At 37.1% G+C, this 70,618-nt stretch overlaps 9 protein-coding genes across 13 annotated transcripts in view; 7 read left to right on the forward strand and 2 right to left on the reverse strand.

Annotated features, from left to right (window-relative positions):
* The first annotated feature begins 537 nt into the window (after window positions 1–537).
* On the forward strand, window positions 538–1,992 carry LOC141839016 (peroxidase 4-like). Its single transcript, XM_074726663.1, has 4 exons — window positions 538–809; window positions 891–1,082; window positions 1,168–1,333; window positions 1,397–1,992. The coding sequence occupies exons 1-4, from the start codon at window positions 594–596 to the stop codon at window positions 1,786–1,788; spliced, it is 966 nt and encodes a 321-aa protein (XP_074582764.1). The 5' UTR covers window positions 538–593; the 3' UTR covers window positions 1,789–1,992.
* Window positions 1,993–2,091: 99 nt separating this feature from the next.
* On the forward strand, window positions 2,092–3,497 carry LOC141839017 (LOB domain-containing protein 15-like). Its single transcript, XM_074726664.1, has 3 exons — window positions 2,092–2,672; window positions 2,775–3,009; window positions 3,094–3,497. Exons 1-3 carry the CDS (start codon window positions 2,659–2,661, stop codon window positions 3,475–3,477), a joined length of 633 nt encoding a protein of 210 aa, XP_074582765.1. The 5' UTR covers window positions 2,092–2,658; the 3' UTR covers window positions 3,478–3,497.
* An 8,222-nt stretch (window positions 3,498–11,719) lies between these two features.
* On the forward strand, window positions 11,720–13,607 carry LOC141837726 (uncharacterized). Its single transcript, XM_074725104.1, has 4 exons — window positions 11,720–11,916; window positions 12,158–12,296; window positions 12,639–12,772; window positions 12,857–13,607. Exons 1-4 carry the CDS (start codon window positions 11,720–11,722, stop codon window positions 13,605–13,607), a joined length of 1,221 nt encoding a protein of 406 aa, XP_074581205.1.
* Window positions 13,608–23,346: 9,739 nt separating this feature from the next.
* LOC141839827 (U-box domain-containing protein 16) lies at window positions 23,347–25,846 on the forward strand. The gene has a single exon (XM_074727661.1). The coding sequence runs from the start codon at window positions 23,461–23,463 to the stop codon at window positions 25,618–25,620; it is 2,160 nt and encodes a 719-aa protein (XP_074583762.1). The 5' UTR covers window positions 23,347–23,460; the 3' UTR covers window positions 25,621–25,846.
* Window positions 25,847–34,194: 8,348 nt separating this feature from the next.
* LOC141841808 (RING-H2 finger protein ATL74) lies at window positions 34,195–35,580 on the forward strand. Of its 3 annotated transcripts, none has more exons than XM_074730003.1 (2): window positions 34,195–34,280; window positions 34,420–35,580. In XM_074730003.1, the coding sequence occupies exon 2, from the start codon at window positions 34,817–34,819 to the stop codon at window positions 35,393–35,395; it is 579 nt and encodes a 192-aa protein (XP_074586104.1). In that variant the 5' UTR covers window positions 34,195–34,280; window positions 34,420–34,816; the 3' UTR covers window positions 35,396–35,580. The 3 variants fall into 3 exon arrangements, with proteins under 3 accessions (XP_074586104.1, XP_074586106.1, XP_074586107.1); XM_074730005.1 differs by having other exon boundaries at window positions 34,238–34,309; XM_074730006.1 differs by lacking the exon at window positions 34,195–34,280 and having other exon boundaries at window positions 34,346–34,526; window positions 34,622–35,580.
* A 1,872-nt stretch (window positions 35,581–37,452) lies between these two features.
* Window positions 37,453–43,766, forward strand: LOC141840538 (protein FATTY ACID EXPORT 3, chloroplastic-like). Its single transcript, XM_074728555.1, has 7 exons — window positions 37,453–37,742; window positions 38,319–38,709; window positions 38,885–39,052; window positions 42,025–42,071; window positions 42,194–42,231; window positions 43,344–43,455; window positions 43,547–43,766. Exons 1-6 carry the CDS (start codon window positions 37,497–37,499, stop codon window positions 43,429–43,431), a joined length of 978 nt encoding a protein of 325 aa, XP_074584656.1. The 5' UTR covers window positions 37,453–37,496; the 3' UTR covers window positions 43,432–43,455; window positions 43,547–43,766.
* A 926-nt stretch (window positions 43,767–44,692) lies between these two features.
* LOC141840152 (glycerol-3-phosphate dehydrogenase [NAD(+)] 2, chloroplastic) lies at window positions 44,693–49,916 on the forward strand. Its single transcript, XM_074728056.1, has 9 exons — window positions 44,693–45,083; window positions 45,196–45,332; window positions 45,968–46,073; window positions 46,310–46,511; window positions 46,740–46,827; window positions 47,992–48,139; window positions 48,540–48,689; window positions 48,776–48,925; window positions 49,539–49,916. Exons 1-9 carry the CDS (start codon window positions 44,745–44,747, stop codon window positions 49,551–49,553), a joined length of 1,335 nt encoding a protein of 444 aa, XP_074584157.1. The 5' UTR covers window positions 44,693–44,744; the 3' UTR covers window positions 49,554–49,916.
* Window positions 49,917–57,311: 7,395 nt separating this feature from the next.
* On the reverse strand, window positions 57,312–58,307 carry LOC141837592 (transcription factor WRKY45-1-like). Its single transcript, XM_074724972.1, has 3 exons — window positions 58,015–58,307; window positions 57,834–57,941; window positions 57,312–57,745 (listed from the first exon to the last, which is right to left on the reverse strand). Exons 1-3 carry the CDS (start codon window positions 58,305–58,307, stop codon window positions 57,316–57,318), a joined length of 831 nt encoding a protein of 276 aa, XP_074581073.1. The 3' UTR covers window positions 57,312–57,315.
* An 11,596-nt stretch (window positions 58,308–69,903) lies between these two features.
* LOC141837707 (uncharacterized) overlaps window positions 69,904–70,618 on the reverse strand; it is a 2,208-nt gene continuing 1,493 nt past the window's right edge. For all 3 annotated transcript variants that reach the window (XM_074725083.1, XM_074725082.1, XM_074725081.1), the window contains exon 3: window positions 69,904–70,618. This exon is cut by the window's right edge and continues 927 nt beyond it. In XM_074725083.1, coding sequence (XP_074581184.1) covers window positions 70,215–70,618 — 404 coding nt within the window. In that variant the 3' untranslated portion in view covers window positions 69,904–70,214.

The raw sequence follows: 70,618 nt of genomic DNA on the forward strand, positions 1-70,618 counted from the left end.
CAGTCCACGTGGCATGACACACGTGGACCGCCACATCATTCCTGCTATGTTTCCTGCTATACTTTCCTGCTCTCTATCATTTCTGATTTTTAAAATCGATTACTAGTGATTACCATCTATCTGAAATGATGATTCATGCATCAACATGAGTTTACTTTGATCACTTTGCCTTTTCCATGAAGCATTCGATTTTCTATAAGCTCTCAGTATTGTTTTGATTGCATATCTTCTTCCTGCAACAAACTGAATCACAAGGTTGTGTGAATGGTGATTAGGGTTTGTATACTGATGACTAAGTCAACTAGGCTGGCAAGCAAAATGAACAGAAGAAAATGACCATCTATCCTCCCAATCAGCACCTTAAATGGTCGGCATTGCTATTGACTTCCTCTAGAAGGCATGCATCCAATAATTGCTTGAGAACGTGTTTGGTAAAGACTTCTCAAATTAGAAATTACTTGGATAATCTAGTTGTTCCTTCAGGATAATCTATCAAAGATCCATCCCTGCTTTCTGAAGTTGTTCTTCCCGTGCCATGCTGCTATATATACAACGAGCTCGAGTTCCACATCCATCACAGAGGGCGAGAAGGAATGCATATGGCTTCTTCTCCCAAGGCCTTTGCTCTTCTTCTCGCACTCGTCCTCCTCTTGGGAACCTCCTCTGCTCAACTCTCTACCAGTCACTACAGCTCCTCCTGCCCCAGCCTCTCGAGCACGGTGAAAGGCGCGGTCCAGTCCGCCATTAACAAGGAGAAACGGATCGGCGCATCTCTTCTTCGCCTCTTCTTCCACGATTGCTTCGTGAACGTAAAACGATCCTCTTCCCCAAATTTAAGCTTTTGATCACGAATCGATCTTGATATGGCAGCAGGGCGTGAGGCATTGCAGGGCTGTGACGGTTCGATCTTGTTGGATGACACCTCGAGCTTTACGGGGGAGAAAACTGCCAATCCGAACAGAAACTCGGTGAGGGGCTTCGACGTCGTCGACAGCATAAAGACTGCAGTAGAGAACGCGTGCCCGGGCGTCGTGTCCTGCGCGGACATATTGGCGATTGCTGCAAGGGACTCGGTTGTGATCGTAAGCACACGTTCCGACTTCTCCTTCTCCACTTTCACTCGATGAAAGAACAAGGTTGCTCATCTGTGTGTATCTCTATATGTAGCTTGGAGGACCTACTTGGGATGTGAAACTAGGGAGGAGAGACTCGAAGACAGCAAGCTTATCGGCTGCTAACAGCAACATTCCCCCACCGAATGCTTCGCTTGCCAACCTCGCATCCTCCTTCTCAAACAAGGGCCTCTCGACCAGAGACTTGGTGTCACTCTCTGGTAAGTAGTAATTAAAGCTGAAACTTCTTCTTCTTCCTTGGCCACTGAATTTGGGCATTGCAGGTGCCCACACAATTGGACAGGCAAGATGCACCTCTTTCAGGGCACACATTTACAATGACACCAACGTCGATCACTCCTTCGCGCAAACAAGGCAGTCGAACTGCCCGAGCACACCAGGATCCGGGGACAACAGTTTGGCACCGCTGGACCTCCAGACTCCCACGGGCTTCGACAACAACTACTACAAGAACCTGGTCGGCAAGAAGGGTCTGCTGCACTCCGATCAAGAGCTCTACAATGGCGGATCCACCGACTCGCAGGTGAGCTCCTACGGCAGCAGCCAGAGCTCCTTCTTCTCTGACTTCGCGGCTGCCATGATCAAGATGGGGGACATCAGCCCCCTCACGGGCTCCAGCGGTGAGATAAGGAAGAACTGCAGGAAGATTAACTAAACTGTTACGATTCTGATTCGATAAAAATAAGCTTCAGGTTTTGCATGAAAATGTTTTCTGATTGAATGAAAGTCAAACAGAGCAGCTAGCTTAAGAAGATCAAGAACAAACGTGTTGATTTTGAAAGTGTCAAACTTTGTCTATTTTCAAGCAATTAACTCACAATAAATGGTATAAGACGACTCTCATTGAATGTTAAGTTCACATTAGAGCTATCTCAACTAACTTAGCCCATGCAACTCAACACAGAGTTGGCCCATAGACTCAAATTTTTATAGAACAGAACAAATGATGTTGGGCATTACTACTTTTTCTTTTTTCCAAGTTGAAAGTTTTTTCATGACTCTTTCATTGATCTCCTTTCGGTATGGTGTTAGACGTGCTCCTTTTCTCTTTTTCCCGAGACGAAACACTTTTTTATTCTGTTCAAAAGAAAGAAGAAACCTTTCTATAAAATTTTGTCATCACCACCAACATCAACGTATATGGATATATATAAACACACACAAAAATAACACGACTGTAACCTGCGCTGTTATTGCCCCTAGTTTTGATCGATGTCCTGCAGAAGTCAACATCTTGGAGAAGAGATCCACGTGAGGAGCAAGCAATCGCTGCCATGGGAGTTGAGAAAAATACAATAGAATAAAAGCTCCTCCTCTGCTTCTTCTTTCCTCCTTCCTCATGTCTCAATCCCTAAACTGTGTTCTTTCTCTTCTCCAAGCTTCTATGCTCCGTCATCTTCCTCCAATTCCTTGGCTCAGCAATATTGTTCTCTTTCCATGATATGAACTCATCTACTTTCCTTTAACACCTCTCTTTGCCTCCATCCTTCTTCTCCCATAGTCTCTACAAGAGGAGCATGCCTCAATGTCCTCCCCAAGGTACTGTTATTCTTGTTGTAATTAATCTCCAACCTCGAAAAGAAGAAGAAGAAGAAGAAAACCTTTTCTTCCTAAAGGAATTGGTGTTTATTTCTGGCTCAGGGAGAAGGTCAAGAGGGAAGTTGAAGCTCTGAACGTCCCCGACCGAGCCAACGGCCGGCAGCTAGGCGCGGCCAGAACCCTCAACACCATCACCCCCTGCGCCGCCTGCAAGCTCCTCCGCCGGCGGTGCGCGCAGGACTGCCCTTTCTCGCCTTACTTCTCCCCGCACGAGCCCCAGAAGTTCGCCTCCGTCCACAGAGTCTTCGGCGCGAGCAACGTCTCCAAGATGCTGATGGTCGGCCGGTCGCATGCAATCCTCTCTTCTTAATTTGGTTTTTTCTTTCCCTGTGTGTATTGAATTCTTCTAAGTCGGAAACAGGAGGTGCCTGAGCCTCAGAGGGCGGACGCCGCCAACAGCCTCGTGTACGAGGCGAACCTGCGGCTGAGAGACCCGATCTACGGGTGCATGGGGGCGATCTCGGCGCTGCAGCAGGAGGTGCAGGCTCTGGAAGCAGAGCTCAAGGCGGTGAGAGCAGAGATCCTGAAGCATAAATACAGGCAACAGGCCGCCGCTAACAATGTCATTCCGACGTCGGCCTTGCTCGGTCCGTCGCCAGTCGTGGCTGCACCGCCGCCCACGGTGCTGCCGCTGCCACAGCCGCCCCCGCCGGCCGTTCACGTCCTTGATGGTGTTGCTGCTTACCGTTCGATTCATTCTCCGAGCTCCATTGCCAGAGACCACAATGTTTCATATTTTGGTTAATCAAGTTACAGTGGATGATAGATAGCTCTGATTTCTCTTTTCTTTTCCTTTGATTTTATCTCGAATAAAATGGAGTTCATGAATCCTGAAACTCAGAGATCAAATCTCGGGGGAACACAGAATCCTTGGGATGGAAACTAGAAACAATATAAAATGAACAGAGAATGCAAGCTAGTGAGAATTAGTGTTAATATTATATTGATTCTTCGGAATCTGCACAACCACCGTGACTTCATTGATTTGTACTGTAACTTATTTTACTGAGCCTGAGAAGATGGACCACAGAGAGGATGCTAGCTTATTGCCATTGTTTTCAAATTGCATTAAACTCGATCGGAAGAACTTTCGCAAGAAATATTATTTGTTGTTTATTATACATGAAGAATTGTGATGATGATTTATATTAGTCGTTGCAAATGGTATAGAATTCAATCTCTCTTGAAAAATCATAGGTATATATTATCATTAAAAGGTGATGATTTGACCTACTAAAAATAAAATATTTTATTCTAATATATATATTTTATAAAAGACAACAAACATTGATATAAAATTTGTAGATATATATATATATATATATATATATATATATATATATATATGTTAATTCTATTAAAATAATTAATTTTATTTACCTATTAACCTACCCATTTACATTCTCCCGTCTCCACTCATCCGGTTAGTTTGGGCCAATTAGTTTGTGTGTCGTACGACCTAACTAATCCAATGGGCTCAACTAGTCTCTTTGTACTGATCAACTTGTTCAACCCATGTAGGTCACGTAGTTTGACCATTTTTGTTTTACTAATTCGTATATCTGATAAATTTGATCCCACGAAGATAGAGTTAAGTATTCGATTAAAAATCGAATTGAATTAATCAAAATCGAATTGAACTGAATTAATTCAACTTGAATTGAACGAAATTTTTTCGAACTAACTGAACTAATCGAATTTTCAAATAAAAATCAAACAAATTTAACCGATAAAATATCGATTAATTAGTAGAAAATCAAATTAATCAAATTTTTTAAGTATTATGAGAAGATTTACCGATCAGTTAGAAGTTTATAGATTCACTTGAAAATTTATCAATTATTTTTTTTATTTTGATTAATTTGATTTACTCAAATAAAAAATTTTAAAATTAAAAAAATTAATTTATTTTTTAAAATTAAAATTTTAAAATAATATAATTAAAATTTTAAATTAAATCAATTCAATCAATTTATTCGATATAATTAAATTTTTACTCATCCCTACCCCTCTGAAATGCAAAGTGCACTCTGAAATGCAAAGTGCAACGTGTAAACGAGCATCAATAAAATTAGAGTTTAATTTTATCTTATTTATTTTGAGTTGAAAATAGTGTCATTTAATATGGCACGGAGATTAAAAAATATCTACCATAATTAAGGATAAAAAACTTTAATCTCCTAATCAAATTTAATTTGATGGGATTTGGTCCTCTGTCATCATGGTTGCTTCAACTTGTGGCATCAAAACTCGAGTGTTTATTATTATTATTATTATAATATCACCCACAGCTGGTACAACAAACTTTGAAATGTGAATTAATGTAAAGGGAGTACATGATGATCATGTGAAACTTTTAAATCTAATTCAACTATATATCATTAAATTTTCTTATATTTTAATATTTTTAATATTAACATTCTTTTATTATGAACGAGACGACTTGGTGGGATAGTTAGTTCATGTTGACCTTAAAGTTTGAATAGTTGGTTGATCGCTCTTAAAAGCCATATTGATGGACACTATTAACGTAACATAGAAAATAAATAGTTTTAAAATAAATAAATTTAAGGTCAATTTATGATTAACAATTGAGTTTTTCTATCCCTCCCAATCCTCCCATTGGCCATTGGAAATTGACTTTTTTGTTTCCCTCTTTATTCCATACTTCTTCGGAACCAATGGTCAAAACTAGTTGAGTTCCACGACGCTAAGGATAATATAGAAGCATCAATTGTAATTTTTGCAAATTAAATATCTAAATTAAATAATTTAGATATTTAATTTTTATAATCTGATTAATTTCATGAATTCCTATCAGATTAATTTGAAAAACATAAATGAGCCAGAAAGAGGATCTCAAATAAATCAACTGAAATATATATATATATATAAAGTGATATCATGTACGTCTTAAAAAATATGATCGTGTGTGATATCAAAATCAAAGCACCTAGAAGAATTTCGAGTATCTAGAATAATAAATAGTACCATTTTATATATTTTTATTATTTATTTATTCTTTTGACTTACTGTTAAGTCATTTAAGATTATTCATAGGGTGTGCTGGGTTGTTATCCTGCATTTTTATTGACACACCCTAAGTAATTAAATTTTTTTATTTTAAAAGTATTTTTATATTTAATACTATAACTCAACCCTTAAATTTAAAAAAAAAATCTTAAACGACTTAATTGTAAATAAAAAATAAATAAAATATAAAAAATAAAATGATATTATTTACTATTTCAGACATCTGAAATTTCTTCAGTGCTCCAATTCTAATGTCGCATTTTTATCATTTTATATATTTTTATTATTTATGTATTTTTTGGCTTATTGTTAAGTCATTTAAAATTATTCACAAGGTATGCTAGATTGTTATCCTGTATTTTTTATCTGATCACAACATCCCGTGAGCAATTATTTTTTTTATTTTAAAATTATTTTTGTATTTAATACTATAACTCAACCCTTAAACTCTAAAAGAAAAAAAAATTTAAATGACTTAATTGTGAGTAAAAAATAAATAAAATATAAAATATAAAATAATATTATTTACTATTTCAGACATCCAAAATTTCTTCGGGTGCTCCAATTCTAATGTCGCACATGATCGCATATTTTAAGATGCGTAGAATATATAAAACGGTGGAATCCTACATTTGTAAGGAGGTAAATTGAGAGCTTGCATTTGGCCGGGACAGAGGAGGATATTGCTTCAGCTTTATTAAAATATAAGTTTGTTCCATCATTACCAATGCTTCAGCTTTATTAAAATATAAGTTTGTTCCATCATTACCAATTCAGCTAAGGTGGAATCCGCCACCTTAGCGGCCCCACGATCATTTGTGAGGAGGTAAATCGAGCAACTACACACCTCCAGTATTAGTTGCGTTGGTACGACCACAAAGTCTGGCGAGGGAGGGCTTCAGCCCCCTATGTGGATCGGCGGCCGAGCCACCGCACCCCTGGAGGGCTTCAGCCCCCTCCCTGACACAACAACAAACATTTTTTCGGGTGCTTCAATTTTGATGTCGCACGTGATCGATGTGTAAAAAATATATATATATAAAAGAAAGATACTAAAGAAGTAAATCGAGAGTCTGCATTTGACCATGACAGAAGAGGATATTACTTCAGCTTCACTGAGATTCGAATCCTTACCCTTTTCTACAAGTCTGTCATAACGTCAGAAACAATAACCATATCTTCAGCTATGCTCTAAGATGATATAATAGGGTATATACATATATATCTTCCCCTAAACTAAATTCTCTGCTTAAAAAAGGATAAATCCCAATTAGTCTCATGGACTCAATCCCTAAGGATGGCCGGTCTAAGTCCACCCGTCACCAGGGTAAATCGGGAACGTAAGTTTCCCACCGACCACCAGGGTAAAGTGCATACGCAGCGGCCAACTCAGATGCCCAACATCCTTTGATTACAATCCCCATTTAAAGGAAAATTCCTACAAATACGTCGTAGCTGGGGATCGAACCATTTGGAGAAAAATTCCTGCAGTAACAAATACGGGTCGTAGTTGCAAAAAGGATCGAACCACGGATCCTGGGCCCGACCCTTCAAGTGTCCAGAAGGAGTAAATCACCGACCATGGTCTTATCGTTGCACCATTGCCCCGGCACCTAAACTCTCTGCTCTAAGATGATATAATAGTGGTATAATGTTCAGCATGGAATCCTAATTGTATAGTATTTTTTTAATGGGATAAAATAATTAAAATATCGTTATTGAACGAGGAGTTATTTGGCTTTCGAATTTATCCGATAAATTAAAAATTAAAAAACAAACTAATAACAAAAACAAAAACCAAAACCAAAACCAAAATTTCTTAATACCCCGAGAGTCAACAACTGCCACCAAATACAACCACTGCTTCAAACCTTCCATTATCGCGTAATGTGATTCATTGTCTCTTTCCCTTATCCAGAGTCGTCAACAAAGACAGGCAAGCTAACTTTGGGAGGCGGCTACCTTCGGCTTTTATTTTCTTCTCCCTAATCCATCCCCAAATCTCTCCTTTCGCATTCGGAGTTCCTCGGTTCTTCGATCTTTGCTCGCCGCGCAGCTGTGCGGAGTGATCTGGAGTAATAAGAGGAATGTGCCCCCTGAGAGTGCTTCTGATCTTTCTCTCGGCCACTTTGGCTGCTTTCTTTCTCCTCAGAAACCTCAAGACCCAGCCCGACCTCAACGAAGTGCCCCAGGAAGAAGAATCCCCAGAAGAGAAGCTTCCCTTTACCAACAAGGTGTCCCAAAGATCACATTTTTGTTTTTATGTTGCTAATTTTAGTTTCCAAAATTCCTTTTTGATAATGATTTTGGGCGAACCAGGTGCGCTCGAGGATCTGCTCGGCCTTCTGGGCATGCGTCGATATGGCGAGTGGGAGGTACCTGTGGAGGATCGTGGCTCCTGCTGCTGCCGAGGAGAAGAACGCTTAATCGTCTACATGGGGTGAGGTGGTTGTCGTCTGCATCTTATCATTTTTCTTTCCCCTCTTTGTTTGGAAAGGGAAAAGTTTGGAATATGTGGATTATATACACTCGTTATGTTGTTTACCATATCAACGTGGTCCTTTAACAGTCTCTATTACAACCCAAAGTTTGTGTTGCAAACTGATTAATCTGAAAAAATAAGGAGCAAATCATTACTCAAATATATGATTTCAAATGTATCATTGCTGTGTGTTGCTATCTGATTTCAAGCATATGATCTGAAGAAACAAAAAGTTTGTGTGTTGCCAACTGATTTCAAGTTAACCATATCAAAATGGTATTTTAACAGTGTCTGTTACAACCAAAAGTTTGTGATTTCAAGTTTGTGGTGGCATGCTATCCTATTAGCATCATTTCAGAAGTTATTATTGGTTGTTTGTTTGTTCATCTGTAGTGGTTTGGTTGGATCTGTAGGCATAGGTTGCACATAAGACAAACTCCTGTAGACTTTCTAGCGATCTCCATGGAATCAAAATTTCTATTTTTTGTGTTTCACTGGCTAAAACAATGCCATTCTTCATGTTGAGATGTTTAAAGTTGATAGAGCAAAATCACTGCACAACGAAGCTGTCAGTGATTTGTTTACTGATTGTTACTAAGTTCTTTAGCACTAAACTAGGATGCAGACAGATTAATCTTCTTAAAGAAATGCACACAACTCATCTTCTAGTTCAATTCTATAGTAGCAACTTAAATTCTGAATAATGTGATGTTGGTTCTAGAGATGAACTACATATTTATACTCCTCCATGTGAACCAAAGTTTCCCACTGAGACCTACCTATACTTGCATCTAAGTTCATCAATTAACTATTTAAGATTCAATAGCTGATTTTATGAGACAAAGCATCTACTTGTCCATTTCACTATAGATTAAGGAATTGAAACTGAAATGTTGCACATGCAGAGTTGTGTTATATATGAAGAATATGATGATTGAGCATCTATGAAGAATAAGGAAATTCCTCTTTTAATTTTACAAAGAGCATTTTCTCAAATAACCTCTATAATAATTATTTTGCCTGAAAAGTGTTTCAAGTTTTTCCCCCATAATACTCTTGGTGTAAATCAACTCACAAGAATATAAAAACTTAGATGAGACTGGGAATATATTTGAATGAGAAGGTAGGAGCATATTTATAGAGTTTTTTTTAGGGACTTTTAAGAGTATATAAATTTGTGTTTTTGACATGGAGCTACTTTGGTTCATTAAACTATTATACTTGAAACATTTTGATTGGTATATTGATGTATCAAAAAAGAGAATATCAGCCTTTTGAAAATTTATAAATTGGGATGCATTATTCGAAGAAAAAAAAAATTGAAATTAGGTGTGTGATATTGAAATATTGATTTTAATTGTTTCTTTAGTCCATTGTGGTGACTAATGCATGCCTAGCTAGCCACCACAATCTTCAGGCAAGCACTAATCAGTTTACCTATAATTTGGCACTCGTAGTTATAATTTATTGTCTTGAACTTTGACTTTGTATTGTATTTTTAAGTCTTTGGTGTGACTCGTAGTTATGATCAATTCCACCACTTTGCCAGTTAGCTTGCACTTATATGAAAAGTTGTTACCCATCAATTAAAAGAAGTCAAACAATGAAGCCTTTGTGGATGTTTGGCAATGTACAAATCCTTCTGGATAATGATAATACAAGAAAAGTAGTTTGGAATTGCCATATGGTTCATTTTGACTGTTAGGATAAAGGAAGATAGTGCCAAGCACAGTAATGAGCAGCTGTTGGGATCCAAGTAGATTAGGTCAATAGAAAACCCTTTTGCTAGAAAAACATTCTCCAAATAATATCTTTTTCCTACATTAGAATTTCTCCAACAAGTTTTGTATGAGAGGTAATCAAATTGATCTACATGATCAATTCAAGCGTTTTGAATCAAAAGCTTTTATGAGCTGCTAAATGTCATAAGTCATCTGACAGGTTTTAAACTAAAATTTGTGAGAGATCAGTTGCAATCTGTGTAATAAATTGAGTTTTCTTGTTTGTATGCATGATATTCCATTGTCTGGCTTAAGACAGTCCATTAGCAAATAGAAGAGCTTATGCCTCAGTAGGTTTTATCATTCTCGAATTTTGTCAACTTGATGTATACAAACACTTCTCAACTTTCAATGAATTGTATTCTGTTGATAATTAAAGTCTCACATTAAAAATACATGAAAAAGTACTGGTTAAGTTGGTTACTATTTTGGGGCAGACCTTATTGAAGTGGGTCCAAAAATCGAAATAGGCAAAGTGGTCGAATCTCGTTTTAGAATATATGAGGTAATGCCTATCTTCGTCATAGCAGGTGTAATCAATTGACCCTCACAAAAGTTTTCTGATTTACTTCTTCATAGATAGTCGTGAGATCGATCGTATAAGACAAGTTGGATTCAAAATAGATTATTATTTTTTAAAGATATATGTGAATTTCATCATATTTAAGATTTAAGATGAAAATATTTATTGCTGATTTTTTTGGCATGAGAAAGAATGAATAAAACTCTAATTTCTCCTTTTAAAATTATTGTGCTACGAATATAGTGTAAAACTAGAATATCGACCTTTATAGAGAGAGAAGACTCTTAAATTATAGTTTCGAAAAAAAATTCTTTCCTTTTACTTAATTTGCATCTCAATATTCCATTTCTCTAAAATCTGTTTCTCAATATTAAACTTTTTGATCTAACAATTCATTACTAATTGATGCTCGAATGTATGATAATCTATTTTATGGCTTAACGAGGCAAATAAAAAAAATGCTAATCATTCTTTTCTGTACAAGATGAAATCTGTTATTCTAGCGGTTTCACACAATTGACTTTAGGACTATTTCTAAGAAGACTTAAATTGAGAAATTACAATTGATCATGACGGTAGGAGGATATAATTTCGGCTTAACGTAAATAAAAAAAATGCTAATCATTCTTATAGTATGATTTAAAAGTGAATAAATATATAATATATTTAAATATCACAATAGTAGTGATTCTTTTCACAAATCACAACTTTATGATGACTAAACTCTACTAAGGCACCAAATCAACATTAATTCTAATTTATCCTATTGAAACATCTTCATATGCTAATTTTAAGTCATGAGCTTGTAGTAATCTTGGAACATTGTTTATTCTTTTTTTATTTTTTAAATAAATAAATAAATAAATAATGGATGAAATAAAGCTATGAATTGATTCTAATTCAAATGTGTTATTTTAAGCATACATTTGATTCAATGCTCATCATTAATCTCTCGCATGGTTCTAATTAATTGCCCCAATTTAATGTCAATTCCCACTTTAAGCATTCACAATGCACTATGATAAAAATTGAATCTGATCCGTTCAATTTTAATTACCAAAGATCGCAACCGTCGCAGTTGATGCACCATCATTTTAAGGTCCTAACGGTCAAGTCGTTCAAATTCCGTAACCCTAGAGAGAGAGCGAGTGAGAGAGAGAGAGAGAGGATGAGATCCAGAAAGGGGCGAACGGCGACGCAGGGCGAGGAGAAAGCTGTCGAGAAGAGGCTGCCGGAGGAGGAGGACGGAGAAGAATATGGAGATGCGAACGCGAGCGAGGAGGAATTGCAAGAGGGGAAGGGTTTCTTTGCCTGCTATTTGCTTGCCTCTCTGTGCCCTCGCCACAAAGGTCGCACTTACATCGGGTACTCCATTCTCTCAATCTCTGTCATTTCACTTCCCTTCGTTTTTAATCCCCCTTCATTCGATCTGATTGGTCCAAAGAAAGCCCCAAATTTAAGATTTCCCAGTTGCGAGAATTTCTGATGGAGAATTGCGTTTCTTTACTGGAACAGTCCCTTTTTTTTCCCTTGCTGATGGAGTTTTTCTTGTTGGTGGATAACTACCAAGATGATTTCTTCCCAATTGTGTTCCACGAAAATTCAGGTTTACAGTCAATCCTCGGAGGAGAATCAGGCAGCACAACGGCGAGATAAGGTGCGGAGCATCGAGGACGAAACGTGGGCGTCCATGGGAGATGACTCTTTGCATCTATGGTTTTCCCTCGAATGTTTCTGCTCTGCAGGTTCATTTTCCTCTGCTAATACTTAACTCACTGCTTTTGTTCGGGTTATGAGCTTCAAGATTACAATTTTCTGACTATAAGAGGTCAGTAAGGATGCCATTAGTGGATATCACAAGAACCAGTTATTAGGGTTACTATGAAGTACTAGATAGCTGGTAAAAACAATTATAATAATTTTTTAAATAAAAAATGTATACGACTGGTTTCTTTTCTAGCACATCCATCTTTTGAGATAAATGTATAGAATGCTTTGTCTTCACATTATGATCAGATTACCATAACAAAGCAATTCCCTGAGCAATGAGGTATGTCATTAGAACTTGTCAAACCATACATTTGCAGTTTGAATGGGCCTGGCAGCATCCAACAGAATCTCTTGCTGTTAGAAAAGCTGCTTCGAGCTTTAAATCTCTCTCTGGGATAGCAAATAAGATCAAGCTTGCTTATACTATGCTGTCACTTCCGGCTTGGGAGAAGTAAGACTTGAGTAGTTATACATTTAGTTTCTAATCTTTTTCTGGCTCTAATTGAGAAAGAAACAATGTTCATCCTTGGATCAGCTTGAATGCCACTGTCAATTTCTTTTCAACGAAGTACATGAAGTATATTGATGGATGCCCGAAATTACCAAAGCAAATGAAAACTATTTTCTGCGTGATGGATGAACTTCCTTGCTACATAAAAGGTCCAATATTGGACGATAGCAGTGAAGAAGATTATCACGAAGATGATGACAAAGAGAGTTCAATCTCAGCATGTTGGGTTGAAGGCAATAATGCACAAATGACAGTCAGGGATCCTCCTGATCGTTGGAGGAAAGAAGATCATTTCAGAGAGTCCTTGGAGTCAGAGGCAGCACCTTGCTCTGTTGCATCACCAAAGGCTAAAGAAAAGTCATCAGTCGAAAATGTGAATGTTATGAATTCTAAGGAGGCATTGATTAGTTATGATCCAAAGATTTGGAAGGGTTTCAGCAGTGTTAGAAAGCCAATGGAGACAACTGAATCATACTGCTTACTTGAATCTCCTGAACTGGGCCAAGAAGAAAGCAGAATCCCTGTGGACGCAGCTCCGATGTCGTGCACTGAAGGCCTATTCAGTCATGTTAAACAAAAGGACCTCGAGTGTTTAGTGTTGGATTCTACTCCAAGAAGCTGCTCATCAAATAGACAGGTCCTTTCCCCTGACGGTGATGTAATAAATCTTGTAACACCACCCAACTTTTTAATAAGCTCTTGCAGGAATAAGCACAAGAAGAATCCTGTTGGCATGGGGATAATTGACTTGACTGATTCTCCCATCAGTTTGTAAAATGACTAGATCATGTCGTAAATGCTTTTCGTGAAATAATCTTAGAGCCGACATGCCAAAATGTCTGCTGGAGTTGAGTATTTCATTGTGATACTTTCAAATTTAAATGTAATGTTTTAGCATTTACAACCTATTGTTATCAAAGAAATGATTATGTATCATGTGAACAATTTTCCAAGTTGGATGCAAAAGAACTTGTCTGGCTAACATTAGAAAATCGCCTGCAGTGTAATTCAGGGCCAATCTTCTCCAATGAATCAAGTCACAATGGAGATCCAGAAGCTTGAGATAAGGTAGCTTTGGAAGTGGAATTAAGAACTTGCAACTTTGGCAAGAATTAATCTGGCAACTCACCACTCGTCGACCATGTTCTTCGAGTGCTGACCAATCTGTAAAAATTCTCTTAAGCCTTCAGCTTTATTGTTTCATAGATCATCAAGAACAATTAAAAAATCTCTTGTTTTGTAGTTTTATAAGTTCTCCTTGTCTGAGACAGTATCTTGAGAACTATCTACAGAGCCAGATTCAATGATATGCTTCATGACCACTATTATGTCAAACCTAACTCTTCTTCAACAAAAAAAGGTGGAGAGAGCATCAATGTCTCGGCTTCATCGAGATTTGATCCTTACTCACTTTAGCAAATCTATCTTGTAATAACCAACTCAACCATGCCTTAGGACATGAGTACAAAGCTCTAACTTAAAGACATTATGGACGGAGACTCATCATTAAACAACCAAAAGTGGCATTTGAATAAATCAAGTAGCCAGTGTGATGGGTGCGGTGCACCAACTTGAGAGGGCAGCGACGTGTGAACCCCTCGATAACATGGTCTAGCTCAAATGGGCCCGATCCAACCGGTCTCGCACCAGCACCAACTTGGACGGGCCACCTAATTCAATCCAAACGATAGGACCTTCCCCTGCACTGCATCATCATGACTTGGCTTCCTTTCTATCCACTTAATCTTCCCAGCTTTATCCATCTGCTGACCAATTGAATGCCCTGCACACATTCAACGACACACGGGCTCAATGTGTTAATGTTCATATGCATGTTTGTCCCTTTCATCGATTAATTTAATTTAATTCATTAATTATGTGGTATTTTATTATTGAAGGTGTCATTGTCGATCCAACTCTATGATAAGAGCCGTTAGGTATAAGTTCAAAGGGTGTAGCTTTTTTGCAATTTGTTCTATCGGAAATGTACAATGTCGTCAAGCAACACTATGTTCTTTGGTTCGTGTGATGCGATCGAGGGCGAAGGAGGTGTGTCTGTTTGGCCATGTGGCGCGGCGACTAAACCAGCATTTGATGGAGTTAAACATCAATGTGGTACATTAGTTGGGACCCTAATTAACATGAACTAAAATAAACCCTACAATGAACCAACTTGGTAGTAGGTAACATATTCATCATGAAATTTCATGATATTGGAATCTGATTCTTTGTCTTCAATTTATTCTTTACAGGGCAATATTGAGATTCTTTTTGCTCCCTCTCAACATTTGCTATTTTTCTTTAGTGCGGAATCTCCGATGAGAAATTTGTAAATTGAGGTGCTTTTTTGAGCGATATTGTTTAATTAGACAAAGTTGACAAATTAATCAAACCACTATCATTTGTAAATAAACCACTATCAGGACTTGACGTGTCATGCCAATTATATGTTGGAATGTCAATTGCTAAGTATTCAATTAATCGTGATTCACTTAGACATTTTCTTATATCAATTTTATGTTGGGCTTCTAATCGTCAAGTGTCTGATCACTTATGATCGATTTGGACTTTCTTGTTGTTTAACATTCGATAAATCTTGACTTGTCAAGACTTTTTCATTGTCTAATATCCGATAAACCTTGACCTGATGATACTTTCTCGTTACCTAGAATCCGATCAACATTAACTTTTCGGGACATCATTGTTTTCGGGACTTCTTGTGCCAACTCTATTGTTCACTACAAAAATACAAGATATTAGCAACGAATGTTTGTGACGAAAATTTTTCGTCGCAAATTAACGACAAACTTTACGACGAAATCTAATTTGGTCGCCAATTTACAACGACATTGGCGACGAATACAATTTAGTTGCCAATTTGGGATGGACGAATTTTTGTCGCCAAATTCGTCGTAAATTTACGACGAATTCGTCACTGTGGTAACTTTAGGGTATTTGGCGACGAAATCCGAATTCGTCGCCAATTTTGACGATGAATTTATGAATTCGTCTCCAAATGGTGGCAAATTTGTGTATTCGTCGCAAAGTGGGCTAAATTAGAATTTAACGAAGAGATGGGGTCTGATCGCGTGGTAACTTTAGGGTATTTGACAACGAATTTAGATTCGTCGCCAATTGGCGATGAAAACAGAGTTTCGTTTGTTCGTCGCCAATTTGGCGATGAAAGCTTGGTTTCGTCTTGTTCGTTGCCAAATTTGGCGACGAAAACCTATTTTCGTCGCCAAATTTGGCGACAAAAATTTAGTTTCGTCGCCATTTTGGCGACGAAAACTTCTATTCATTGTCAAAATTTGACGACGAAAACTTCTGTTCGTCGTAAAATTTGATGACGAAAATTAATTTCGTTCCCAAGTTATTACCAACGAAAAAATTTTCGTCGCAAAATATTTTTTATTTTCGTTGTAAAATTCGTCATAAAACGGTTGTATTTTGTAGTGGTTGTACTTTCAATCATCAAATATTCGATTAATCATAACTTGATGTTACACTTTACTAGTTACCATATTGATCAAATATCAAAATTCTAACTTAAGTCAATTCGAGTTTGATCAACTAGCCCCCGGGGCATAGGTGAGTTGGTTACGACGTAGCAGACTTACAGAAGAGGGCAAGAGTTCGAATCCTGGCGAAGCCAGGCAATACCCTCCCGCGTCGTAACCAACTGCACTTTCTCGATTTACCTCCTCACAGATGGTCGTGAGGTCGACCATGTGGGGCCGCTAAGGTGATGGATCCACCTTTTGCAGAAGAGTTTGATGAACTAAATCAATCTTAAGGTCGATTGCATCGACATACATTAGCTAAGCCTCATCGACCCACTAGCTTGAATCATTTGATTTAACTTAAATCAACTTAAATGCAACTTAAATGGCTCGTTTGACAAAGTACAAATGCGCCATTGGATCAATTACAAAAGAGTGCGGCGGCTGATCAATTAACACGCACGATTAACACGTGATTTTTACATTTTTGGATCGAGTTTAAAATCAAATGTGAGAGCAAAATGCGTGTGAAAGGCGGAAAGGTTTCGATGGTGTCGACGGAAGCCAAACCACATACAATTAGCCACGTGATCACGTGGGCAGCTATGCGCACGTGCCGATATCCATGCAACACGTTCGCGGACGCAGTCACGCATGACACATCGATGCATCCATACATACGCCGTCGATACAAAGTCAAAAGGGCGAAAAATTTATGTATACGTGGCATCGCTGCATATTTTTGATTGACCCTAACCGATCGTTATCTTAATTAATCGTTGACTTTTCGTCAATATTTACTTGTTCGGGGTCCTTCTTGTACTATTTTATTGAAAATAATCAAGCATTTTTTGAAATTCATCCTTTTTATAGTAATTCATCCGTTTTTATGTATTCATTCTTTTACTGATCATCTCCATAAAGAAAACGCCTTCTCTAAACAAACTTAAAATGACACATTATTTAAAAATTATCAAAAGTATGTATATCCTATTTTCCATTCTAAAATATATTTATTTCCATACTGTAGCAATTTAAATAGTATTTCATATTATATTAATTAAGTTGGGTCAACCTTATTTCAATTAAAATAGCTTTGGAACCATTAGAAATTGCTTGGTGCAATCGACCTCTAGTTAAGGTTAATCAATTTGACTAAGTTAGAGTTGACTGAGTTTCGATATTTGATCAATATGTTAGTTAAATGTTAAATAGATAAGGTTGACCGAATATTTGATAATGAAAAAGAGTCAAGTAGGTCCGAGAAGCGATTCACTCCCGCTAATTCATACGGGTCCTAACAACCCTAACCACTATAATATAAAATAATTTTAATTAAGTGTTTCATGTTATAATCTGTTCGATCAAAACTACTCTAACATTGAATAAATCGAATTTACTCCAATATGGAACATCTTTTGCGCAAAGCTATTTCAATTAATTTTGACCAATTTTAATTTTTATTAAAATTGTTTCATATTGCAATTCCAATTAAGTTAAAATAGTTTTTAAATCAATATTTGAGTAATTTTAATAATAAATTATTTTAAATAATTTTAAATAATTTACTATTATAATAAAATAGTGCTGAAATAAAAATATTTTAAAGATAAAAAAAATAGAATGAGCTCTATTTTGATTTTTTTTTTGTAAAATATAGATTTTTTCAATAATAATAAAAATAAACAGCTGGCGTGTTATACAAATTTGAAACTGTGAGAAAACAAACCAAACAAACGGCGCCGGCCAACCGTTTTGACTTTTTCATGTCAAAGGAATAAACAGCCGGCGTGCTATAAATTATTTTGAGATGCGCTTTATTTGACAATTTCCACTCTTTTATTTATTTTATTTTATTTTAGATAATTAAGAAATAACCAATTTATAAATTTAAAAATATACACCAGTTAAATAAAACTTCGATTCGAAGTAAAAATAATAATTAATTTAGAGGCTCTCTTTAAAAAATATATTCAAGAGTGTATTTTATATCTTTATAAATTTTATTTATTTATTTTTAAAATAATTTCTTAATTTGATTAGATGGCCCGTGTGAGGTAGAAGTTGAATTTTAACGGGTGATAATTATATTTTTAACTCGGGTATCAAAATGAGACATGATTAATTGCTAATTAAAACTCTTTAAATTTTTATTCAGTATCAGATAAAATCTATATCGATCTACTTTCGGACCTATTTGACACTGTTAGTGCTTTTTCTGAAACTTTGAATATATATTTTTTTATTATTTATAGTAATTTTTATTTTTAAAGTTTTAAGGAATTTTTTACTCTTTCAAGTTAGGATTTATATAATTCAGGGTTGTCTATTTATATATATGTTTAATCATTTTTTATTAACTTTTGATGATTGATTAATTTTTTTTCGGCAAAAAATCCTAGAAATGCATTGCGATTTCTCTTTATTTTTTTTAAATTCTCGCACTTATTTTCTCTATGACTCTCTTTTAATCTTCTACTTTCAGGATACTCATTATTCTATTCGACATCAATGTTATTAATAATAATAGCATTTGATTTCTAAAGTTTTAAAATATAATGACTTAAAGGCATGAAAATCATAATATCGAGGATAAACCGATAAAAATACAAAATATAACAAAGCTAATATACAACAATAAAGATTTAGATTTTTCGTAGTAAATATTATGAAGCTTAAGTTAATATAAAACAACAAAGATTTAGATATCTTATAGTAAATATCGTCAAGATAGAAATAGTATTTATATAAATTAGTAAGTAAAACAAGCATGAACTATTATTATGTATTGTTAAGCATGCTTTTGAGTTTATGAAGTGTATGAGCACATTCTTTATAATAATTATTATTGAACTCAATCTTTCTTCTAGTAAAGATATGTTTCTTTCTTACGAGCACAATAAATCTCTCTTTGAGGAGAACTTGGGGCATTGTTCGGAGCACGAAATAAGAATATATTGCTTGTAGTAATTGTTGGAAGATGTTGATTCAACTTGCCATTTAAAGAGTTCGATCGATACTCTTTCGATCAACTGGAACTCCCTTTAGTTGGATGGACCTCCACTGACTCAACCGTCATGAATTTGATCCTCTTCGGACTAAGTTTTGACCTTTTGATCACCTGAAACACCCTCCGGTCACCTTGAGCTCAGTCAAAATTTATTTGAGGATTGACTCATGCAAACCCATCACGTTAACTTTCGATCGACCAGACCCTTTCGGTGGATCAAACTTTTCAATCTACCGAACTACCTTCCGATCGACCAGACCATGAATCTGATTTCTCGAATCAGTTCCTGTTCCCGTCAAGAACAGCTTAGGGATGCGCAGCTGGTCCTCAGCACCACTCCCGGATGAGGCGAAAAGGGGACGACGGGGAGCACCGGCAGTCTGCAAGCACAAACACCGTGAGAAGGAAGGCCGGCGTGACCGGCGCGACCACTCCGATGCCTAAGTCAGCGATTAGAGAAAACGAGGAAGTGAAGATGACGAAGAACAGTGAGAACATACCTGGCCCTTGTGAAGGGGCTCGCCTTATATAAGGAGGAGGATGCCCGTACCACGGACAAGGCAAGGTGAACCTTACCTTGAGAGTACTCTTCGTACCTGTGAGGAGTGACGTCTTTAATGAGGTGGTACACTGTTGGCAGGGGCGTACGTTAGGCGGCGCGTTGCCATACCCGGTGAGGGGTGTGTCAGTTGGGGCCGGCCATAGGACAAGAAAGGGAGTGGTCAGTGGCAGAGAGTACGACTCGGCCCCGACTCCCCGGGACGAGTCGGGTATGCTGTTCGATCCAATGGGCCGGGAGTCGGCTCGGCGGAGTTAACCGCGTCATCTGTTGACAAGCCCCGACTCCCCGAGACGAGTCGGGTACGATGCTCGATCAGGTTGTCCTGGACTTGACTCGGCGGGAGTTGACTCGGCGGAGTTATCCGTATCATATGCTGACAAACTAGCCTATCGGACTTGAATAGGGGCCATTCGGGTAGTAACCCAGGGGTTCGGATTCGGGCCATAATGCTTCGGTCGGCTGCTCCAAGATGGTTGACTCGACTTGGGCGTTTCTCTTAATCGGATCCGGCCCCGTATCCTTACAACCATAACAGTTCCCAATTAGTCTGGTCTGAACCTTTGTTTGATTGTTGTTTCACAACTATGTAAAAATCTAATATTCGATTTAGCTAATCTACTAGGTTTACTTTATCAAGTGTTCAGTTTCCAGTTGACCCTCTTACATTTTACTATCAAGTGTTCAACTCTCATTTGACATTTTTGGACTTAATATAGTTCCCAATTAGATTTATCTAGTTCCAAACTAGGTATTCCTCTACCTAACTCCATTAGAATTTTTATTATCGGGTTCCCAATCAGAACACCCACCATCTAGCCCTACTAGGACTTCTTATATTTGATTTCCAAATAGGACTTACACTACCTAGGGTTCACTCTCCTAGAATTTTTCTTTTGCTTTGAGTTCACTACTCCAAGACTTCTCACCATATAAGGTTCACTATCTTAGGATCTTACCTTTGTTTGGAGCTCATTCCTTCAAGACTTTTCACCTATCTGGTCCTACTTAGATTTCTCATTTACTTCCATGTTTCAAGTCAACTTTGATTTACTTAAACTGAAGTTCACTTCTTCAAAATTTTTCATCAACTGTATTTTATCCTACTTAAATTTCTCATTCACTTTTAAACTTCAAGTAGTGATGCAATTTAATATTCGTAGGAGACTTAAAATTAATTTAATTAGTAATTATGTTAGTTTATGCCACTCATTCATGTATCTTATTTTCTCATTTTCAAAATTTTTTGCTTCTACTAGTTATATTTTGAGTTGCGTTGGATAATGTAGCATAACTATCACTATCTTTTTAAAAATGCCCTTGAAAATTTAAATACATCATTTTTACCTTTTTATAGTTTCCTTTTGTTGTCAAAATGCCCTTGGCTACCAACATCCGTTATCTCCAAGCTGATTTACAAATCATATTATGCCTATAAATTTATGAATTTTAATATTTTTCGAATGGATCACTACCTCCTATAACAACTCATGTTAAAGCCAAAACCCCCAAAAGACTAAGTTAGACCATTTGCATATGTCCTTTTGTGATATCAAAGAATGTTGAGAACCTTAGGGGCGTTTGGTTTGGAAAATATTTTCCATTTTCTGTTTTTCATTTTCTATTTCTAGTTTTCTATTTTCTGATCTAGTTTTCAGAAAACAGAAAATATGTTTGGTATGATATGCTGTTTTCTATTTTCTAGAATAGAAAACTGGAAAACGCGTTTGGTTTGATAACTATTTTCTATATTTTTTATTTTTTTATTAAAATAAAAATCTAGAGTTTTAATTAATTATCTTAATTAATCCAACAGCCTTTGTCTAATCCCACGAGTTTTAAATAATTAACTAACCTTAATCCAATTCATCAATTAATCTTTTATCAAATTACCTAATTACACATATTAATCCTCAATTAATTAACAATCTAATAGTTATTAAACTAATTGACTAACTAATGATTTAATTAACTAATTAATCTAATAATTAATTAACTCAATTAATTAAAACTAATCGGTAAAGTTTCCTTTACCGATTTCATCGGCAACTTCTCGCGTAGCTTGGACCGACGGCAGAGGCGGCGTCGACAGGCGGCGGCGACTCCGGCGTTGGTGGGCGGCGTCTTGAGCGCAGGCAGGCGGCAGGCGGCAGGCGGCTGAAGGGCAGCGAACGGTGACGGCCAATCTGCGACGGTGAGCAGAGATAGAAGAAGAAGAACAGAGGGGGTTGCGGTGTCTTCGTGTAGGGGGTGGCGGAACAGGGGGTGGCAGCGTGCGACGGCGACGGAGCGGCGGAGCTCCTCGGTTGCTGTCTCCTCTTCGCGAGCTGGCGACAACTGAAGATGGTGGCGGCTGGATGTTGGCGACGGCGAACAGAGGCGACAACGGAGGAAGAGTCTCTATGCCTAGCCCCACACCAGGCAGCGAAGTGAAGCGCGTTTTCACGTTTTCTGATTCTCAACCCCCGCATTTTCCATTTTTTAGAAAACGATGTTTCATCGTTTTCCAGTTTTCCAGAAAATGAGAATGAATTTTCTAAAAAATAAAAATGAAAACGTCAACCAAATAGGTTTTCTGTTTTCATTTTCTGGAAAACAGAAAATGAAAACGGAAAATACTCGTACCAAACGCCCCCTTAAATTTGTAGGGGTTAAAGCTTGCACCCTGAATTTTTCATTTTTTGGATAAGAAACCGTAAGCTTTGGGTGCAAGGGGGTTAACTTTAACATGATCTATGATCTAAGAAGAAAAAAAAAGTTAAAAACTCTACGATTAGCGAGGAGCATTTCGACAACATGTCAAAGTTCTAGGTCGTAGAATGACAATATTAAATTGTTAAGGGCCATTTTAAAAAGATAACAAATATGTGGAAAAAAATCTTCACAAGTGTTTTTAAGTTGTCAAGAAGACTAATATGGGAAGTTCTAAAAAAATAAAGTTATTAAAAAATATTATTTTTACTCTTTTATATGGAGTTTTAAAGTTTACTATTTAAGACATTTTGCCTTCAACTCACAATACTTAGCATTAGTAGCAATATGATTTCACTTATTTTTTTATTAAGAAAAATTAATTCATAATAATATCATAATTAAAAATTCATTCATAAAAATTTAATTAATCATGAAAATATTTTATCGCGTTGCACGTAATCCGGGACGTCTTTCAATCATTACAGTTTAATTTTAATTTGTTAAATTTTACTATTATCGTATTTATTATGGGTTACAGGAGTAGTTGTGACATGAAAAGGAAGAACGGGTCGATAAAAAAACATGGATGTGGACCCGTTCGACAACCTTTGGGACCCATTCAATTCGGGTGGGAATTAGATTTACAGGCGCGCACAAAAGACCATGTCCCCCCCCTCTGCTCGTCTTCTTATCACCATCGATAAATACAAAAGCAGGCGGCGACCACCGCACTTTCCATACCCAATCCATCTCCCAGCTATTTCCAGTTCACCTGCCTTCTTCCTTCTCCTCCTCCTTCCTTTCCAATTTTATAAAACCCTTCCCCTTTCTCCCTTTCTCCCGCATTTGATACAGCGCGAATATGCTCACGACTCAAGGCGCCATGGCCGCGGCCTCCTGCCCTGCTCCAGATCCATCCTGCGACGCCGACCTCCTCCGCCATCTCCTCCTCCTCTCCTACGACGTCTCGTCGTCGTCGTCGTCGTCGTCTTCTTCTTCTTCTTCATCCTCCTCCTCGCACCTCCGCATCAATCCCAACTTCGCCTCCGTCCCCCGCAGCGTCAAGCAGCTCGGCCTCGTTTTCGAGGAGATCCTCCGGGAGTACTCGGAGGAGGGCCGTTGGCTCCCTCGCTCCGCCTCCCTCTGCTGCCGCGAGATCCTCCTCGTCCTCCACCGCCTCAAGCTGCTACTCCGCGAGCGATCCGCCCGCAGCCGCGCCTGCTTCCTCTTCCGCGCGGAGTCGTTCGCCGCGGAGATGCACGAGCAGGTCGTCGATCTGGCCACCTTCATCGAGATCCTGCCGCTGGCCGAGCTCAGAATCCCGGACGATGTCCGGGATCTCGTCCGCCTCCTCCGGCGCCAACTCCGACGATCCTCCGCGGCCGTCGATCCGACTTCCCTCGCCCTCCGGGGAGACCTCCTGGAGCTCATCGCGAGTGTCGAAGGCGGCGCCGTGCCCGATCGGAGAGGGATGCAGGGGATCTTCCGTCGGCTTGGCCTCGGGGACTCCCGGATCTGTCGATTGGAGATCGAACGCCTGGAGTGCGACGTCGCGGCCGGCGCTGTGGATGAGAGGTGGGCGGCGTCCATGGTGGCGCTTGCCTCGATCCTCCGATATGGCAGCTGCGTTCTCTTTGGCGCCTCGACTCCACGATCGGACTCCAGCAAATCGCCCTTCTCGCCGGCGGAGGACCTTGTAGTGCCGGATGAGTTCAGATGCCCTATATCGCTGGATCTGATGCGCGATCCGGTGGTTGTAGTCACCGGGCAGACATACGATCGGGATTCTATTGTACGGTGGATCGGCGCCGGCCATGCTACATGCCCTAATTCCGGACAGGTGCTCACACACCTCGAGCTCGTCCCCAATCAGGCCCTCAAGAACCTCATCGCCCGATGGTACGGAAACAACAATCCAACCTTCGACGGATCTGACCTCGCCAATAGCGACAACGCCACCAACAAGATAGATGCTTCTTCTGACATCGGTTCCGCCCACACAGAAACCAACAAAGCCGCCCTCGAGGCGGCGAGGTTGACAGCGTCCTTTCTCGTGGATGAGCTTGAAGCAGCGTCGTCTGTAGATGCTGCGCACCGGATCGTCCATGAGCTCCGGCTTCTGGTGAAGCACAGCTCAGATAATCGCGCCTTCGTGGCGGAGGCCGGCGCCATTCCGCTGCTCCTCCCGCTTCTCAAATCGGTGGACGCCGGGATGCAGGTTAACGCTGTGACCGCGTTGCTGAACCTGTCGATTCTGGAAGCCAACAAGCGGCTCATCATGCACACGGACGGCGCCATCGACGGCATCGTCCACGTTCTAGCAGAGGGCGCCTCGTGGCAGGCGAAGGAGAACGCCGCCGCCACCGTGCTAAGCCTCTCCTCCGTTCACTCCTACCGGCGGCGCCTCGCGCGGCACCACCGCGTGGTCGAGGTTCTAGTCCAGATGGCGCGCGATGGCCCCACTAGCGCTAAGAAAGAATCCATGGCCGCCGTGCTGAGCCTCGCCGGAGACCGGGAAAACACGGCTCGTCTGGTCGAAGGCGACGTCGTGGCAGTGGCCTTAGAAGCCGCTGCCGAACCCGAGGTCGCGGAGGAGGCCACCGCGGTGCTAGCAGCGATCGCAAGGAGGGGCGGAGTGGAGGCGGTAGCCGGGGCAAATCGTGCAGTGGCGCGGTTCGTCGGGGTGCTTCGCCGCGGGTCGGACTTGGCGAAGGAGAGCGCCGCGGCTGCGCTGGTGGCGATCTGCCGGCATTCAGGGGCGCCCGCCGTGGCGGAACTGGCGGCGACGCCAGGGATCGACTGGGTGATATGGGAACTGATGGGGGCAGGGACCGAGCGGGCGAGGCGGAAGGCAGCGTCGCTCGGCCGGATCTGCCGTCGGTGGGTGACAGCGGTGCAGGATGCACGGACGTCAAGATTCGCCGCCGTGGATGTGACGCCACCCACGACCGTTGCGGCGTTGCCTAGGGTTGAAAGGTCAACACAGCACGTCACCCATCCGTTAGATATTCCCCAACACTAAATTGGACGGACGCGATTCTTTCTTCACAAACTGTGCATAAACGACCGGATTCATTTCTTTTAATTTTAATTTTGATTTTAACATTTTCTGAGGCAACGGAGAATGCAAAATCGGATTCTTTTTCGTTTCAGAAATTATAATTCAAATTGTTCTTCGAAAGCAGTGTAAACATTCCATACGAGTGTCTCATTTTGAGTTGTTTCGCAGTCAGATGATATTTATTAAATCCATACAGCTTTCAACAGCGACATGTATATTACAGGTTTAGCTAATAACTATCTGTTAATGCATGGTTGGTTGGTAGCAATTGAGTGTTGTTTGGTTTGGTGGCGGCTCATGGGAAGGAACCTCTTACGTGCACGCCAACATTTCTTATCGTCTTCGAATCGATCGGTACGTAAGATATAAATAAAACCATTATATTGCTTGACATGGTTTAACATGTAAGTAATTAAATAATCACAGAGATAACAAAGCTTAGCGAATTAAGCAGGAACATGAACAGTATATTTAGTGAATAAATTATTGTGAACAAATTTCTCAAATGAATCAAAATTAATGGTCTAATTGTGAGATACTCGAGATGGAGTAAACTATGAATAAACACGGCAGCAGCGCTCACTCATACGCAAGGGCTTACGTCTTAATTGGGTCACCCATTATGGCCCATTTAATTAGGCCCAGGTATTAGGCCTAGTGGATTACTAAAGTGGGTTCTAAGCTCAGTTTTATTAGTGTGCGTTCAAGTGGGCAGGAAGCTATGCATGAAATAAATTGGAATTAAATAAGCAAATTGGTAACCTCTTAAGATGGAATTTGTCACCCTAGTAGTCCCACATAGTCGGCCCCACGACCATATGTGAGGAGGTAAATCGAGAAACTACAATTGATCACGACGAAGAAAGATATTGCTCGGCTTCACTGAAATTCGAACTCTTGCCCTTTTCTGCAATTTGTTTTTGTTTTTGATACTCCAATTGTCTAGGCTTCACTAAATTAATTATGAAGATGGACTACCTTCTCACACTAATTCACCTCTAGAGTATAACTCATAAACACTCAAAAGTTAAGTGCTAGTCCACATGAAAGTTTTTATATTTTAGATATTTAGGTTTTATGATTCGACTAACTCTAGAGATGATCGATTCGGTCCCATAAAAGTTTCTCACCGACCATTAGAGTAAATTCAGAAGAACAAGTGACAATCCACACAATGACCCAACAATTCGAACACGAGAGATGAATTTCTTACTGATGCAGTTGATAACTATTGATTCCGTTGATTTGAACATGAATATCGAAAAATAATGATGCAGCAGATAATTATTGAATCCGTTGATTTATACACAAATATCAGAAATATTAATGTAGCATATAACTATTGAATCCGTTAATTCATGCACGAATACCAAAAATAATCTTTTAAATCGTGTTGATTCAATAGAATACCAAGAGAAAGACAATCAAACTCAACGTTTGAGAAGAAACCACATAGCTGCAAATCTTATTGATAAAAAAATTAAAAATTCAAAATCAACTAAATAATAATTTAAATAGACTCAAGACTCTAATATTACAAAATGGAAATACTTTAAAAATCCTAACTCAACAAAAATAATAAAAAGACTAAAATTACTTTTTTTTTGTTCCTACATCATTTTTCTAATGTGGAAAAAATTCGCTCTTGAATTGTTGATCATATCATCATCAAAAATGTTGTTGATGCATTAATATCTTCTTAATCGCATGTTGATACGAGGTTAGTTCAGCTTAGACCCGACCATGGGTCGGGTCCAGCCCGGACCCGGACCGGGTCAACGGGCTGGTTGACCCGTTGACCCGGTTAGCCGGGTCGAATCGGAACCGGCCCGGTAGGATGCCGGGCCGGTTACGGTTCAAGCCATTTGGAACCGGCGGACTGCCGGTTTGGTTTTTTTTTAATTTTATGATTTTTTATATATTATCAATACATTTTTATATAAAATATATTTATTTTTATTTAATTAAATTATAATTTAACATGTTAATGCTAGGGATCAAACCAGGACATATCAAGACACAAGCACATATACTCACCACTGTTCTACAACGCCTTTTATTTATAAAATTAATATAATTATATATATACTATATTTATATTTATTTAATTCAATTTTAATATGCCGTTGATGGAGAACAATTCTCATCGATCAAAGACGTAGACACTCACCACTGTACCCCAATGACTTTTATACATAATTTCAATACGATATTATATATAATATGGTTATATATTTATTTCAAATATATTATAATATGCGATTGGTGGGGATCGAACGTGAGAGTTCCTGGGGATCGAACGTGAGAGTTCCAATACGATATTATATATAATATGGTTATATATTTATTTCAAATATATTATAATATGCGATTGGTGGGGATCGAACGTGAGAGTTCCGCATGAGAAATAGATACAGAGACCACTATACTACAACATCTTTAATAAACTTATTCAATAAATTTATTTATATATTTATTTCAAAATTATATTTACATGCCGTTAGTGAGGATCAAACCAGAGTCTCCCGCGTGAAAGAAAGGAATACGCACCACTAAACTACATCGACTTTTCTTTCTTTTTTCAATATTTCTTTTATATACATTTTAAATTTTTAATATAATAATCTCGAACCGTCGTGAACCGTCACGAACCGTGAATCGAACCGTGAATCGGCGGTTCCGAACCATGAACAGTAACCGTCTTGGGCGGTTAAGGTTAATGGTCGACCTGCCATGAACCGTCAAACCGACGATTCCGAACCGTCGAACCGGCGGTTCTGAACCGTGGTCGGGTCTAGTTCGGCTCTGATACCAACTGATGCAGTAAATAACTATTGATTCTGTTAATTCAAACATGAATGTCGAAAACACTAATGCAACGGATAATTATTGAATCCGTTATTTCGAAAACAAATATTGAAAATATTGATACAGTGGATAACTATTGAATTCATTGATTCATGTACAAATACCAAAAATAATCTTTTAAACTCGGTTGATTTGACAGAATAAAAGGAGATAGAAAATCACAATCGATATTTGGGAAGAAACGACATTGTTGTAAATATTATTGATAAAAATAAAAATCCTAAAACTAACTAAATAATGATTTAAATAGATTTAAAATTCTAATATTCACTACAAGAAAATAGACTGATTTTTAAAATAGAATTAAAATATATTTTAAATTTTAGTAAATTAGAGATGAATTTTTTATGAAATTATCAATCCGTTTTACTTAAATAAAATATAATATTTTTAAAAAATTAAGATAAAATTTAAAATAAATTTGATATAAAATTACATATTTATAAACAAAAATAAATCAAATTATAAATAAAATTTAAAATAGAAATAAAATCTATTTCATTTACAATAATTTAGAGAATGATATTATAGAATTATTAATTTATTTCACTTTAATAAAATTTAATAAAAAATTATGTATAAATTTTTATAAATAAAAAATAAATGGATTATAAATAAAATTTGAGACAGATTGATTTTGATTGAAAAATCCATTTAAATTAAAAAAATTAAGATGAAAATTAAATATATTTTAAATTCATAAATTAAAATAGATTTAATATGAAATTATTAATCTATTTTACTTTAATAAAATTTAATATTTAAAAAAAATTTAATATATAATTTAAAATAAATTTGATACGAAATTATATATAAATATTTATAAATAAAAATAAATACTAATTTAAGACGGTATGATTTCTATTTTTCGATATCTAGATTGATCTATAAGACATAGACCATATCATCTTCTTATCAATCTTTGTATATTTTGATCTTCAAGGAAACTCACTTAACCAAATGAATTCTATATCTCATATTGACTTATTTGAGCATGATTATACATTTAGTAGTTTATCTAATTAAAGAGTCCATAGATATCACTTCTGTCATATGGAAGGGATATATCCCATCTACATCACTCACATTTCTCTACATCATTTATTGCATACTCAGTGATCGATTTTATAGTCCACCTTATTACAGGTGATGTGTTATCGATACTAAAGTACACAACTCGCCTTATATAGAAAACCGTAGTGACTTCATATTTAAGTACTATTTATACTAATAGTTACTATGAGAATGATTATGACACTTATATAATGATCTATGAAATATTCTAATGGCGAGTCAATTCAGTACATATTCTATAATATATATTCATGTGTCAACTTAATATCTTATATTCATGACTTGTGAGATTAAGTCATTAGTTGACCTACATGTGTCAACTTAATATCTTATATTCATGACTTGTGAGATTAAGTCATTAGTTGACCTACATGCTAGTCTCAATGTAATAATATTGTCATTGTATATTAAAGTTTAATTAGGAATAGTTAAGAGTAGTGTTCTATATATATCTACAGTCTCCAATCATATATTCAACCAATTGATATGTTTGAGACTAGAACCTATTACCCTAAGATATTATTATATTTATTTATCTAGCACAGATCTGATGTAAATATATCACCATAAACTTTACTTTTTATTAATGAAATATGATACAAAAGTTTCCTTTTCAATCATCTCATAATTAATTCAAAGAGCTAACACTAATAATTACCTCTTGTTATTATAAATAATTTTATATATTTTTTTTAAAATTAGAGACGGAATATATTTGTTTCACAATTAACCAGGGGGTTTCATTAATAAATTTTTGAGACAGAATATTCTATCTCAAATTTTCTTTAAAGACAAAAAAAAAACTTTCAAAATGAAAATTTTCATCTCTGATTTTTGTTAGTGATTGCAAAAAATAAAAATATTCTCAAAATTCTAATTCGATAAAAATAATAAAAAGATTAAAATTATTTTTTTGTTCATTTGCATTCTTCTATTTTGAAAAAAGTAGAATCTGTCTCCCCAGTGGCTCCACACGATCGACATCACGATCATCTGTAAAGAAGTAAATCGAGAAATTATAATTGATCGCGAAAAGATATTGAAGCCGTATGCACTCCTTCCTTAAGAGTCGAATCCTAGATGCATGAGAAATTCCACGATCGATGTGCCTATCATTGTACCATATATAGCTGGGGGCAGAGTTGTATTCCACGAAGGATTGAGAAAATGCATATATCCATTACCAAAGCAACAAATGATCGATCATATCATAAAAAGTTGAAGAAAGGTCATTGCTCAGAAAAGTGAACCGGTTAATTTGTTAAACTTTTAAATTTTCCGAAAAAGAAAACAACAAAAGAAGGCTATTGGAACACTTGACAAACTTTTTGTTGGGATATATGGCCATAAATAGATGAATTTTTTATTTGAAATTAAAATCGAAATATGAATGAAACGATTTTATTTGGATTGTTTATAATGAGATTAACGATTTTATTTGGATTGTTAATAATGAGATTATTGAAATAAAAGCACTTTATATAATTTGATATTGAATAGAACCGAAATATAATTAATTTAGAATCTCTTGTAATTTTGTAATAAGTAGAGCATTCATTACCAATCAATGATGGTCATATAAGAGTTGATATTAATTACTTAATAATAATGACACAAATGAGATAGTATTAAAAATTCTTAGTATATTAAAAATATAATAAAATAAATAATTATGAATATTAATATACAAGATGAAATTCATTCTTTTATAATTGTCAATGGATTTATTAATAATAATAATAATAATAAGAGTGCTCAATTTATAATTAGATCATAAATATATTATTCATTAGAAAATCCATATGACTTAGAAAAAAATATAATCAAAGAGGCTAACGAAAATTATGTAACGTTGATTATGAACTGTTTATGAAGAATCAATTTATATTGTTCCTATTTGAGATCGCCTTCTGTACGAGTCATCGGCCACCTAACTTATATGTTGATGGTCAAGGTGGTATCCACGAGCAGCAAAGGACGAGGATGATAGACTTTGACATGCCACCAAACTCTGAACTGTAAGAAAAAAGAAGAGGGTGAGAACGGAAGACAAGGATGTTCTAGCTCAACCGCTCCAACGCTCAAGTCAAATCCTTAATTAGAGAGGGAGAAGAAAACATAAGAATGTAGAGAATGAGTGTTGGTTGGTTTTATGTGTGTACCTGTATCTGTGAGAGATGAAGGAGTTATATAGACTTATGAAAAAGAGAAAATTAAGAAAAATGTCTTATCTTAGTTAAGGAGAATATTTTTCAGTGGAAATTTTGTCATCAGAGGAGATGCCCCACTTAGGTAAAGGAGAACATTTCATCGCCACCGCAGTAGCGAAGAGTCTCATCACTTATACCTGACATGACATTAGACTGTGCTATCATGTCACATTAATGGGGTGGATGAGATACCCAAGATATCGTATGATTGTGTGTGTCCTTCTGGCAGCGGCCTACCAAGCTAACCGAGGGAATGAAGAGAGTGGAGTCAGTTAAGCGTAGTGCATGACACTGAGTAGGTGGAGCGCGGGCGACAGAGAGAGCCCGAGCTAGGGTCAGTTGAGCCCCGCCTTGGGCCAAGATGGGATATGATACGGTCGAGAGGAGACTCAATGGAGCGGCTTGGACTCGAAGCTCAAAGTCAAGTGTTGAACCGGAGTTGAGTTGTGGGAGAGATCTGGTACGGAGTCCCGAGCTGAGCTGGTTGGAGCTGGATGCAGAGTCGGAGGGTGGTACCGAGCCAATAAGCTCAGGAGTCAAGTCTTCTGTCTGACGTGTCATCTAATTGGACCAGATCTTGACCTTCTAGACTAAGTCCTACCAACCCATAACATATATATAATAATTATATCAATAGATTATTTCTTATTCTTAATAATTTTATATCTATAATTTTAGGAATGCAATTTCAAATTTATAATGGAGTATCTTTCAAATTAATAATATTGATATGCTAATTAAAGAGTATAATTTATTATTAATATTATTAGAGCTTGAGATTATATTGAGATCATATTGAGATTATATGTTCATAGTTTCTCATAGGAGCAAAAGGAGATGAAGGAATTGGAAAGGATGTTGTAGACTAAATACAAAAAAAAACATGGACAAATAAACAAGCTATAAGGATCCAAATAGGTGCTCAAGGAGATAGACTTGCCTCGACTGGTCCGATTGACCTACTTAGCGACTTGACCTATCCTACCTAAGCGAGGGCAATAGATAAAGGACAAAGAGGGACATTGATACAATGAAGAATTTATAAATGGGGAAGAGAAATGTCACTCATTTTCTTTAAAAATATGTTCAACAAATGCTAGATTTCACAAGGAAAATGATCGATTTTGTAGTTTAGGTGTGGTGCATTAATACAATTTGATCAACTAAATGCAATAAATTGAGATTTAAAAATGGAGGAAGATTGCAAAAAGCAAAAGAATATGAAAGAAAAGAAACCACAAGCAATAACCTCAATCATTAGACTACAATGTCCAAGGTTCATTGCACCAACCACAAACTAACATAAGAGGGCAGTTGGAAAAAACCCAACTTTTAGGACTTTAGAAGTCTGATTATTATGTTGTTTCTCTTAAAATTGGAAGAAAAAAAAAAGACATCAATGGAGCTTGCATTATCTTTTTGTTAATTCATTCAGAGATCAAACTTGGGAATCTAATTCTTGGATTCAAAGGCTTAGATGAGCAGTACATCCATGAGCCTTGAACTCCTGTTCTTATGTCTCTCTCTTAGTTTCTTTTTGATGCAAACACTATACTTCAAGAGTTTCTAAATCACTAGATGCTTCTGGCCACTTTGATTAAAAAAAGAACAGCTAATCATTATAAAAGCAGCACAATCTTAATCCATCAGAGAGTAGATATCCTTAGTTAATTGTCTTCTTTTATCAGACAAGTAAAAGAAAAAAAAAGACATCACTACCTCTGCTTTGCGTTCCTAGCTGTAAAAGTGGTCGAAGCTACTAAAATTATGAATCAATAAGGTTTAGCATACAACTGTTGTTTTTATGCCATCAACATCATGTTTTTATGCCAAAGCCACATGAATTGATGATTTCATTGGCAACAGCGACTCCTCCAGGAAATGCAAGCTTGAAGCTTCTAACAGAGCAAAGCCAAACTGCTTAACTTGTTGAAACATCCAGCGATTAGGTCTGGTTTCACCCTTGATTAAGATGGAAAGAAGGAAAATCTTGCCAGATGCTCCTTTCAATCCGAAAGAGCATGTGCATCCAGACCACGAGATTGTAGGGTCGTTTTTCTCTCTCACACGCCTTCTCTTGACAGTAGTGTGGTCAGTAACCATTGGCCACACGCAAAAATATCTCAACCTCCACAAGATAAGCACGACAACGACACGGGGGGAGCAGAAGCAAAATATCTAGCAATCCACCAATAAAATCTACTAATAGGTCCAATCATGTGGCCACGAAAAGGACCCCAGTGGTGAACTCAGAGCACCTTCAGGGTCTGTGCTCCAGGGAACTGAAATGTTACTGGCCGGGTGCATTATCTCACTGGAGACTAATAATTCATTGTTAATTACTTCAGTTTTTGATTATGGTGCTGCTTTAAAAAGCTACAGCCACCAATGTTTGATTGGAACCTAGCAGAAATACTCCTGTCCGACATGAATTGAGGATAAGATAACAAGCTTTCTCAAGTGGCTTAGGTTAGATGCGTACCTCTAAACATGATTAGGTGGAACATCTAATAGTGTTTTCCTTGTCTTAAAAGCTTCTTTTTTTTTCCTGCACAGCCACTGTGAATATCCTTTCATGTCTGTATTTTATGTTTCTTGGCCTGTGCAGATTCTCCTACCTCTTCTTATCGCAAACTATCCAAATCCATGCGTGTCCTAGGTTATTGAGCAAAGCTAGAGTCTTTACCTCAGCTTGAGAAGACAACAACTCAGCTGGTGAGTGATTCCTTCTCTGCAAAAGATTTCCAAATAGGAACTCATAGGTTTTGAGAGCGTCCTTTATCATCTATATTCCTTTTGTTGGCGAGCAGATGCCACTTCCAATATTTCAATCGTCTTCGGATTCCTTGCTAAATGACGGCCACAAAAGAGTATTCTTAGAGAGATTAGTAGGAATCTAAAGAAAAGAGAGAGAGGCAAAAGGCATAGGGTCTTTCTTACGCTTGCAGCATACTTGATTGTTTTCGATTCTGCCCCATTTCGTCGAACACCTTGCGGACGCGCTTATGAGGGTACCAAGGGACAGGCACCTGGGAGGCTTGTTGGGGGCGCCGCCAGGGGCCAACAGGACAGGGCCGACCCACGTGGCCGCCGCCGGCAGCAACGCCAACTTCGACACCAACATGGTCATCATACTGGCGGCGCTGCTGTGCGCGCTCATCTTCGCGCTGGGGCTCAACTCGATCGTGCGCTGCGCGCTCCGGTGCGGACGGCGGCTGGCGTTCGAGACCCCCGAGGAGGTGGCCGCGCGGCTGGCGGCGACGGGGCTCAAGCGGCGGGCTCTCCGCCGCATCCCGGTGGCGGTGTACGGCGACGGGGCGGACATCCCGCCGGCGACCGAGTGCCCCATATGCCTCGGAGAGTTCGCGGACGGCGAGAAGGTCCGCGTGCTGCCCAAGTGCCACCACGGGTTCCACGTCCGGTGCATCGACAAGTGGCTGGCGTCGCACTCCTCCTGCCCCACCTGCCGGCGTTCGCTGCTGGACCAAGCTGCCGGGGAAGGGGCGGAGGCGGCGGCGGGGGGCCGGGCCCCGTGGCGGAGCGGCGGAGGCACCGGCGAGTACGGCGAGCTCGCGCTGGCCTAGTACGTACGGGCAGTAAACGAGCTGCCCAGCACTCTTAATCTGTGGAATTTGTGAGTGTGGAATGGAATTAATAACGTAGATACTGCAGAATCTACGGTGTATTTGGAAGAATATATCAATTCTGCGTTCGAAAATTTTGTAGGCGACAGGAAACATAAGAAGAAGAAAGGTCTTGAAATGGAAAATCTTTCTCTACCTTCCTTCTGCGTTTTCTCTTCTGCTTCTGCTGTGTTTTTTTTTTCCTTTTATGGAATTATTACTGCATTTTGCTTTTGATTTCAGTTTGTAGATGATTGTGTTTTTACACGAATTTGGTTTTGTTCCGGTTGAGATCCTGGATGCGCTGCTCTTTCTCAACACTTCACTTGAGCTAGGTTGATCGAAGGGAGAGACATGGAGATCCTAGGACCTGCACCCATAGACACCGTGAGGAAGAAGGTCAGGGGTTGCCCTGGCGGCTGGCGTGACCATTCCGATGCTTAAATTAGTGGATGTAGGAAGAGGAAGACAAGAGCAAAAAGAGAAGATGTGTAAGATTGCATACATCTCTTCAGTACAGAACAAGCCTTTTATATAAGCGGGAGGCGTTAGGTCACATCACGGATGTGATTGAAGTCCCATCACTATTATGAATGTGTCAGAGGGCATGATATAGTCAGCGCATGTGTCCCATCGTCGACTTGTATTTAGGGGTCATGTCATGTATATCTGTCAGAGTATTACGCCCGAATGGGTTAATTCGGCTCGGGATAGAGATGCCCGAAGATCCGGACCGTCTTGGGAGAAGAGGTCCGTACAAAACCGAGTTAGCTTGAAGGAGCCTACTTCCGTGTGGATCCGGCTAGGTTCCTGTGTTGATTTGAGGAATTTGGTGAGTGTTCGAAAGGATGAGATTTGATCCGACTTCGCGTGAGGATGAAGAGTCGGCTCGGTTGATTCGAGAGTGGAGAGCCTTATTGAGAGGACTTGAAGCCGTGGCGGAGGCCTTCCATCAGGTCCGAATCCGATTTCCCCGACTCGGCCCGCAAGACTCAACTCGAGGCCGAAGTGTCGGGGACCCAGTTCGACCTGGGCTTTATGACGCTCTGGACCTGACTCAAGGATCCGGTTCAGTTCTGCGACGCTGTGGGCCAAATCGATAGGTTACTTTCAGGCTTGACTAACTGCGATCCGTTCCCTTACGCCCATAACAGGTTTCAAATAACAAAGTTCAATAATTACCGGCCATAGAATAGAATCAGTTGATTTTATTTTAGATTGCCAACCCAAAACTGTCCCTTTAGGGCTAAGGAATCTATTGTGCTGTCCTCTCTCCTGTCCTGTGCTGAGGAATGTGAGTGTAGGCCATTTGCTTAGAGAATAAAGAAATGACCATGGTCCATGGCAAGTGGTGAAGTGAGCCACATTGGTGTCTACTAGAATCGTATGATGTTTATAGAAAACACTAAATTGATGAAAAAATATATATATATATATTAAAAAAGGTTCTCCGATAAATAATGGAAATGAGATTTTTAGTAGCATTTGTCATAGCAAATTCTGTCGTTTCTTTTTGTACTCCTCTGGGCTCTGGCTCGCCGTTTAGCTAGTTGCCGAACCCTGTCACTGGCTGGGACCCGCTAAAACCCTCGTCGGTACCGCCTTCTTGAGTCGTCAATTTGGAAATGGAATCTGTCGGCTTAAACGGGATCTACTCAAACGGATCGATTTGTGATGGACTTGAGTTGACCCAGATCGAAAAGAAATTGTTTTTAAAAAAAATTAAATAAAGTAAAAATTTTAATGAGTTCCGATCCATCTAACGTATAATTTAATAAAAAATTTAAAATTTTAATTACATATATATATATATTTATTTATTTATTTATTTTTTTTAATGGACTTGTGTTCTGGATTTTTTAAGCCTTTGATAGCGGCCCGGTCCGCCACCCGCCAGACGACGGGGTTTGGCGGGCCCGTTACGGGCCGGCCCGTCTTCTACTCCTTCCTCTGTCGCTTTATTTTCTTCTTTCTTGTTCCCTCCGTTACTTGTTACTTGCTTCCGACTTCGAGGCTTCGAGCCACCCTTCCACCACCCGTCTCCGCCGCCAGGCAGTCTCCAATGGCTGCCTCTCTCCATGGATCGGTTCTCCTTCGGAACGCTAACCATAATCTCTATGGCATCCGAGTCGTCGCTACCGTCGCCGCCTTGCCTTCTTCCGCCGCATCCTTTCCTTTGGACGCCGTCCCCCGCGGGTTGGCTCCGGCCTGCTCCCTGCTGAACAGAAGGGTTCTGGGATCTCTTCTGGTTCCAGAAAAAAGGCGGCCAAAAAAATTTGTTGCTCTCGCGATTTCTCGCGAGGATTCGGTGAGCTGAACTACGACATCTTTGTTGTTCACGTCTCTCTCATTTTGTCTCTACTATTGATCGGTCCATGTTTTTAGTGTCTTAACGGTTGTTTTTTTTTTTGTGCTGAATCGGTCACAGCAACGATTCCGTTTTTTCCATGTCGCAGAACAAGAGAGTTTTGTGTTGTCATTTCTTGGGGCATTTAGGATTTTTATTTTTTAAATTTTTGTTGGAGTTTTACTTTAAGAAAGGTAAACTCATCGTCTATAGTTTAATTCCGATGGTCGAGAATACTGACGGGCTTAAAATGGGAGAAAGAATATTTGCTAGAACATTAACACTGTGACCTTTTCTTTAAAATTTAATATATTTTCTGTGGCCATCATATAACGTTTAAGCCGCCAAATGTAGATATGTTTCGTTAACAACTCAAATATGAAAAAAAATGCCATCCAGACTTTCACTGATAAAGCCCTGTTATCACTTAATACAATTATCAGGTCCTATTGGTGTTAATTTATATTGACTGGTCTTGGTAAGATTAATTTTGTAACGCATAAGAAGATGCTAAAGTCTGTCTTAACTGTAATGTAGAAGAATTCAGATATTGAAGTGGAGAAGGATAATGATAATGCAAGCTTAAACGCTGGAGGATCACAAGAAGCATGGAAGGAAGCACTTGAACGCTTGAAGGCAGAAGCCTTAAATGTCAAATCTGTATCAGAAGAGGCATATCAGGTTTACTCGACGAAAGCTATAGAAATGTTGATGGATACATCCGAGAATCTCAAAATTCAATCTGATAAAGCACAAAGGGATCTAAGTGTAATAGCCCAGGAAATCTCAAAAGAAGGACAGGAGTATCTATCTGCAGCAGCAAAGAACTATCCTGATTCAGTTAGGGAAATATTGGATGTTTATGCTTCAGTGGAGGAATTGAGCAATATTTCTTCAGTCAGAGATTTCTATCTTGGAATTCCCTATGGTATGGAGTAAGAATAATATTCCTATCTGGAATTGGCTTCAAGATGTTCTTATGTCTGCTCATTTCGTTTGGATCTCATAGTTTGTTATGACTTTATCAATTAGTTATGCCTTCTTTCACAGCCACCTTTGCTAGGTTTCGTATTTCTTTTCAAAAAAGAAAAACTTCTATGCAGGTTGCTTTCTTGCTGTTGGTGGTTTCCTACATTTTATGCTTACTGGAAGCATTCCTGCCATACGGTTTGGCGTTATTCTTGGCACTGCAATTTTGGTTCTGAGTGTGTCAAGCTTGAGGGCATGGAAGAATGGAAAAGAAACCCCTCTTCTTTTGGTTGGGCAAACTGGTCAGCCTTTTTCTATTTTATTGCCTACGTCTGTGAAGTCGTGATTATTATTTATGTTTTCTTTTGTTTTCTTTTGACCCATTAGTCGGTGCTTGAAGTTGAAAAGTTCCTTCCACCATGAATCACATTTAAACCAAAAGCTTCACAGTTTCTAGTTTTTATGAAGTTGGTCTTCCTAGAGCTCTCCTATGTCTTCTCGCATGATGAAGACTTCAATTCAAGAGTCTAGACCGCTTAGTCAAACACAACATCTTGTGTTGCTGTATTGGTAAGAGGAGATCAGATCTTCTGAAGTCTTAACTCTATAATTGATTAAATATCTTCTAAATAACTTGTATGAATCCCCTTTTCAAATATTCACACATTGTAGTATTATCTTATTTTGTCCCCTACTGTAGCTGCATCTGGTTGATCATACATTGTATTATCTACTCTCGATAATCACAGTACACACCATAATGTTCTTATCTCTTTAACTTTTTTAGTTTGCTGTTTTTAAACCATCCAACCATCTGATCTATTAGTGCAATCTTTAATTACCAAACTATGTGAACAATTTCTTCATGAAGTTTTAATATGGAATTAAGTATCTTAGATATTTTAAAAATTTCAACTTTTAGGGATATTTTGTTCATCCATCTAACATCCTACTGATTACCAAAATCTCATGCCGTTGCTCTTAGTTGGGTTAAAAACTCAAATTCTACTGTTTATCTCCATACGCATGTTTGGAAGTAATTCCAAAAAACTAACAATTAAAACATTCCAGTTAGCCAATATGTTTAGCATTGCTACTAAAAACTATCATTTTGGTCACATAATACTGAATTTTACTTGGATTTAGGTTCAAAAGAGTTACTAAAAGTGGTAATGAAAACAAAATACATTGGTAATTTTAAATATAGGCTTGTAATGATTACAATGATGGACGCCAGTGCATCCCTTAATGATTAGGAGATCAATGTGATTTATTTTTGAATTTTTGTGAAAGTAAGACTTTATTTGATTACTTTTATTGTTACACTTTTCAATGAGTTAGGAAATACTGCCTTTGACCTAGAGGTGAAAAGACTGTATGGCTCTCTTGTAATAACACAAAAAAATGGAAGCTTGAATATCTTCTAGTGATTTAGCATAATTCCTAATTTGAAAATTAAACTAATTAAGTGAATGAACATGCATTAGGTTTAATTTTTCTCACAGTAGAATTAATGTAAATGCTTTTGTAGGGCCCTTTATGGGATTTCTAAGGCTAATGAATACATAAATATGCTCTATTGTTGTTTTTGAGTCTACAAGATGCATAACATATTTTCTTTATGATAATCAAAACTTAACTCAATTTTTCACCTAGTTCACTCTCATACACATAACAAGACTCCCAATTTGGTGGATAGAAGTAGACAAAATAACCAAATCAATATGCTAATGAGCTTTAAATAAAAATTTTACTAAAATGAACACATACTTCTAGATGTTCCACTAGAGTTGATATAAATAATTTCAACAATTGTTATTCCTATCTTGTTCTTTTGTACTTTTAATTTAGTTGGCTCTTTTAAGTCCTTAAGATAGTGGCAATTGTAGGTTTGGATCATGGTTAGTAGCATATGAACTTTTTCATAAATGCTGTGAATCAGTGAATTATCAAATAGCTTTATAGAAGACTCAAGTTAACAATAGTCAAGTGGCCTTTTTAGGAGGCTCAAGTAAAGGATTGACAAGGGACTTGTTTAGAAGGTTTAAATGAAAAATCATTAGAACACTTTTTGGAAGGCTCATGAGAAATATTGTCAGATGATCTTTAGGGAGCTTAAGTAAAAAATTATTAGAGCATTCTTGAGAAGTGCAAAAAAAGGATCATCAGAGGGCTCTTAGGCAATACTATTAAAGGATTATCAATCTTGGGGTATAGGTCGGTCTTGGGATATGGGCCGCTAAATGCAGTAAGAATTCAACTAGTTATATGATTGCAATCATGTTGGGTGCTCACTGAAGTGGTAATTTATCAAGGGATTCTTTTGGAGTTAAGTATTTGAGTTTACTTGGGGTACATAAGGATACAATTACCCGGCGAGATACAATTTTTTTTTTTTTATCTTAATAGCATGTCGAGTAGAATTTGCTTCTATTTGGAGTTAAGTTGATCATCCATCTACTTTTTTTTTAAATCTTAACAAGAGCTTTTTCTAAGGTTACAACATTAAGGGGCTTACCTAAGGAGTCACTTTTAAGGTTCAGTCATAAAGGGATTTTTCTATGGTCAACATAACAGAGGAGTCCTTTAAAGTCAAATCATTAGAGATCTTCTAACTTCAAGTCAATATAGTACTTTTCTAAGATAATTTATATGATTCTTCTAAGGCTGAATTTTGTAGTTCAATTAAAGGTTAATTTAGGTTTGATAGAGTAGAGAGGTTTTGAATATTATCTTTAAATTTTAAATTTGGGTCTATCTTTAAACATTTTCATTCAATTATATTTTCCTTCAATTTGAATATCTGTATATTTGATTTGTAGAATTTTTTTAATGGTGCAAGGATTTACTTCCTCTACTTGGAGCAGTACCTTCTCGCGTAGGAGGGATGGTCGGAAATATAAAATTCAGCCATAATACCAATTGATGCATTATGAAACATCACATCACAAAAGAATTCAAACAAAAGGAAAACATCATTAATTGAATGATGCATCCAATATATATGGGACCCTACTCTTTTATAGACTGACAAGACCAACACTGTGGCTATTTTCTTCGTAAAAATACAACATAGTTCATCCAAAAAAACTATAATAAACTTTTTCTAAAAATCTAAATAATCTTTAAAATTCTATTTTTTAAAAATATAACAAACTATAAAAAGTATAACGGCTTAGACAATTTAATAATTCCTAATATGATTTATTTATATTCCTAACTACTTTCTCTGTATCTTTATTCACATGTTCTAACTATCTCTGCACTGGTGCAGCAATTTCAGCTATTATTTTCTTCAGGCAGTGGTTGCTGTGTTCTCAGGTATAGGTTTGTTTGGTTACCCAGAATTCAATGGTGTGCTGACAAGTTAGAATGCTTACTAATTTTATATTCCTATGAGATTAATAAAACTTGGTTTTGTTGGTTTATTTGTAACCGTGCAGAGGGGATTATTTCCAAACCTCTTGATGCTTGCTATCAGGTTAGCATGTCCTAAATTAACATACTTCTATTTTATGTCAGTTATGTTTTCAGTGATGGAATTCAACTTCGGATTCAAAAAGAGATTACCACTTACCAGATAACTTATCTGGTGATATTAATACTGCAAACTATTTTAGGTAGATCCACTATTTCAAATGCTCATTACTATCTCTTACAGATGTCTTGGACAAGATGACATTATCCTATGTCTTCACGCTTGTGAAGCTCCTGATTCTTGAGTTCTGACGATAGTTTGTTACCTGTTAGGTTGAATTGTAGCAATCCACGCACAGGGTTCTTGAAATGTGAACGAGAGGAGTGGGGTGTGGAAATCAGCTGTTTTTATAAAAGCATGACTTAACCATCAAAGACCTGGTTAGAATATAGATGCACCATCTATTCTTGATTGGGCAAGTATTGGATATATATACCACAGACAGCCAGACTGAACTATTTTCTCTTGAAAGTATAGTTCCCTAGTCAGGTTCTTCTAAGGGAAATGTTCTTATTTTTACATTTGCGTTCTAAGACCTTTATTGTTTTGTCTTTATATACTCGGAACAACTTACAAGTAGAACTCCTAATACAAACCTACATGTGTCATGTGTCCTTGGATATGACAGATTTCCTAGTGGTTACTAGCAATCTTCAGGCTTGGCCCAATATACTTTGGGGATTTGGTAGCTACAAGTAACAGTGGCCATATTATTCCTGCAAATATTGATGCCAATTGATTTCCTAGTGGTTGCTAGCATGGTTTTAGATAGCACTAATCGTTAATCTCTATCCACACTAGAGGATGGCTGACATGCAATTTCCTGGTCTGGCACATGATTTCAGATCTTAGAAATTTTCTAGCATTTTTGTTTTCATTTCAGTTTTACCATTTGCAATATTACCCTCTCCATAGCAATGCATCATCATTGTTCTTTGTCAGTGTAATCATCCTGAATGGGACATATGAACCGGTTTGCTTTATTTTTTTTGTACTTGCAGAATTTGCTTGTGTAGTAATATGGTTCTGTATGATTTCCTTTTTTAACAATCTGTTCACTGTAGTCTGCTTCACGATGATACCTTTGGTTCCAACCACCTTGCTTTGTCGAACAGCTGTGCAATGCTGGGTTTCTATGCTTATAGAATTGCAATAGATCATTTCAACAAGGGTGATAACCTGGAGCAGAGCTCGGAGAATTAGTGGCCATAGTGAAGGCCTGGTTAGGTAAACCTTCCTACATGTTTAGATACTAAACATAGATTGGTTTGATATAATCAAATGCTTTGAAAATCCTAACGTATGATCTTTGATGAAGGATACATTGAATAAGCGGAGACGGTACTGAAAGAGATTTGGCTGGAATTCAAGGGAAGGATATGCTTGGAAAGCTTCTGAGAATTTTGACATCCAGGGATGTTTATGTTTTTTTCTTCCTTTAGCATGTAAGTTTAAGCGTCTAGCCGATAAAAGGATCGCAAATATTAAAAATGTCACAATTTGCTTAGTTCAGAGTATTAACTTCACATGTTTTTTTTCCGTCGTGATCAATTATAGTTTCTCGATTTATCTTCTAACAGATGATCGTGGATTGATCATGTTTTTTTCCGTCGTGATCAATTATAGTTTCTCGATTTATTTTCTAACAGATGATCGTGGATTGATCGTGTGAGATCGCGAGACGGCGGATTTTACCTTTTTTACTAAAGAATTTTTGCTAAAGAAGAGTATTAATTTCATAAATACATGTGTGCAAAATTAATTTAGGTTGAAATAGAGATTAATGTTTGGATAGAGCTGAACTTGATAAGAAAATTTTATTTATGTTTGTTTAATATATATAAGATTAATTGAATAAAAATATTTATTAAAATAAATAAATAAATTTCAATATATACTTGTTTAATTTGTTAATATTTAAAAATTAAAATTATGGGCTATTTATGTTCATCTCCGCAAGTAAAGTTTATAAATTATATTTATTAATAAATTTAAAAATAAATGTTTTTATTAAAATTATTTTAAAAAATTATAATGATTAAATAGATTTATAATATTAATCTTATTAACTAATTAAATTAGTTTAAAAAGTAAAAATTTTAAATAATTGAATAAATTTAAATTAAGAGTTTAATAATATTCAAATAAATTAAGTTCAAGTTAAGTTGGATTAAACTCAAGCTCTTAAAAAAAATAAAGTAAAACTTAATAACCGTTAATTTCCCTATTCAGCTGTATATGTGTTTGTAATTGATTAACATTAATACACTAACGATTTTATTATTTTCCAGGTGACGTTCAACTACTCTTACATTATGCAGAGCCCAATGGGCTTAATACGTACGGCCACTTAATTCTCCTAATAAAGGTAAAGCCCAATGGGCCCAATAAGTACGGCAATACGACCACGTGACCTATATGGAAGCTAGGAGAGGAGGAGCAGTGGACAGAAGCTCGAGGCTTCTACGCGCGGGAACGGATAAACTCCGTCGTCGTTGCGCGACAACCGCCCAGGAATGGCCGGGGCCTTCATCGCCGACCCTTCGCTTCTCTCCCCGCTACTGCCTCTTCCCTCCGCTCGCCGATCCTTCTCCCTTCCGGAGAGGAATCTGCGGTTCTATCGCAAGCCCTCGCTCCTTCCCGCCGCCTCCCCTTGCGTCCCTCCTTGCTCCTGCTCTGCCGGAACCCTAGACCCAGAACCCTCCGAAGAAATCGCTAACCCTAGCTTAAGCACTAGGTTTGAGGGTGGGAAAGACCGTAGGAGGGCGGTCAGGATTGCGTGGGAGAAGCTGGTCCGCTGGTCCCGATCCTGGCGGTCGAAAGCTAAGACCGACGTCCTTGAGAGGACCAAGAAGGTATTTATCATTTGGATCTGTTCGTTTCTTCTTTAAAAGGAAGATGACTCGTATTGATATTTTTTGGTTTTAATTTCCCCCTGCTTTTTCGGTGATTGATTTGCGTGATTAGGTGGTTGTTCTTGGAGGGGGGTCATTCGGGACAGCAATGGCAGCACATGTTGCGAGCAGGAAGGCGGGGATGGAAGTCTCGATGCTCCTTAGAGATAGTGATGTCTGTCGAGCTATTAATGAGACGCACTTCAATTTGTAAGGCGTCTGGATCAACCAGCTTTACAATTTTTTCTATTAACCATCTTCCTATGTTCATCAATAATATAAAGGTACTAGCATTGAAAGTCCTCGTAACGTCTATGGTCAATATTCTTGTTCTCAATAATTTGATTCATTCTGCATTGAAGTTGGTTAATAGATCGATAAGGCATGTTGGATAAGTAGTCAAAACTGTTTTTTTTTTTTTGGCACGATGCAGATTATGTAGTAACCAACTTAACAAGCTTGCGTTAAAATTGCTACTGAGGAAAGATCCTTCAACTAACTTTATTCTAGTGGCCGACAATTGATTTTCCATGAGGGAACTTAAAATTAAGGTATTCTGGAATGATGGAATGCCCACAATACCAGGATCTAGTTAGTGCCCCGGAGCCCTCATTAATAAACCTACAAAATCTCTCAAATTGGATCTATACAAAAGGAACTGGAAGCTTGAAAAAGAGCTAAGATAAAATTTTACTAAACCTAAGTTATGTGATTTGTGGAAAGTACTTGAGAATGGAAAAGAATAATCTGAGAAGATTTAATATTGGCTTTTAAAATAATATTTTAGCTGGAAGAAAGACACCTTTATTTGTTCAATCTCCATTCTTTAATCTCCTTTGCTGCAGCAAATATTTTCCTGAACACAAACTGCCAGAAAATATTATGGCGACAACCAGTGCCAAGGATGCTTTATTACGAGCTGATTTTTGCCTACATGCTGTTCCTGTGCAGGTAGCTACAAATTCTTTCTCTGTTTTTTGTTGACGTGAACATAAAATTATTTTAAACTAATATGACTTCCTAACAGATTTCTGTCGAAGATCTTTATAAGTTTTACTTTACAAATTCTTCCTTTGGTTTTTTCTTGCCTCGAACATAAAAGTTTTTTGGACTAATATAGCTTCCTAACAGATCTCTGTTGAAGATCTTAATAAGTTTCACTCTTGTTACCTGGTCTTTTTTTGCAGTTTAGTTCATCCTTTCTTCAAGGCATTTCACAACATGTTGACCCAAACTTGCCATTTATATCTCTTAGTAAAGGGTTGGAACTGAATACTCTTAGAACAATGTCTCAAATCATTCCATGTGCATTAAGAAACCCTCGTCAACCATTTGTTGTGTTATCTGGGCCTTCTTTTGCAATAGAGTTGATGAGCAAGATGCCAACAGGTATGCTTTGTGCCATAAATGGGTAATTACTATGTTTATTCTGTAGCATGATGATGTTGATATATATTGCCCCATTCATTTGACTAAAACTAGGTTCTGTCATGCTCACATGTTAACATGATTTTTCACTTATTAATAATATTCAAAATCTACAGATGCTAGACTCGCATGTTTGCATTGTTTTCATTCCAGAAGCTAAGAGTTTTCTAATGACCTTTGGGGTTGCAGCAATGGTGGTTGCATCAAAAGACAAAAAGTTGGCAAGGGCAGCTCAGCAATTATTAGCTTCCCCAAACCTGAGGATAAGCTCCTCGAGGTAAAGAAAACTTTCAATTTTCTGTTATTTATTTATTATTTAGCCGACCCCACCTAGTGGGATAAGACTTGGTTGTTGTTATTATTTATTTCATATTTTTAAAAACTCATACATGCTGGTTCATCCAGAATCATCAGAAGAATAATAATTTCCTAGATATGCCCCACGTGATTTTTAATCCATGTTTTAGTGGTAGCAGAGACAATTCAAGTACTTTCAATAGTTAATACAGAAACTATGGTTTGTATGCAGAAAAATCAGTATGCATGCCTTTGTTTAATCCCAGTGTAGGCTCTCACATTCCCTCACATCTCGTACATACATCCCATTTTTAAAACATCAACATGCTTTGGGCCTTTCTCCCAAAAGGGGGAAAATATCTCTGATCAAGATGGTTATCAAAATTAATCAAGATGGTGCGATTACAACTTTAGGCAATGATTTGGTGTACTTGGTGAGAGCGGACTACTTTATCGTCCACCAAAGTCAATCCAATAGAACTTGAACTTATGAAAGGGTTGTGGCAAACAAATGGTAAATATTTTTATGAAAGCAAATTGAAGAAATGAGTGTTAGGCATTCAGTGATAGGAAAATTTCTTAGCATTCATTGACTATACAGTGGGAAACTTGCTTCTGAGTATAATAGAAAGCTTTATCTTATTCTTCCAAAGGTTTGCACTTATTAGTCTAAGAATGGTCGGTGATTGTTGATACATCATTAAGGTGAATTCCCCATGCATGCCATTTTGGGACCAGTTATGGTTTTATGTTCTTAGCAACCTACAATATTGCCTAGTGATAATTCCATAATTTTGAAGCTTGATTAAAGTATTTTATGGTGATGTCTTTCTCTACTAATAAATAGAAATGCTTCACAACTCTCTTATGATCAAATGCAAAGAATTACACTACAGTTACATTTGTACCATCTTCTTGGTGGATGATTTGACCACTGTTCTCTCCAGAATTTGAAATGTTCTTGGTATTTACCCAACATGAGTGACAAGCCAAACATGCTCCTATTTTCCATTGTTCTCTTTGTTTTTTTAGAATTGTTTAATTTAGTTGTGGAATAAATAAATATCTTATTGCTAATTGGGATTTGTACTCATTTAGTTGGCTTTGTGTTTTATCCTTCAATTTATGACTTGTGATACTTCAGCGATGTTACAGGAGTGGAAATTGCAGGTGCACTGAAAAATGTGCTTGCCATAGCATCAGGCATTGTGGAGGGAATGAATCTTGGAAATAATTGTATGGCTGCTCTTGTGGCGCAGGGATGTTCTGAGATAAGATGGTTGGCTACAAAGGTTGGATCAAAATCTGTTATGTCAATTACATGCCTAGTGCCAACTACCAGTAGTTCTACGTATAGCAGTTCATATAAATTATTCCCTTATTCTCCTTTTCTGATTAAAGAAGCAATCAATACATCAACTTTCAGTTATCTCTTTTCTTTTTCTTTTTCTAAATACCTATGGTTTATCATCAGTTATGAACAGCGCGATGAAATTTTTTGGTCCTCGACCATTACTATCAATTGCTGTAGATCCATGTTATCATACTGTCAAGTATGTTTTTTTTTCTCATTCTTTTTTCTGCTTTTAATATTTGTAGTGGATAGACTTTCCATCCTATTCTCTCCTCTATTGCATCTGTTCACTGCAGCATTTTATTTCTAAGAGGTGACAATTTTTTGTTTTATTGAAGATGGGAGCAAAGCCAACAACACTTACTGGACTATCAGGATCTGGTGACATTATGCTTACATGTTTTGTTAATCTTTCAAGAAATCGAACTGTCGGATTGCGGCTTGGATCAGGAGAGCAGCTTGATGACATACTGGGTTCAATGAATCAGGTTTCAGATACATCTCTTTATCTTTAACAATAGATGGAAGCAAAATCTACTATCAACTTGACTATCATTTTCCTTTTACTCTGTAGGTTGCTGAAGGTGTATCCACAGCTGGGGCAGTTATTGCATTGGCTGAGAAGTACAATGTAAAAATGCCAGTTCTAACTGCAGTTGCTCGCATTATTGACAATGAATTGACTCCCAGAAAAGCTGTTCTTGAGTTGATGAGCTTACCACAGGTTAGAATAGTTACTGTGATTCTTTTTTGTCACACAGTTATAGTTGATATGGCTGAACTGGATTAGTAGATGGAGAAATACACAGTAACGTGAAATCCATTTGCATGCCATCACATACAACGCTTGGATTCTGTTTATTTGTTCAATTAATTGGGAAAACCTAAATATTTGGGTTCTTTATGAAAGTAATAGATGCCTTCTTTTCAATTATCTTGCACAATTTCAAGTCTAAGAATTATGGTTCTATGTTATATGGAAAGTAATAGATGCCTCCTTTTCAATTTCTTGCACAAAGACATGTCTAAGAGTTAGGGTGTTATGTGATACTAGAAGAGGACATTAAAATCTCATCTTGTGTGACTTACCTTAGGATGGGGTTCCCAATGTTATCATGGTTTTAGTGTGAAAATTTTTTGGGGTCGAATTGATAAATGAAAAAGTCATCTTTAGCTGTGGGAGGTGGATGAGAATGCCATAATATTAAGAATCTTTGGATATCTTATGTGATATGAAAATTCAATGAGATAGTGTCTGAAATGAGGTTCAGAACTTAACTGATAAGTTATTCTTTATTGAATTTATTGGCTGCTTTACATTGATAATTCTATTGTAGGTCGAAGAAGTTTGAGAAGCTATTGTACTCGAGGTTGATAGAACATGTGAGGCTGAATACGATGTGATTCTGCATTCATGGTATGACTTGTCAGTGGTAATTACCATACTCCCTTGGAGAAACGGCCATACTTGACCTTGCCCAGTATCCATTTAAATCTTTGAAGTACGTTTCACATCATGCTTCATGAGAACCGTAATATGGTTGAGATTCTGAGATGTTCTACTGAACTTCGGGTACCAAATTTTTTTCCTAGGAGAGATTCCATTTTCTGATTTTTTGCACTTTAATCTTGGGGAATATTCATTCGATAGAAATATGTACGTGATACCAGTTAATGTCAGGGAAAATGATCTTTTTCTACTATAATTGCTGTTTGATCTGAAATGTAATTTTTTTTTTCTTGAATGATTACACCCATGATGTATCTCAAGAATGTCCTGCATTTTCTGGTGGAAAATATTAGTTCATCTTTGTCTTTATATATTTTATTTGGATAATTTATAGATAACTTTATGCATTAGCTTTTGCTAAACCGTCATGGATGTGGGGATCTGAACAATCCTATAACGCGTATCGTTTGGCCACTGGGATTGCCCCTCCATTTTCAATCAAAACTACTTCTAATCACTAATCAACACCAAAACTACTAATTGTTCTTTCCTTCATTGTGATTTGTTAGGCATGCTGCTATTGTTACTTTCATAATGTTTGTTTCTCATTCTGCTGCTCCAATTGTATGAGTCTCTGTGTCTCTTTAGTTAAATGGGCCTTCTGACATCTGTTTACTGAAGCCAATTAGGTCAAGTCACAAGGCTGCCATTCCATTTTTATCACTGTTCTTATTTTAGATTCTCTGTCTTCTTGGAATTTATGATTTTCCTCTGTCATAAAAACAAATCATTATGAGCACTTTGTTTCAACGAAGTTCTTTTTCAGATACCTAGACCAAGCCACTAACTGTATAATTAACCTCGCTGGGTCAGTCTTGATACCAGTTTCCATCTTTATGGTAAGCCTCGTCTTCTTTCCAGTTATTTCATGTGTTGTCTCTGACAATAGGCATGCGGGATCTCTCTCTCTCTCTCACATAATTTCGTTTATTGAAAAAAAAACATTTTAAATTCGGTTCTGGCTGCTATTGACAAATAACGCGTTGGAGGACAAAGCTTCATGAATTTTCACGTTATCTTTTGGATCTTCTTTTCTTCAGTTAAATACCCAAGTGATTTCTTTAAAAGCGCATTAAGTAGTATGAACTAGTCTGGTCCCATCAATTCAGTGGTGTGATGGGACATTTATGATGAACACTGATCTCTAGTACGAACAGCCTATCTTTATAGCGTTCATTAACTGATTTGCCAACTCAATTGTCAGCCACCTTTATCTTCAAGAAATGAACCTGTATTTCAACTGGGACCTCATGGAATTGACTTCATTTACCTTATATAATAAAAGGATAGTTCCGTGTAGATTCCACGTGAGATCGTAGAAAATGATCTATGATCCATAATTTTATTTTAATTTATAAAAGATTATTATTGAGATTCAAATTCACTTTAATAAAAGATGAAATCTGTTACTCTAATGATTCCACACGATTGGTCCTACAATCATATATGAGGAGGTAAATTAGAAAATTACAGTTAGTTACTACGGAGAAGGATATTGTTTCAGTTTCATTAAGATTTGATCATTGTCTACTTTAATAAATCTATCCCGTGATTGGAGATTCGAATTCACAATCTCTTAATTATAAAGATTTTATCGTGGTAACAAAGTTCTCTTTTATTTACCTGACATAGGAAGAAAAATGAAAGACAATAAAATTTTTGGACCTCCCAGGCAGACCTATTGGAATATTATTGCTCAAATATTTCTCCTAGTAGACTATACCTCTTTACTGCATTATTGCTACACTCAACACCTATAGAGAGTTACATTTTCATTCTCCTAAAACAATTGATCTCCTATAGAATTTCACTTATTTCTTGGAACCAATCATGATCATCCTTGAGAATTTCACTAGGCTGACTCTGTGGTACTAGCTTTCCCAAAGAACTATTACTACCATGACAAACTTGGTCTCTCAAAAATTGTTTGATCATTTATTCATTTTTAACAGTATACTGCTGCAGAAGGAAGCAGCTCTAGTTGATAAGCTCATCATGGCTGAAGTCCAACATATGTAGCGGATGTTACATCGTATTGCCCTAAATTAAGCTACTCCCTTGAAATCTGCCATTAGGGCTGAACCTTCGAAGTCAGGGAACACCAAAAGTGTGAAGCACTGTAAGTTGAGCGATTGCTTCAGTGCATTCCTGCTTTAATGAGGAAATAGCTGCAGATGGAAGAGGAGCTTCTCGTTAGTCATTTATTTTATAACTGATAACCTGAGGTGCCTGTAACGTAACTCGGTTGCTTTCTTGCATGTATGTTATCCCTTGTAGGTGATTGCGAACATGGAGGCATCCTCTGTCTTCTGAACTCGTCTAGTGGCGTGGCAACCTCGGTCATGTTTGTGCGTGCATCTGTAGTGCTTCTGCGAGATTAGGGCAAATAATGAGATGCAGGTACGTATTCAATTAGTTCATAATCTGTCAATACTTTCTTCTAGATCTTCTGGTCGCTAATCTATGAAAATATGCGTTATTGTAACACAGTTCTTGTCATATAAAACTAATTAAGGATTTAGAGTCTTTAGCACATAAGTTTAGATAATCGTGTTAAACCTTTAATGTGTAGCACCATATATAAATGATCATCTAGCCCCCTGCCACAGTACCCTTTGCACGAACTGTTGTGGATGTGACCTTGACGTAGAGAACGTAAGACGAGTAGTTCTTTCCATACACTGAGTTAGGTGCCCGTCATTAATGTGTCAAGAAAAGCCTAACCTACTCTAACTAGTGAGATTCTCTTGTATTCAATAACGATGATATTATTAATCTCTCTCCTCCCGAACCTCCCTGCTGATGCCTGATGGTAATATACTTTTTACTTATTTAGCCAAGAAACTTACGTTCGTTATGCCTTCTATGTCCTCATCTTCGTGGTGGTCGGATCATCCTGATCTTCATGGATATATATCTTAATTTCAATTTTCTAGTCTGTTCGTTGAAACTAGGCGAGTTGGCATGCGGAATTAGTGATGCATGCATGCATGCTTCAGATGTCTTATTCTGCAAGCCATTGAAAGAGATCGACCTTACCGACGACGACCCACTAACTCCATGACCGATCGAAGGGGAACAGCTTTCTGTTGACATGCTCTGGCTCCTTAATTATGCTGCAGCAGGGCTTGCAGGCGAGCGGGCCGATCGAGACCTGCCCTTTGAACCACTCTTGGTCTGCTGTCTTCGTCATCATCTGCCATCAACTCTCTTGATCATAGCAGTTTATTATCACCCTTGGGATATAATTGAATTAATTATTATGGGATAGATTTATTAAAGTAAGTAAGAGTCAAATCGAATCTTAACGAAACGAAACAATGTCTTTCTTCGTACCTTTCTGATTTACTTTATATATGATCATAGATCAATCATATGGAACCATGAAGTAGTAGATTTTATTTATTTAAAATCGAATTCCACCCTGACTGACTGATTGACATTTAATTTTTATCTTATGAACTGATTATTTTTGAAATGCCGCATGCAATTTTACTATTGTATTTTAATTTTATATTTTTTTTATGAAATGCTCATCATTTTATCTTAAGCATTTTTATAAAATATTATCGATTCACTCTGATAACAACGAAATGTTAATAGTTCAATTAAGTTATGTTGGGATCCTTGTACATCATTCCATGCATATATATAATCCAAGAGTTTAGGAACATAATGATGGCTCACTTCTTGATATGTTGGTAGATTGAATTTTTATAGCCAAAAATTAAAAACTTATCTCTATTTTTATCATTTTTGTCAAAAATGGCATTTTAAAAAAAAGTTGAAACAATGACTTATCATATTTTTTATTTCAAAACTATTTTTTATTAATGTAGTAACACAAGAATAATTATTACAATATAAAATAAATTATTATTTTTTAGTTTTTTAATTCAACTTGCTAAAAATGTAATATATAAATCACTTTTATATAAACAATGCTTAATTAATTAGGTTAAAATTGTTTAAATTTAATTAAAATCATTTCAAAATGATTAAAAAATACTTTAAATGTATAAAAATAATTTTAAATATGTTCAAGCTATTTTAATTAAATTTAAATAATGTTGATTAAATTATCTGTTTGATATAAAAATGTAAGCCATTTAGTGAGGATATTATTTTGTGGCGGATATATATATATATATATATACGTGGTAGATTGATTGAACTACTACATGATATTTCCCATTCTCATGGTCCTTTTGACAGAGCATATACATGAAATCCTCGTGAATGCCATGTGCTTGTCTTCCCAGGATAAGACGCTAACTGCTTAATTAATTAGGATAAGCGCAAATTATTGTAATGTTTAGTGTGGCACTCCAAAATAAGCATTATTAATTGCACACCTACCAACCGTCATAAGTTTAATTACTGATACATTGATATGTAGCTAGCCGTCATAAATAGTAGTGGACCATATCTAGATGTTCACGTCAAGTTCATAGGCTCTGTTCCTATGACAAGTGGTTCTCAGATCTAGAAGTACATTTTACCTCCTAAATCGTCTTATATATGTATTTTTAAAATTTTTTTAATTAAAAAGACGATGTACCCATCCATCCATCCGTCCTCCTTTATAAAATAATATAATTATCCTTAAACTCTTATTAAAAATCGTAATATATGTTATAACATTTATAATTTTATAAGTTTTAAAATTAAATGTTAAATGAACAAGTCAAATTCACATTATAATAATTATGTTTCATAGTTATTATAATATAAATATTTTTTAATAGATTTAATATGTATTATAGTAATTATAAAATCATAATTGTTATAATATGTGTAACAATTACGAAATCATAACTGCTACAACACGCCTGATAAATTTAATATTTAATACATGTGACAAGAAATAATAATGATAATAGTGTACTAGAGGATAATTGAATAATTATACATGAGTTGTTGATGGAGTGGAACGTATTTTTGATTAAAAAAATAAAAAAGGTATCCCTTTAATGATTAAAAAATAATAATAATAAGATGCCATTTTTACCTTTTATCTTTTACCTGATTAATTTAAAAGTAGACGATCCTTTTCGCATGGTTTGTCCATTGAGTCAATTCGAAATATAATTAATATATTTAGAAATCAACATTTTGAATATTCGACTTATTTGAAATTCAAATCATGATACAATGACTCTTACCAGAATGTACCATCAAGCACTTAACTGGGGCAGACACACATTATGATTAGTCCTAAATCATATATTTATTATGTAAATGCAATATTTAAATATATTAATATCTGAATTTTATTTTACAATATATATATATAGAGAGAGAATGTGGGAATGTTTTTTTTGTCTCTTAATATATTTATTTTATACTTTGTGAAATAAAAAATTTATTTTTAAAAAACAAATATATCTTCTTGATGATATAATATATATATATATATATATATATATATATATATATATATATATATATATATATATAGTACAAGATGGAATCTGTTATTTCAACGGACATGATAGATTTCACGATCATAAATGTGGATGCACGAAAAATTTATCATAAAGGTACAGTAGACTTCAATTCCACGGAAATTTAATGTAGATACATCCTTCTCATTGTGTTGGCGGTTGTGTCATCGTCCGTCCTCGTCCAAACCCAATAGGCATCCATGAAAAACTTTCATGGGATCATAAAAATCAAATATTTAAATTAATTTATAATTTTTAGAAAAAAAAACCCATGAATTCTTCTGGAGATGAGTTTATCTTCAATACTCCGACTAAGCTTTCCATTCAATTCACAAGACAGCTTAAGGGAATTATATTCTTGATATATCAATTAAGTTCACACTGCTATTCCTGTAATATATAACTTTCATGGGAGTTATCGATCACTTTACGAATTAATCAGATCATAAAAATTAAATATTTAAATTATTTTATAATTAAAAAATTACGAATTCTTCTGGAGGTGATCAGTTTGTCTTTCAATAGTCCGATCGACTAGGCGTTCTATTCGATTCACAAGACAGCACAAGGGAATTCTTGGTCAATTAAGTTCCCACTGCCATTCCTTATATAAAATTGTTAAGCAAGTAACGTTACTTTCAGAGTGTGATCACTGTCTAAGTGAAAATGACACCCCGTTTACTTTGCCATGGTTGATTCTTGGGAGTTTATATATAATTAAATAAAAAGAGAGAAAAAATGATAAAAAAGAATATCACTATATATATGCAATTTTATACATTATTCCTTTTATTTTCCATCTAAATAATTGAATGTACACAAATTTTCAACAGTAGTTTTTCTTAATTATTTTCTTCCTTCGTACGTAGGCTTTAAGATTAAGGGGCAGTATGATGACTAGTGAAATGGCATTATCCTTTAGTTTTTCAGCTGCGTGTAAATCTAAGCCTGCTACAATAATATTAAGTAAAATGTAATTTGCTTTTTTGTGTGGATCTAAATATTCTAATTCGTTATGATTTCTAAGCTGGATAATTAATCATATCGATTTATAAAAATAAAAATAAAGAGATTTTGAGGATATGCACGAGATGAGAAAAAATGTTATATCAATATCAGTTGGTTAAATTGTCATTCAATGATTTTAAGATATTAAAGTTGTAGAAAATTTGGTCAAAAATTGAAAATTTAAATTCGGACAGTAACATTATTAGATTTTTCAATAATCTTATCGTTTCAATTTTAAATGAGTCTAAACATCCAATCTTATCCTGATAAAATAAATGAGTAAAGATGCTAGAAATGAAATGGATGGAGATACGATTGTTTATGAGAGTGAGTGTACTTCTTTTGATTATCCTCACTCTGTTATATCTTTTTCATATAGCAACCTACTTAAATGCTCCTGTTGCAATGGTCATCGTTCCTTATTACTTTTTGTTTCGTAATGACCCCATGATCTCCTTTCACACGGAGAAATGATAAACTACATGAAAACACAATATGACACACTACATCGCATGGATGTGGGATCCACTGTAGTACATGGGACCCAAGTCTATAATGTATCATGTTGCATTTTCATGTAGTGTATCATTGCTCTTTCATACGGTAACACTCCAATTATACATGCATGTCATTATTAGTTATTGTTATTGCTCCAGTCATTCTTCCATAGCTTTTCTCAAATTATGATACGGCGAGCCATTTGGCTTTAAGTTGATTTCTTGAGCTTGAGTCTATATATTTTTTAATCACCTTCTAACTTTGAAAAATATATTTCTCGAACACCTTCTGACTTTGAACCCGACACTTGAGCACCGTAAAACTCCAAAACTTGATTCCCGAATACTTTCAAATTAAACTCTGAACCCCGATGCCAAAGCACCTCAACTCTGACTTTGCTAACTTACTAAACCCAACTACTAGCAAGACCATTTTCTTTCTGTACGGGCTTAACTGATTAGTCGATCCATTTCTTGTAATCGAGGATTATTACGGAGTATCAAATATCAATATCTTTTCTTAAATTATCTAACTTTTTTTTAAAAAAAATCATAGCCATTTTATTCTTAACTAGCCAATTAATTATGACATCTCATTAATCAAATACTATATAAAACTGCAGTTGACTTGCCATATAATTTCTCACTGCATTTAGTACCATTCATGGCAATCGTCTCCAAACAACATGTCCAGCTCCAGAGTCGTCCGGCTGAGCAAATCATCTAACACTCGATCCCAATCGTCAAGCATTTCATGATCATGCACCTGAGTGCCTTCCTGCGGCAGATCAAGATCCCCATTGAAGATGCGTCCCTTCTCAGGGCTCTGATCGTCGACCTTAGCACCAGCAGCAGCAGCTGCAAGCGATGGAGAAGACGATGACGAAGAGGACGTGAGGTCGGAGATCAGCGGCAGAGAGGGCTTTTGAAAAGGGAAGCTTGCTGGCTCGGTTAACTTGCAGGTATGGCGAGTGGTGTATTCCACGCTAAACTTTGGTGGATCTGCATGGCCGTCTTCTTGCTGTACCGTCTTCTTGGCCTCGCAGCCTTGCTCCTCCTTGTATGTGCATCTGTAGTAGCTCCTGGGTTAATTAATTAATTAATTAAGCAGAGAGATTAGTGAGAGTCTAATTCTATTCATAATTTCGATCTTAATACTAATTTATTTACCTCGGATGCTCAGCGTTGTTGATGGTCTTCTGTCCGTACTTGCGCCACAGGTGACCATCCTCGTAGGGCACCGTCGTCACTACTGCCCATTTCGCCTCCCCCCTCCTGCTGTTGACTTATAATTAGTTATTGTTTGGTGAATTCCAATATATAAAATCAAATTTATAAACTACTAAATTACCTTTTCTTTCTTCCATCGGGCTCCTTCCTCTTCTGGCCCGCGAGTGCCCCGCTGGATTGAAGGGCGGAGAGGGCCGATGTGGTGAGCTTCAGTATGTCCTTGATGATGTCGCCGCCCAATTGCGACCAGGTGGAGCCGGCGGGGAACTGAAGCAGCACGGCCTGCAGCTGGGTCGTCAGTTCATGGGCTCGGTTGATGTCTCGGATCGCCACGCGACTCCGGCTCGGCCATGAATCCTCCGGCGCCAGCGACGGCTCGACGGCATGCTCTTGTGGTTTGCTGAAGTACTGCATGGTCGATTCTCGTCTGCTTTATTTTTGGTGGCGGATCGGAGAGCCTCGCCGTTCCTGTTCGATACTTATAGACCGGAGTTGGGGGTGTAAATGAGCACGTGGCTAGGAGACTGACGTTGTTGATTATGATGTCATTCTAAGTCGTCACTTGTCGACGTCATCAGATCTGATCTTTGCCATTCATTAAAATATATATATATAAATGATACATTACGCACCTTACACTAACACCGTAAATATCTAATATATAAATTAAAAATTAAAAATATAAAAGAAGATTAATAAAATATAAAAAATATTTTTTTATTTTTTAATATCTAATTATAAAAGTAAACTTTAATATTTTTTTTTGAAAATTTTAAATGGTTTCGAGCAATACTAGAAGCTTTTTAAAATAATAAATAAGAATTTTTTTACTTCACGTTCACATAATAAATTCACAGAAATTAGATTGGATATGATCAGAGCTCTCTATATCCATCAATAGGTTTAATCGAAATTCATTGATGGACTTAAAGGATTTAGATTTTTTAAAAGTTGACATATAATGAAAGAGGATAATGCAGTGAAGTTACATATGGTGTTCATTCTGGTTCTGACATTCTTATAATAAGTTATGTGTATGTACAATTATCTTAAAATCTGAAATTTTAAAAACCTTCTGATCACTATTGTTAATGATTTCAAATTAATATCTCTAAGCACATATAGACTCCGAAGAATTTCAGAAAATTGTAGCACTTGGTATGAATATAATCGGAGCTTTCTAGATCCATCAATGGATTATGATCAAAATCCATTATGAACCTAGGAGTTTTGAATTTTTAAAAATTTATCATGAAATGGAAAAGGGATAGTGCAATGAAGGTATTTATGATGTCCATGATTGATTCTAACATCCCTACAATAAATAATGGGCAAAAATTAATAAAAAAAGATATTTTCTTTTGAACATTCGAAAAGGCCTTAAATGATATTTTTTGGGCTCGAAAAATGAGTAGTTATAGGTTCCACTTAATGATAAATGTAAATATCTCAATGAGATTTGATTTGACACGTAGAACATCTTATTCTGATACCCGAACCAAAAGTTGGACCTCTAGAAGTAGACAGTTGATATATGCACATAATTTATCGTATGGATGTCAGAACCAAACATGAACATCATATACCTCTTGCACATTCACATCATTCATCTCATAATAAAATTTCAAAAACTCAAATACCCTAAGTCCATCAATGAGTTTCGATTAAAATCTATTAATGAACTTATAGAGCTCCGATCGGATCCATTCCAACTCTTGTATATTTCTGTAGTGCCCGGGAGTATAAGGGTGCCCTTTGTTATCATCGTAAAGGATTCTCAGTATTGCTCAAAAGGTTAAAAAAATTTCAGATTTTGTGTTAATTAGGATGGGCCTATAACTTCGTGTAGGAGACTCAGACCAAGATATCTCACTATATCTCTCTTTTACATGCTCACCTCTTCAATCTCATTGCAAGTTTTCATAAATCTAAGTTCACTAGGTCCATAATGGGTTGAGTCAAAACTCATTGATGGACTTAGAAAATTCTGTTCAGATTCATTCCAACTCATGTGGGAATAAACCCTCGTTTACTATTTTAAGACCCTCCCAGCAATGCTTAAAATGATTTGAAAATTTTAAAAAACTATAGTGCTAATTTATGAAAATCAACACCACAACGATGCTGATATTCAAAAATCAGTACCACAATGCGTGAGAAAAGTCAACACTATAGTGCTAGTTAGTCTTTAAAAAGCAGCATCACAATTTGTGCTAGTTTATATGTGATTATAATTTCACCTGGGTGTCTTAGAATCAGGATTAGATACCATATATACCTTATACACACTAACTTCTCATATCTCATGATAAATTTTTAAAAATCCAAATACCCTAGGTCCATCAATAAGGTTTAATCAAAATCCATTAATGGACCTAGAGAGTATTGGTGCAATCGACCTTAGGTCAAAGTTGACTAGGTCGACCAAGCTCGAGTTGACTCAAGTTGAATTTCAATATTTGATCAATATGTTAGTTTGATGTCAAGTATGTCAAGGTTGACTGAATACTTGATGGAAGAGGAAATTTCAAGTAGGTTAAGATTGATCAGACACTTGGTAATCAGAAATCCAATGGAAAGTTGACAAGAGGAAAGTCCAAGTGAGTCAAGGTGGACCGAACACTTGGCATGAGATGGAAAGTCCAAGTGGGTTAAGGTTGACCGGACACTTTGTGATTGAAAATTCAATAGGAAATTGACAAGAGAAAAATCTAAGTGAATCAAGGTAGACTGGACACTTGGTACAAGATGAAAAGTTGACACTTGGTACAAGATGGAAAGTTCAAGTGGGTCATGGAGGACAGAACACCTGATAATAAGGGAAGTCTTAGCAGGTCACAGATGACTGGATGTTGGATAGAAGAAATCCTAACAGGTTAAAGTTCACTGGATGTAATGCAACTGAAAGTCCCAATATGTCACAGATGACTGGATGTTGGGTAGATGAAGTCCTGGTAGGTTGAGGTCAATCAAATACCAGATAGACACAAATTCAGCTTAGAAAAGATTAAAATTAGGGTTAGCAATCGATTGATGAGGTTTGACAATCGATTGACAAATCTTAAATCCAAAATTTCAGGTTTATTGGTGACCAATCGATGGGGGCAATCGATTGGTTTCAAGTAATCGATTTGTGCATATGATTGCTCGACCCTGATCAGCGAACAGAAGGATTCACAATCGATTAATGGGGTTAATTAATCAATTAGTGTCCAGTAATCAATTGGTGTAATTGATTGCTCGACCTTGGCCATCAAACAGAAGGGTTCGGAATCAATTTACTAGTTTGACTGGGAGCTATCAATCAATTGGTCAAGCAACATAACCATTCTGCAAGTTTAAACGATCGGATTCGACGTGACAATCGATTGATAAGTAAGGACAATCGATTGGTAGGCGGAAATTAATTCGATGATAACCCTAGAAAAGGGGGTTTCATGGTCATTTGAAGGGGCTAGTTCTTGGATATTCCGAGATGAAGTATTATTGTATTTCCTGATCGATAAAAGGTTATTCCAAGCAATAAGAAAACGTCTAAAGCAAGATCTCATTTGTAAAGTTATTTTCGCTTTTATTTGTATTTACATTCGTGTTTCTTATTGTATTTGTTGTGTTCTTTTATGAACAAGGGTGTACGAGGCTTTTTCACCTCCAAAAGGTGTCCAAAAAGAAGAATTTGTTAGTGGAGAGAGATCCTAGGAGTTGATCTTTAGATTAGTTGTTTCAAAGAGGTAAATATCATGTAAAACAAAGGTGTTGTGCATGTGACGTCAAGGTTGATTCAAGAAGTTCGTTGCATAATCAAACGACGACCACAAGATTAAGACGAGAAGCGATTAAAGTTATTCACCCCTGTTAGGACCCATGTAAGCTAGAGGAGGGATAACTTTGATCACTTTTTATCTTGATCTTATGCTTGTCATTTGAATGTGTAGCGAAAACCTTGACTTAAACGTTATTTCACATGCACAACTCTGAAATTTTACTTGATATCTGTTTCCTTTAAGCGACTAATCCAAGGATCTACTTCGAGTTCACTATCTCCACTATAAACTTCTCCTTTTCGAATACCTTCCAAAGGCGGAGAAGTCTCTTACAACTCATTCTTACAAAAACACAATCAACAAGACAAATATAAAAGAAAATAAAAGTAAAACAAACTTTAGATATGAGATCTTTGCTTTGGAAGCTTGCTTGTTACTTTGAATAATCTCTTGATGGTAGGAAATGCAGTAGCACTTCGCCTACCTCAAGAACCGGTGTCGTCTCCTACTTTGCACAAAATTCCCTTTTCTAGGGTTGACATCGGACTAAAATTCACCTACTAATTGATTGGTTTTACTCATCAATCGATTGTCACGTTGGATCCGACTGTTTATACCTACAGAATGATTATTTTTACTTGATCAATCGATTGATAGCTTCTAGTTAAACTGACCAATCAATTTCGAACCCTTCTGTTTGTTCGCCCAGGTCAAGCAATTGATTGCACTAATCGATTGTTTGACACCCCAATCAATTGGTCATCAGCAAACTCAAAATTCAAAGTTTAGGTGTTGCCAATCGATTGGTGAACCTCACTAATCGATTGCTAACCCTATTTTCAACCTTTTCAAGTTTGACTTCGCGTTTTGCCTAGTATCTGATTGACCTCAACCTACCAGAATTTTCTTTGTCTAACATCCAGTCATCCATGATCTGCAAGGACTTCTTGTTGCCCAACATCTGATCAATATTGACCTACTGTGATTTTTCATTGTCTAGCATCCGATCAACCTTAACTTACTAGAACTTTCATCATCACCAAGTGTCCTGTTCTCTATGACAACTTAGTATTACATGTAGAAGCTTTTGGGTTGCAAGGGTGCAAATATAGTCCCACATCTAAAGTACATGGAAAAGATCATGGGGTTACAAGGATGGAAAGTATCTCCATTGATATGAGGCCTTTTGGGGAGAGCCCAAGAACAAAGCCATGAGTACTTAGGCCCAAAGTGGACAATATCATACCATTGTGGAGATATTTTGATTCCATCGGTCCTAACAAGTGGTATCAGAGTGAGACCGCTCTTCACCGGACTAACCGCCGAATGAGCCATGATCCAGATCTAACCATGTGGTTCAAACCTTAAACAAAGGAAGTGGGTGCTCCCGTGTCTGAATCAAGAGGACCAGACACCAGCTAAGAAGTCCTAGTAGGTCGGGTGGACTGAGGGGCAAAAAGTCCTAGGTGCGACTAGGTGGGAAGTCCTAGTAGGTCGAGTGAACCGAGGGGTAAAAAGTCCTAGCTGCGGCTAGGTGGAAAGTCCTAGTAGGTCGGGTGGACCGAGAGGCAAAAAGTCCTGGTGGGTCGAGGATTCAGACATCAAAAATGACGTTGAAGGGGGCCTGTGGTCCTTTGTTTGAGGCGGGGATTGTTGGGTTGCAAGGGTGCAAACATAGTTCCACATCTAAAGTACATGGAAAAGATCATGAGGTTACAAGGATGGAAAGTATCTCCATTGGTATGAGACCTTTTGGGGAGAAAAGAATAAAGTCATGAGGGCTTTAGGCCCAAAGTGGACAATATCATACCATTGTGGACATATTTTGATTCCATAGGTTCTAACAGAAGCTAGGATATGAAAGGTCCTAAAATAGACAACGCATGCTCTTTGGATAAGTCTCTATCCTTGGAGGAGGAAAAAAAGAAGAAGATTAGGGTTATCTGTCCTCTTGAGTATTATCCTCGAAGAGATATGCGGTGAGGGTTGACACCGATATTATGGAGTGCAAGCGGTCAGACATTGGGTGATTACGATGCGCATTATGTGAGGAGCGACGGTACAACAACGAAATACCTAAACAGATAAGTTAATTTAAAAATTAATATTTTAAAATAAATATAAAATTAGAATATATAAAATATTTTTAAGTTCCTTTTCCTTCCTTGTACCATAAATCGGAGTGTAAGAAATTGTAGCGATTCATGAGCATGCAAAGGTGAAGTTTACCTTTTTCTCCTCTTTTCCTCCTTAACTCACTCCATCGCAAATAAGGGTCAAAATTCTCCTTCTCCTTATTTACCATTCCTTCACATCCTCCCAAACAGAGTGTAAGTGTCTAGTCAACCATGACCCACTTGGACTTTTCTTTTACTAACTTTCCATTGGACTTCCGATCACCAAGTGTCTGATCAACCTTGATCCACTTGAACTTTTCGTTTACCAACTTTCCATTAAACTTCTAATCACCAAGTGTCTGATCAACCTTGATCCACTTGAATTTTTCTCTACTGTTAAGTATTCAGTCAATCTTAACTTACTTGGCATTTAATAATATATTGATCAAACATTGAAATCCAACTCGAGTTAACTCGAGCTTGGTCAAACTTAACCTGAGGTCAATTACACCAACAATCTCCCCTCTAGCTCGCGCGATTTCTAATAGAAAGTTTTGATCGAACTCATTCCAATTCCTGTAGATTTTTGTAGTGTCCGAGAGTACAAGAGTGTTCTCCATTATTATTGTGAAAGATTCTCAACATTATTCAAAAGTTTTATAAAGTTTCAAACTTTGTACCAATTGGCACGAGCCTATAATTTCGTGTAGGAGACTCAAAACTAGATTTTTTTACCGTATCTACTTTCTACACACTCTATACTTCAATCTCATTCTAAAAATTTTAGAAATCTAAGTCATTTAGTTCCATCAATAGGTTTTGATCAAAACTCATTAATGAACCTAGAGAATTTCGATCAGACTGATTTAAATTCCTATGGATTTACTAGGTGAACCTCAATCTAAATAAGTCATCATTTCCTATTTTAAGTGCTCAAAATAATTTAAAATTTTTAAAATATTATAATATTAAAATTTGAAGATCAACACTACAGTGATATTGATAATTGAAAATCGTCTTCGAAAATCAATACCACAGTGTGTAAAAAAGAACCAACACTGTGATATGGATTTCTAAAAACTAACTCCACTATAGTGTTTGGTCTTCGGAAATCAACACCACAATGTTATATTTAGGGCTGGGTCGGTACGGTATACCGAATTTTACATACGATACCGTATACCGTACCAAAAATTTCGGCATAAAAAAATCTATACTGTTATCATACTGAAAATTCGGTATACCAGAATTTTGGTATACCGAAAATTCTGTATACCGAATTTTCAGTATAGTATAAAATGCATACCGATCATATCGAAAAATATTGGTATACTGAAAATTTCGGTATACCGAAACTCACTTTGACAAAAATAATAAATAATAAAAGATAATCAATTCAAAATTCAAAAGCCACATAATAACATAATATCCCTTTCATAATAACAAAGCATTAATTAAACACAATCAACATTAACGGCAACTAAAATATTGATTACAAAAATTAACAACAACTAAAATATTAATTACAAAAAATAACAACTAAAATATTATTACAAAAGAAAGTTCATTGATAACAACTAACATCAACTAAAATATTAATATACAAAAGAAGTACTTTTTCTTTCCAAAAAAAATCCTTATCCAAAAATTAGTCATCCCATATTTCTTTTTCTGTTCCCTGCATTCTGAAGTAATTACCAACATTAGATTAATGAACTAATAAAAACATAAATAATAAATAATTTATAAGAGGATATATAATAGGTATTTCGGTATATACCGAAATACCAAAAAATAATAATTTCGTACCGATACCGATACCGAAATTTTCGGTATACCGAAATTTTCGATATGGACGGTAAATATCGGTATGGTATGTGCGGTATACCGAAAATTCGGTATTTTTTCCCATCCCTAGTTATATTTAAGGTGTTAATTTTTAAAAGTTAGCCCAAAGTAATTTTTTATTTTTTATTTTATTAATAAATAAACTCTCATTATTAATTTTATTTTTATTTTTTATTCTTTCATAATTAGATATTAAAAAATAGGAAAAATTATTTTTATTATTTTATTAACCTAACTTCTTTAATAAAAATATTTTTTTATTAACCTTCGTACGTTTTTTTCCAACAAAATGACAGTTAGCTAGGAAATTAATGAAGATCGGAGCATATATAGAGCCAAGGTATGAATCCATGCCTAGAATTATGCACAGAATACGATAAGGTCCTTTGAACACCTAAGGCGCAAGACTCCGAGCATGTTCACGTCAACCATTGACATCTAACACATGTCACATCCATGATGGTGATCTTAAGCTGATAAGGTGTCCATACAAAAAAACTATAATAATTTATAAAAGATAAAAAAGTATAAAACCCCACAAAATATCAATGACACAAATATTGGCTATATTATTATAATTTTTGAGCCATTTTTCAGGTCGGCTATGGTATTTAATATATATATACCATATTATCTTTGCTAGAAATTATAATTGATTTATCTTTTATTGAATAGACCTTGCATGAAAACTTGATAACTGATGGTGCAATTTGCATTTGTCCGATCAAAACTACAATAACATAACTTTCATCACTAGTTCGTTAGTGGATATATCAATCGATCAATGCTAATATAATAGTTCTGCATGTCCCATTCACTAAATTTGAGAATCTTTCGTGAATTGTCTCTAGCTACTTGTGATACTATGCATGGGCCTACTAAGTCAAGTCAATTCGTTACGTTCTTATATATGATTACAAGTTTTAGCTGTCAGCTTAATTATGTAGTCCTCGTTCTTCCAGAAGCTTAATTAGTTATGGGGTCCTCGTCCTTCCAGAAGAATTAGTTTTAATTACCTGTCTCTTAATTAATTTTCTAACCTTTTTACATTTAATTTTATGTAAAATTAAATTTATCCGTCTGAATTTTAAATTTATGTCAAAATTTTGACAACCACGTGCATGGCGGATGATAATATACGGCGCTAAGAATTAGTCCAGCGGTTATAACGCGTAACTGACATCTTCGTATCGCGGTTCGATTCCTGGGACATGCGTTGAAGTTAGAATTTAAAAGAAAATTTTAGGTTGGACTCGATCCAAGGACAACGAATATTGTGGGGTCGGGTCGGCTGCCGACGTTGAACTGCTCGCTATTCCGGGATTCCCCTTGATGGGGACCAATGAGAATTTTTGTGCGAGTTGAGCCGCTCGTCCTCGTGACTAATTGGGGCATAAGAATTGGACACGTGAGTTATTAAAAAAATAATAATAATATATTGTGAACTATTTTTGTAAATAAATTTGAAGTTTTTTTTTTAATTTATCAAAACTACTTGATACCGCCCGGGATGACCCAGTCAGGTTTGGGCCTTACCAAGGCCCTATGGGTTGGGCCTACACCCGCCACAATAATAGGACTCCATCAAGTCTTGACCTCCTTTGGCTAGACAATGACAAAAGTACCGACCAATGGTTGTCGCTCCTCGAGCAACAACTTGCTCGTGCGGATGGATGATGACTGGTGCCTCACTCATGCGGTCGTCCATGTAATCTGCTCAGGGCTGGCATGGCAATCTACGTGAACCTTCTATTTCCACGGCTATATAAGGTGCAACGAAGGTAAGTGAAGATATGCTTTTCTTCTTTTACGCAAAGAGAAATCTTCTTCGTCTTCTTCTTCTTGCTCTCACGAGCTTCTTGGCTCAACCAGTGATGACTTGATTATCGGAGGGGTTACGTCGACAACGTCAGCCCTTGACTAACGTGATTTGACCCGTAGGATCGGAGAGGAATCTCACCATCAACTTTAGGAGGAAGGAAGAGAGGAGGATCCCGAGTGAGAGAAAATGACACCATCAAATTGACGTTATCTGTGGAAAGAGATACAAAAAGCCATAATGGTAAACACCGGGAGAATGGTGCTAGAGCACCAACCAAAGAAACCAATTGAGCCACGTCATTCCCTTGCACCAACCATTGTGGAGTTCTCGCGAATGGTGGCCACGATAGTTAAAGTCACCCTCTAACAAGCTCCCATTCCCCAAGGAGAGGAAGAAGAGGAGAGGGCAATAGTCGACGGAGTGTCTGTGGTCGAACCCACAAGACACAGTTTAAAGAGAGCTACCTCAATATACCAATATGATAAAAGGCCCATCGATAACGAGCCAACCACGTCACTACCCGCAAAAAGGGAAGCGACACAACAAATGTCGTTCACTGACAACATCCTAAGAGAAGAGTTGACTAGGCACTTCAGACCGCCTCAGGTCTATGAGTACAACGATACCACTGATCTAGAGGATCACCTATGCCATTTTGAAAACACAACATTACTACATCACTATTCTGAGAGGGTTGAATGCTAGGTTTTCCTCACCACACATGTTACAATGGTTCAACACATTGAAACTCGATTCCATATGATCTTTTGATGACTTTGATGTACTATTATTGTGTCATTTCTCTATCTCTAAGAGGTGCTCGTCCACCAAGTCTTTTTAACTTTAAGCAAAAGTCACAAGAATCCCTACACACGTACATACAACGGTTCACTCACACCGCATTGGAGATACCCTCGCCCGTACAAGGGCAGAGCTAGGTACAAATGTACCTGGGCTTTAGTCCAGGGTCCGTCCCAAGGTTTATTATGATTTTGTGGAAGATTATCTTGACTTTGGCGGATGAACAAAATTATTACAGTATCAGCGAGAGTTAATCTTTGTTGTTTTTCGTTGAAAAAAAATTAGCCCGGACTGATTATAAATCTTGGTTCTGCCATTGCGCCCGTACTAGAAATTTTGATAGATGCCTTCGTCCAAAGACTAATGGAGAGGGACTTTTTTCGCTCCTTGTCAAAGAAGCGTCCACACGATTTCAACCAACTCCTCGCTCGAGCTGAGAAGTATATCAACATGGTGGAGACTCAAAAAAACTCGCTAGGATTCCAGTGGAGCTCGTTCGGCCGAAGTTCTCAAGCGTCATATTGAGCCTCGACCCTCCCAGGACCAGTTCACCTATGTTATCGACCTTACCCTACTCCTCCAAAGAGAGGGTCATGCATATCTATGAAGAACATCAACTTCTGAAAAGGCCCTTGGGCTTTGAATGAAGCCCTCGATGGTTTCATGCCCCTATTTACTGTGCATTCCATCAGAATATGAGCACACTAGTAATGATTGTCATGACCTGGATGATGAATTGGAACGAGTCATGAGCCTCGACCCTCATATGAGAACCTTGCTTACTACTCCTACGTTGTATCCACAACGATCGCCGGCCTCAGTACCTTCCAAGGCAAAGGCCACCTGGACGCACCTAGACCACCTTCCCCTCAACAGAACCAACCAATGCCGGCGATTAAGTTGATCATCTAACTACTATACTTTTTTTTTTTTTAATTTCTACTCCCTTAGCTTGCAATTTGCACCAAGCTTCTTGAGATGGTTATCCCCTTTTCCTCCTCCTCCTCCTTAGTTGATTGCTGAGTCTTCTGGTACTATGGGCCGGGCCTGCTAAGCTAAGTCTTCCTTCTTGTTATCATAAGTTTTCCAGAATAATTAGTTTTATTTACCTGTCTCTTAATTTTCTTACCTTTTTGCAAAACACGATCGAGCACCATTAAAATTATCATTTAATTTTATCCGTCTTGTTTATGTATTGTGGATTGGTATCAAAGTCAAAACATGATGGCTCGATTTTAATATTAATTTTCCCCTTCATTCTCTATCATCCTCAAGCTTTGGGTGTTACCTCTTCACCTTAGCATTGTATGTTCATCGAAGATGATGGTCCGATTTTAATTATCTATTGTGGATTGTTAATAATCATTATTTATTGAACCTTCACATCCCCATTATGATAAATAAGATTGTAGGTGTAAGTGTATCCAAGATGAGCTTAAAGACCAAACACCACAAATAGATCCAAGATCACCTAGGCATCATTTACCGCACGCGGGATTACCATTCTTCTTCTTGACGAAGATGATCACTTCCCGAACACTCAAACCTAATCTAGACTCAAGCCGAGACTTAGACTAGAAATAGATACTACTCACTGAGTTAGACTGGATGCCGAAATAGAGGACATAGATACTACTCACCCGAATGAAGAAAACATTTTATTAGATTCCCTAAACAAGTCAATAATGTTGGATTTTTGCTTTCTCCACAAAGATTCCACTATTAAATTGATGACAAAAGGAAAGTGTCGTCGTAATAATCAACTCAAATAATCCATTTACATAGCCATCAGTCATTCATCAGCTGTATGAAAGATTATCATGCCCAGCCTCATGGCTCAAGCTCTACATCGTTGCAGCTGCTCCCCTTCCCATTCAGCCACTCAAAAGATCTGTTCTTGTAAACTGGCAGCTGCATGCATGCATGGATTCACATTTCCATAGTGCTTTATACTCGGGTTCTCTGCACTCTATTTCATCACTGGAGGGCGAGGAATTCCAGGTCTGAAATCTCCATGATACGTAGAGCCACTTCCTCTTTTCCCAGTCGATTCCATCTTCGCATGTCCTCTGTCATTCTCATCGTCTCCGTGCAAAAGATCACTGGCCGAATCATACCCCAAGAGACGATGAAGACGCGGGGTGGTCAATTTGCCCCTGGCCACATCCCTTCCTCCACCAGAAACGATGCAGAAATCTGGCTCATCGTCGGGCTCAGTGGGAGCGGGATCAACCTCTGAAAAACTCTCCTCTTTCGCGGGAAATGGCAGATCAAGAACAGCATCGCAGCCGGCGCACTTTAACTTGTACGATCTTCTCGTCGGCGCGAGGAAGTCCGCCGGAAGTTGGAGCAACTTGGTGCAGCGGGCGCAAA

The sequence above is a fragment of the Curcuma longa genome, chromosome 11 (assembly GCF_044706935.1).
Source record: "Curcuma longa cultivar G26 ecotype Majalengka, Jawa Barat chromosome 11, ITB_CL_G26_1.1, whole genome shotgun sequence".
Classification (NCBI taxonomy): domain Eukaryota; kingdom Viridiplantae; phylum Streptophyta; class Magnoliopsida; order Zingiberales; family Zingiberaceae; genus Curcuma; species Curcuma longa.

Coding starts and splice junctions, on each gene's coding strand:
- LOC141837726 (XM_074725104.1), top strand. CDS start 11,720: ATGAGATCCAGAAAGGGGCGAACGGCGACGCAGGGCGAGGAGAAAGCT. Junction 11,917..12,157: donor AAAGGTCGCACTTACATCGG/GTACTCCATTCT, acceptor ACGAAAATTCAG/GTTTACAGTCAATCCTCGGA. Junction 12,773..12,856: donor TCACTTCCGGCTTGGGAGAA/GTAAGACTTGAG, acceptor TCCTTGGATCAG/CTTGAATGCCACTGTCAATT.
- LOC141839016 (XM_074726663.1), top strand. CDS start 594: ATGCATATGGCTTCTTCTCCCAAGGCCTTTGCTCTTCTTCTCGCACTC. Junction 810..890: donor TCCACGATTGCTTCGTGAAC/GTAAAACGATCC, acceptor GAGGCATTGCAG/GGCTGTGACGGTTCGATCTT. Junction 1,083..1,167: donor CAAGGGACTCGGTTGTGATC/GTAAGCACACGT, acceptor CTCTATATGTAG/CTTGGAGGACCTACTTGGGA.
- LOC141840538 (XM_074728555.1), top strand. CDS start 37,497: ATGGCTGCCTCTCTCCATGGATCGGTTCTCCTTCGGAACGCTAACCAT. Junction 38,710..38,884: donor CTATCTTGGAATTCCCTATG/GTATGGAGTAAG, acceptor ACTTCTATGCAG/GTTGCTTTCTTGCTGTTGGT. Junction 39,053..42,024: donor TCTTTTGGTTGGGCAAACTG/GTCAGCCTTTTT, acceptor GCACTGGTGCAG/CAATTTCAGCTATTATTTTC.
- LOC141839017 (XM_074726664.1), top strand. Junction 3,010..3,093: donor ACGTCTCCAAGATGCTGATG/GTCGGCCGGTCG, acceptor AGTCGGAAACAG/GAGGTGCCTGAGCCTCAGAG.
- LOC141837592 (XM_074724972.1), bottom strand. CDS start 58,307: ATGCAGTACTTCAGCAAACCACAAGAGCATGCCGTCGAGCCGTCGCTG. Junction 57,942..58,014: donor CCCGATGGAAGAAAGAAAAG/GTAATTTAGTAG, acceptor ATAAGTCAACAG/CAGGAGGGGGGAGGCGAAAT. Junction 57,746..57,833: donor AACAACGCTGAGCATCCGAG/GTAAATAAATTA, acceptor TAATTAACCCAG/GAGCTACTACAGATGCACAT.
- LOC141839827 (XM_074727661.1), top strand. CDS start 23,461: ATGCTCACGACTCAAGGCGCCATGGCCGCGGCCTCCTGCCCTGCTCCA.
- LOC141841808 (XM_074730003.1), top strand. CDS start 34,817: ATGAGGGTACCAAGGGACAGGCACCTGGGAGGCTTGTTGGGGGCGCCG.
- LOC141840152 (XM_074728056.1), top strand. CDS start 44,745: ATGGCCGGGGCCTTCATCGCCGACCCTTCGCTTCTCTCCCCGCTACTG. Junction 45,084..45,195: donor TCCTTGAGAGGACCAAGAAG/GTATTTATCATT, acceptor TTGCGTGATTAG/GTGGTTGTTCTTGGAGGGGG. Junction 48,140..48,539: donor TAAGATGGTTGGCTACAAAG/GTTGGATCAAAA, acceptor GTTTTATTGAAG/ATGGGAGCAAAGCCAACAAC.